General features: G+C 38.2%; 2 pseudogenes; both read left to right on the forward strand.

The window, feature by feature from the left end:
- The first annotated feature begins 37,126 nt into the window (after window positions 1-37,126).
- Window positions 37,127-38,723, forward strand: LOC143543964 (alkane hydroxylase MAH1 pseudogene; annotated as a pseudogene).
- Window positions 38,724-72,032: 33,309 nt separating this feature from the next.
- Window positions 72,033-72,089, forward strand: part of LOC143543965 (alkane hydroxylase MAH1 pseudogene) — a 1,517-nt pseudogene continuing 1,460 nt past the window's right edge.

Genomic DNA, 72,089 nt, shown 5'->3' on the forward strand with positions numbered 1-72,089 from the left:
AGCAGTGTTATCAATTAAAATAGGAGTGAGTAAGAAATTCAGACCATAGTCGCGCAATTGTTGCTGAATCCACAAAACCTGAGAGCAGCAGTTGGATGCTGCCATATATTCAGCTTCGCACGTTGAGATTGCGACTGATGTCTGTTTCTTGCACTGCCATGAAACCAATCTTCCACCGAGAAACTGACATCCTCCTGTTGTCGACTTCCGACTCTGATTGCATCCTCCATAATCAGAATCCGTATAAGCAACCAGTTCCACGTCTCCTCCCTTCGGGTACCACAACCCTAGCTTCGGCTTGCCTTTGAGATACCGCATAATCCTCTTCACACCCTTCATGTGAGATTCCTTTGGGTTTGCCTGAAAACGAGCACAAAGACAAACAGAAAACATTATATCAGGCCTAGAAGCAGTCAAATACATCATAGAACCTATTATAGCCCGATACTGAGTTGGGTCCACATCTGCGTCACCGTCTACTTCAGCTCCCAACTTGTGGTTGACGCAAATTGGAGTGTCAAATGGAGAACAGTCCTCCATCTTGAAGCGCTTGAGGACATCATGAACATATTTTGTTTGATGAATGAACATCCCATCCTTCTTTTGATCAACCTGCAAACCTAAAAAGAACGTTAGTTCACCCATGGCACTCATCTCAAATCTTTTCTTCATGACGGCTTCAAATTCCTGACACATGGAGACTCTTGATGCAGCAAATATGATGTCATCCACGTAGACTTGAACTAGCAGGAAGTCACTTCCATCTCTCTTCACAAACAGTGTGCTGTCAATCAAACCCCTTTCAAAACCATTCTCTAGCAAGTAGTCCGATAACGTTGAATACCAGGCACGAGGTGCCTGATGTAATCCATACAGCGCCTTGCTCAACTTGTATACATGATCAGGAAAGTCTGGGTCAGGAAAACCCGGAGGTTGCTCAACATACACAACCTCATCAACTTTCCCATTGAGGAACGCACTCTTCACGTCCAACTGAAACACTTTCATCTTCTTGAAAGCAGCAAACGCCAAAAACAATCTTATCGCTTCCAACCTGGCTACCGGAGCGAACACCTCATTATAATCTATCCCCTCTTGCTGATTGAAACCTTTAACGACCAGTCTCGCCTTGTTTCTTATAATAATCCCCTTTTCATCTCTCTTACACTTAAACACCCATTTTGTGCCTATCGCATGCACATTCCTTGGTTTTTCAACCAAAGTCCAAACTTCCATCTTCTTAAATTGAGCCAATTCTTCTTGCATGGTCTCGACCCACGAGCTGTCCTTAAGAGCCATTTGATAATTTTTTGGTTCAATCTGGCTAATAAAGCATGAGTACAAACATTCGTTCATTATACCCGTTTCCTTAATGCTTGTATAAACACAGGTGTGCTGATTCAAGCTACTTCTGGTTTGTACACCGGAGGACACATCACCTAGAACATTCTCCAAAGGGTGATTTATGTGAATTCTCGTGGTCGGAACAGCACCGACATGCAAATTATCTTCTAAATTAGTAGAGAGGTCATCAATGGTTGTTTCTGGCTGAGAGTGAAATGGATTGATAAACTCTTCTTCAGGAGAGACAGCAGGGGAATCGATAGAATTTGATGAGGAAGGTTGACTATCATCAAATAGCTGTCTATGTGCCAAATTTTCCTCCTCATCTAGAATCATCTTCGTAGCAACACGTTCTTCTTCTTCTTCTGTACAAAACAAATCAGGTATGTTAAAAGACTTGAAGAGCCTATCATAGTCGAAAATCCCAGGAGGTCCGATGCTCGGTCTTGGCGATCTGTAACTCGTAATGTCGGTGTTACATACCACCTCAACCTTGCCGTTCGTTGTATTAAAGACACGCCTGTTGGGAGTCCCAACTTCATAGCCGACCAAGATTCCTTCAGCGGCTGCTTCACCAAACTTTGAATGTGCCTTTAAAATTGAACACGGGGACCCGAATGCTTCAAGTCCACACAAATTGGGCTTTCTCCCATGCATAAGCTCGTAGCATGTTTTATTAAGTCTTTTTACCGTTAAAACTCTATTCAGTACATAGCAAGCTGTAGAAACAGCTTCAGCCCAGAACACCACCGGAAGCTTCGAATCAGCCAGCATAGTCCTGGCTCCTTCAATTAAAGTTCTATTCTTCCTTTAAGCCACTCCATTCTGTTGCGGAGTATACGGAGCGCTGAATTGGTGTTCAATCCCTCTTGACAGACAGAAGATCTCCATTTCAAAATTTTTAAACTCGGAACCATTGTCACTTCTGATGAACTTCACTCGTTTATCCATAATGTTCTCAACTTTGGTAATCAGATTCTTCACCATTTGAGCCGTTTCGTCCTTTGATTTCAGGAAGTATACCCACGAGTATCGTGAGTAGTCATCAGTGATCACCAAGCAATAAGTTGTACCACCTAGACTTCTTACATTCACAGGACCGAAGAGATCCATGTGAAGCAGCTCTAGTGTACTGGCAATTGAGTTTACTTTCTTGGTGAGATAGGACTTCTTGTGCTGCTTTCCCTTTTTGCATGCAAGACATTTGTCTTCAAAATTGAAACTTTTTAAGGGAACACCCAACACAAGCCCATGTCTGACAATATGGTTCATCTTCCGAAGATGAATGTGCCCCATTCTCCTGTGCCACAGTTCAGATTCCGATTCGCTTGCTTTCGTCAAAAGACACGATTCTTCCGTTGACATTTCAGTTGAACTTAAATCCATCATATACGTATTTCGATCACGTGGAGCCTTCATTACTATCCACTCCTCTGGTATTTGAAAACCAGGCTTCAACACAATCGCATCAGTCTTCGTGAAGTGTACGGTATAATCTTTATCACAAATCTGCGACACACTCAGCAGATTGTGCTTCAGTTCTTCAACAAAGTTCACATTTTCTAACGTCATCTTCCCGTTAGTTACCGTACCCCTTCCAGTTATTTTGCCTCCACTCTCACCGGAAAAACTGACCCTTGCTCCTTGAACAGGTTTTAAATCTTGTAACAAATCCTTGTTACCAGTCATGTGCCGGGAACAGCCGCTGTCCACAACCCAAAGATTCTTGGACGCCCTGTTCAACTGTTCCTGCACAAACAAAAGAGATTATTAAAATTTGGGGACCCAAGACCTCTTGGTCTTGGGTCGATTAACCTTCTTAACAGAACTCACACACCTTGGCTGACCAAAGTTAGCATTAGAAAAATTTCCACGAGTCCTAACAGGATACCTCCTTGGAGACTGATAGTGAGGACAACCAAACCGACGCACATTAAGAGAATCAAAAGAATGATAGCATTTGGTTTGGTTGTTAGTAGTGTAAAAATGAGATGTGTTTCTTTGAAAACCGGTATTATCTCACAAATTTGAATGGTTTTCATTTTTAACATTTAAACGATTACCAAAAACCTTAGTCTCAGTTTTCGAGGGCCTCACCTCTCTGAAACGCTGCTTCAGATGGCAATCAGCAACAAGGTGTCCTGTTTGATTACATCTAAAACAACACCTATATTCAGCTTTCTTTTCAGCAGATGTTTTAGATGTGGAGGCAGTATTACCAACCGTACATCTCACATAAGGTGGGACATATGGGTTGAGTGGAGTACTCCTTTTAGTTGATTTAACTTTTTCTCCACTAGTGGGTAATACTTCCTTCTCTTTTGTCTTACCCGACTCGGATGACTTATCCGAATCAGATGAGACTGGACTTGAAATAGAAATTTTAACTTTTGAGACAGGCGAACATGTTTCGCCTTTACTAACTTCCGGTACTTTACCAGTTTCCTTAGCAGGACCTGTCTGATCAGCTACAAAATTAACAGATTCATGAACACTAGGATTGAAAGTATAATTATGGTTATAAGGTGGTGGAACCTCATGGTAACCAATTCCTCCCCTTTTAGGTGAGGAACCTTGATCACTAACGAGGTGATCAAGAATAGCAGAGGAATTCCGGAATTGCTCCAGTTTCCTATTTAGTTCCACCACTTTTACCTGGTGATCAGCAACCTGTTTTTCTTTCTCAGCGATTAACTTGGTTTTCTCTTCTAAAACCTCGTAGCTTAGATCGATCACATCAATTTTTTCAGCTAATTTTGTTTTTAAACTTTTAACGTCTTTTTCACAAGCTTTAATTTTTATTTTATAATTATTTTCTCTTGTCTTTGTGAAGTGATGATCTTCTTTCAAGGTTTTAAATTCGGCATCCAACTTAACATATTGATCAGTAATTGTAGCAAGCTGTTCAGACAAGTTCTCACATTTAGTACAGATAGGTTTAGTACATACCTCGGAGTTCCGGTCATCAGCCATGAAAGCTTTTTCATTCTCAGCAGCTCTCATACATTCTTCAGCTGCAACCTTCGCCATGTGTGCCTGCTCAAAGTGTTCTCCAGAGAACATGTTTCAGTTGTATTCACCAGCATCAGACATCATGGCATTATTCCCATTGTTATTTCCACTTTGCTGTGTAGTCCTCCCTTGACTACGTTCTACCCGTGCATTAGTGCACTCCTTTGCAATGTGTCCATTTTGTTGACAATTGTAACACCTCACCCTTGACTTATCAAATCCTGGCTTTCCACCTACGAACTTTCTGCCAGTCTTCTTCATGAAACGCTTCACTCTTCTGACTATCATCGCCATCTGCCACTGCAGATCCATCTCCTCCAGATCATCAGGATCGATCTGGTCATAGTCTTCTTCCAAAGCTGCAGGGTCCACAATCTTCCCTTGTATGTAGTTCTCGTAAGAAGCAATAAAAGATGCATAGAGTGCAAACTGCTCTTTAGCAGATTTGACACTCATTGGCATCTTAGTGTAGTTATTGCTTGATGCACTGGGAGAGAAACTACTCTTGGATGCTTGAGGTTTCGAAGCACTTGATCCTCCAGCAACAAAGCAAACATCACCGTTCATGTTTACTGACACATTTCCTTCATGAGAAGAGTTAGAACCTGACTCTCCTTTGGAGTAGTAAGTAGCAGATTCAGACTTCGAACTTGAGCCTGAGTTAACTTTGGCACCATACATACCAGGGTCTTGAACCTGATCAGTTGGTGTCTCTTTACGAACCATATTAAGCTCAAAGGTTCTGAGCTTGTTTACTGCCGTCTCCAAGTCAAAATTAGGAAAGTCTTAGTCTTCCCTCATTAGAACAGTGTACATTTCCCACTTCGGTGGGAGAGCATCGAGAAGCTTCTCAACTATTTCCTCCTCTCTGTAAGCAATAGAATAGTTGTTCAGCTCTGTCATTAAATGATAATATCGGGTGATAATATCATCGAGCGATTCGTTCTTCAAATACTTGAAGACAGAGAACTGAGTCTTTAACAGCTTAATCTTCGAAGCACGAATACCCACGTTCCCTTCGAATCTATTCTCAAGAGCATCCCAAAGCTCTCGTGCAGAAGTGTACTTTTGGAATGTATGGAGAATCTCTTGAGGAAGAGCCATAGTAATTGCAGCATGGGCCTTGCTCTCGGCCTCATACATCTTCTTCTCTTCTTCCTCCATCTTGCTGTACTTCTTTATCACATCCCGACCTTCGTATTCCATTGTCGGTGGAATATATCCATCCTGGATGCACACCCACATCTTTGCATCCTGGTATTTAATATACTGAATGAATCTATCTTTCCACGCTACGAAGTCTGTTCCTTTCATCAACCTTGGGGCCTTAGTAGCCGACCCCGCTTCTACTTCCATTTTGACTAACTCTGAGATGTTAATCGGCGACATCTTCTCGAAAAAACGAAAAACCCGAAAAAATCAAAAATTCTTCCAAACAGTATTATAGGCGAAGTTAAGGATAACTTCGCTTAAGTGTTAACTTCGCTGGAAAAACCTTAAATTCGCGTGACTTGGCGAAGTTGAGAATAACTTCGCTTAAGATAAGCGAACTTAGGAGGTAAGCGAAGTTGAGGATAACTTCGCTTAGGCGAACTTATGAGGTAGGCGAAGTTGTGGATAACTTCGCTCAACCTTATATCTTCGCCGAAACCCTACTTCCAGTGACGGCAACTTCGCCTGAAGAACAACAACTTCGCCCGAAGAACACTGAAAATATTCAGATCTGTTTTCGACGATTTAGCAGTTTCCGGTCGGTGTAACGGCTTGAATATGACTGTATAAGTTGAGTATAACACAATATCAACGAAAACGCGTCCCGCGAATAGGTCAAACGAGACGTTTTCTACACCCGCGTGAAATCCCGAACCACACAATCGAGCCTAATGCTCTGATACCAAATGTAGGTTCCCGGACGGATCTTACACGGGATATCGTTATCTACGCAGGTGCGGAATCCCTGCGTGGGTAGATACGAGTGTAGAATACTAATAACAAACACACGCGATACAAACGAACACGTTATGTAATATAACTTGTAACACGTCTATTACAGACTCTCGACACGTTCACTCGAACTACTGGATTACACGTGAATAAACAAAACACTAACTGACCAACTCACTTCTCGTAAACCCGTAGGTTACTTAAATACACGACAACTTCGCCTCAGGCGAAGTTGTCAGTAACTTCGCTCGTTGAACAAGTTCGCTTAGGCGAACTTGTCAACAACTTCGCTTGTTCAACAAGTTCGCCTAAGCGAACTTGTTGATAACATCGCTTACATACATAAACATAAACTTAAACATAATTACATTACAGACTCGATATACAAACGCTAGACTATGAACTACTGACATTTATGTACCAACAACCGGGAGGCAATTCGACCTTGTATTCAGGTATGTGTATATTTTTTGTTGTAGTTAAACTTTGTGGGTGTAGTTCACTATAAACCCTCACGAGACCATACTTGTCCACCCGGGCTACCGGGGGGTTCAAAGGGCTTGTTGCCTACGCTAAATGCAATTGTGATTCCTACGAAAGTGAGTTAGGTCTTTTACCATTTTTTTACTAGTTTAACAAATTTGGTTATGAATTTATTTAAACTTGATTGGTAATTTAAAATTAATGGGTTTTGCAAACGGTTTAAAAGACCTATATATTTAACATTTGTGAGAAGCATGCTTCTACATGTTTGAGAGTTTGCAGATTGCGTCTTGAGAGTTGAAGAGGTAAGTTCACCGAGAGCATCACCGAGGGCACGGGAGTTATATTTTCTATCAGGTGATTTCGTTTTCATAACCTTCTTTGTTTTATTAGTTTTTGTGTTAAGAGTGTAATTGTATTTGCGTATAATTAGTTACGGCCATCACATTAGGACCGGTTTTTAAAATTTTCTAAGTGAATTTTAACCCCGTCACTATTTTAGTTGTTACATTTTAAGACATTGAGGACAATGTTTGCCTCAAGTGTGGGGATGGGGGATAAATTGAAAAATTTAAAGAGTTTAATGTTCCTTGAATTGAGATTTTTTACATAATAAATGGAAAATGATAGAAAAATCGGAGATTGTTTTTCAAAAATATTATATAATATGAGATAATAAAAACCGGAACATACTTAATTTAGGATGTGTCGGTAGGCTCATCCTTGAGAATGAAAGGATGGTTTGGTTGTAGACTTATTTGAACCTTTAAAATTCTTGATTTTTAGTGGGAAACGCCTTCAGGGTTTTGTTTATTTAGCTAAGCCTATGTAAGGACTAGAATGAAAGATTGGGCCATACTCAAGCCTTTTGTTAGATTTAATCACCAAAAAGAGATTTTAAAATATGAATAATTATTGTACAATGCTTGGATAGGCTTAACGTTAGAGTATGCTAGATGGCTCGTGATATAAACTTAAATAAAAATACTGCTAGTCTAAGTGGTTAACACTTCATAGGCGTATGGTTTTATGGCCTTAAATCTTGTATTGATGGGATGCTCTGGGGTTCGGAGACCATGGGTCTGTATGCGGTTTATCATCTGGGTATTCGTAAATTCTAAGTGGATTTACGTATATTAAAAAAAAGCTTAAAAAGAGCAAACCCGCAGTTTATCTTCCAAATTATAAGTCATTAAACATGATCACTACGTGCTTTAAAAGCACAAATTCACTACTGACTTAATCATACACACTGTTAGTTATATGGGGTCCCATGCTCACGTCTCATTACCATTAAGAAACGGACCACACGGGACACGCCATATGTAAGTATTACAGATGAATTTGTGCTTACTCACCTATGGTGATGGACATTGGGGTATTGCTTGATAACGGGGGTATGCCATGTAGTGGGGGACTATTTGCTAGTTAGTTACTTAATTGGACCTTACTCGTATCTAATGGTCATTCTGGTAGACTTTGATGCTTAAGTTTAGGTTTTGGTTTGATAAAAATATCCATAATTGTCTTAGCTGTTACATATGGGCTTAAAAGTTGTAAAAAAGTGCAAAATTTTGATCGTCTAATTTTAAGGTTTAAGTTAAGTTGGGGTGGTCTGGTTTGGTAAAACCATAATGAAGCATGGTAAGTGTAACACCCGTTAATTTCCGGTTTAAATGAATTAAAGCCTGTAAAGTATGTATAATTCTCGGGGTTCAACCGACCTTTCTCAGAAGCTCTCTCGCCATCCCGGTACGTTATAACATTTATCTTTTCAACCAAAATGTTAATTCTTTATAATTGGAGGGACTAGATGTGAAAAATGTTTATAACATAAACAAACCTAACCCTAACCCCTTTCATAGTCCAATCGGCAGCTCCAACCCCCCCTGCGATTTTCCTTTTTTCGGCCAAGTCGTGAGCGTAAAACATCAATTAAAGGTTAGTCTAACGTCCATGCAAGTCTTTTTCACCATTAAACCCGTTATCGAACACGTTAGGGTTGAGTTTTGATGATAAAAGTTTGCTGACAGATTCGTATACGTTTATTGTAGGGTCAGTAACGCGATGATAATCCATTGTTTTTGATCTATTCTTGATTCCATGATGTTCTACTTTGAGTCTAGTTTCCAGAAATGTATAATATGTAATTTTTGGACGAGATTTGAATGGTTTTTTATGAATTTATAAAATCGGGTGTCAAAGCTGATGCGGAATGACGGACTCTGGTCTGTCTTCCCGACATCATAACTCTTTTTCAACAAGTCCAAATTAGTTGGTTCCACTTCTGGAACTTAATATTTTGAGTTAAGAATCAAACCCAATTGGAATAGTTTAATTTGGTTCGGTAATGAATTTTATAAAAATAAAACCATTTTGTTGCGCACTGAAATAGCTGCACGTATCTTTCTATGTTGGAGGAATTTTTATAATTTTTGTGTCCACTAGAAAAATATAATAAAAATATTTTTATAAACCTAAGACATTTATTAAAGTTTGGTAAAAATTTAATAATTTATTTCAAAGGTTATCCTATGTAATTAAATGCATCTTCGCATGCTAAAATCTGCACGTTTTACTTGTTATTGATTGATAGGTTCGTTTTAGGCTTAACCGGTGGATGTTCAATTGTGTTCTTGTAGAGGCTGTTTGAAGTGAGTTTTTGCACCACAATCCTCCTAGGTATGTCCCGTATATCATACCTAAAAATCATGTTCATTGGTGTTCGTTAGATTGGTCAACTAGTTGTAGCTTGATTGTTAGTGTTCGGTTGACTAGAATTGTAGTTTGTTGCGTTTAACGCGAGGGTGGAAGTGATTAACGACCAATTCAGCTCGGGGGAACTTGGTTTGATGTACGGACTGTTGAAAAATTATTTTTATAAGTTATGGGGCTGAATTGGTTGTCGGTTACTCCAACGGGTCGATACAACGCGCAATTGCGTTTATTGAGTAGTTGGTGCGTCGTAGTTGCGAGTTACCGACCCATTTGACTCGTGTAGCGTCGTGTGGACTTGTTGGCCGTGATTTTATCATAGTGGGTCCACACGGTGCTGAGTTGGATGTTAACGGCCTAAACGACTCTTAAACGCGCGTATTGGTATCACCTAGTGCTTCCGGGGGTAATTTGGGAATTCTTTATTCCCGGGAGTATCTAAGGGTCGTATTGGTGAATGTGAGGCCTCGGGGGCTGTTTTGATTTAGTTTGATGAGGTCGAGGCTTTAGGTGACCCGAACCCCGTTAGAACGTCTCATAGGATAAACGAGTCATCTTGATGTCATTAGTCTTGATTGAATGTAAACCGGCAGGTGTTTGAGTTTTGGGATTACTTAGGGATTCTCTAGCTCGTGGTGAATCCGTGTCTCGTGTCAGGTGAGTTCATGATGCCCCTTTTAACTCCTTTTAAGTTTTCGGCTAGCATGCACACCTAAACGATTTTTCTTGATGAAACATTAAAACTATTTTATATAGGCTTGCTCGTATATGGTAGGCCTTGGGATGTTATAGTATGTATGTATATATATTATTGTATGGCCAATATTTGGCGATGTTGTAGTCGTTGTCGACTACGGATGTTACGTATGCCTACTTTGTGTTTGCATACGTTGATGAGATGTTACGTGTTTGGGTTCTACGTTTGCTCGACCCTGATGTTATTACTTGGATGTTATATATATATGTATATACATATATATTTATATATAGGGATGCACTTATAAAGATGTTTGTATGTATGTATGTATGTATATGTATATACATAAGGATGATTATTTATCAAAGATGATGGCCTAACTGATGTATCCCTTTTATAGTTTAAAACCTTTGGAATGACTATTATGATTATTAATATTGATGTTATTTATTAAAACTTGAACTCACTCAGCTCAAGCTAACTTTGTGTGCATGTTAGTGTGAGTTTCAGGTTAGGAGGTGGATGCATTGCCGCTTGGACGTGCACGAAGCTACCTGGACGGTGGAGAGCATACTTAGTCGGATGTTTCAATAATAATAAACGTTTTCTTTTTAAACATTTATTTAAATACATTTAAATTGGTTTTGAGAACTTATTTTATTACTTATGTTTTCCGCTGAATTATACTCTGAAATGGTTTTCGAAATGAAATGAATTGTTTTGGGTTTAAGAATTTTGTAAGTTTCGTGTATGATCACCAACTGTAGGATTCCTGGGATTCGGGGTCTTACAAGTTGGTATCAGAGCCATGGTTCTAGGGATCCGAGTATCCCCGAATGCTTGTACTCGAACTGTAAGTGAAAAGACTAGTATGCCCACCGCGAGTAGCTGCACGCCAAGAGGTAACTTTAAATTGTTTAGTCATTCCTTTGAATTTTAAAGTTCCAGCATGTGATTAATTGTTTAAGTGTTAGATAGAATGCTAATGTGGTTAGGGGCATGGGGAGCTTAGGACGGGCCGGTGAAGTAAATGACTAATAACACTTGATCAACGTTATTAGCATTTTACCCTTACCTTCCATGTTCTAAATACCACTTGTGTCTGACTATGTTAGGGTTCCGTCTTTGTAGGGATAGGATTTGGCTAACTCTCGAGTCATTAGCGTTAAAGTTCATCTTATTCCCTAAATTCTCCTGTTCGTTTCCCATCCTCTCGAACGCTTTGCGCGTAATTGTTTTAGCTGAGGCGTAGCATGCTGTCACTTTGGGTTCCTTGGTACTTGACCGCTTAAATTCCTCGCTCCTTCAAGAATGTATGTGCAACTGTTTAGCTAAGTAGGAGCGTAATGTTATCCCAGATACCTTTTTACTTGATGGATTACAAGCTTCGGTCTTATTTAATTCGGGTGCCAGTAGAAGTTTTGTGTCTACCGCTTTCTGTTTCTCGTTGAATAAATCACCCGAGCGCGTAGTTGATGTGTTTGAGGTTGAGGTCACCGTAGGATAGTCCGTTTCCATGTCTAGAGCTATTCAGGGTTGTTACATCGAGTTGTCTGGGTATAGATTTCCGATGCGGTTGTACTTGATGCCGCTTGGCGGTTTCGATGTGGTGCTTGGGATGGATTGGCTCGCAAGTGTTGATGCTCAGATCGTTTGTGGTCAGAAACTTGTACGTCTAAGGGCCCCGGATGGGACCCAAATTACGGTCTTCAGTGATCGGAATGGTGAGACGCCACATATCATATCTATGCTTAAGGCGGGAATACTGATGCAGCGGGGGTGCGGGGCGTATCTAGCGTATGCTATAAACGTGAAAACCGCGATGGCTACCGTCGGTGATGTTCCTATTGTTCGGGATTTCCCAGATGTATTTCCAGATGATTTCTCAGATGTGCCGCCGGATCGCGAGGTCGAGTTCCAGATAGACCTTGTACCGGGCGCAAAACCCGTTGCTCGAGCCCCTTACCGTCTAGCACGGAATGAAATGAAAGAACTTATGGCTTAATTGGAAGAATTGCTCGAGAAGGGCTTCATTCGACCGAGCATCTCACCTTGGGGTGCCCCGGTCCTGTTCGTTAGGAAGAAGGATGGTAGTGTGCGGATGTGCATTGACTACCGTGAATTGAATAAACTCACTGTCAAAAATCGGTACCCTCTAACAAGGATCGACAACTTATTTGATCAGCTCCAAGGAGCTAGTTGGTTCTCGAAGATCGACCTTAGGTCCGGGTATCATCAGTTGAAAATTTAGGAGGAAGATATCCCTAAGACTGCCTTCCGCACCCGTTATGGGCATTATGAATTCCTCGTGATGTCTTTCGGTTTGACCAACGCACCGGCTGCGTTCATGGATCTTATGAATTGTGTTCATCAACGACATTCTTGTGTATTCTAAAAGTGAATACGATCACGCCGGTCAACTCACAGAAGTTTTGGAAGCTCTGCAAAAGAACAAGTTGTATGCAAAATTTTCTAAGTGTTTTTTTGGTTATGCGAGGTTCAGTTCTTGGGTCATGTTATTAACCCGAGTGGTATTTTGGTTGACCCTGCAAAGGTGGAATCCGTAAACGAATGGGAATATCCCAAGTCTCCGTCCCAAATTCGTAGCTTTCTGGGCTTGGTGGGGCATTACCACCGCTTCATTCCCGACTTTTCGAAAATTGCTTCGTCATTGACCAAGTTGACCAAGAAGAGTGTTAAGTTTGTTTGGGGGTACCGAGCAGGAGGAGGCTTTTCTCGAATTAAAGAACAGGTTGACGCATGCCCCGATTTTAGCTTTACCCGATGGCACTGATGATCTGTTTTTTTATTCTGATGCCTCTTACCAGGGGCTTGGGTGTGTTCTGATGCAGCGGGGCCGAGTCATGGTTTATGCCTCGCGGCAGTTAAAGCCTCACGAGGCGAATTATTCTACTCACGATTTGGAGCTGGCGGCGGTTGTGTTTGCACTTAAGTTGTGGCGACATTATCTGTACGGTGTCCCTTGTGTTATCTATACAGATCATAAGAGCTTAAAGTATTTCTTTGAACAAAAGGAACTGAATATGCGTCAGCGCCGATGGTTGGAGTTGATTAAGGAGTATGATCTGGAGATTTTGTACTATCCCGGTAAGGCTAACGTGGTAGCCGACGCGTTGAGCCGGAAGGAAAGACCGAAACCTATTTGTGTGAAATCGTATCAGCTTATTCCTAAACCTGATATTTTGAAACAGATAGCCAACGTACAAAATGAAGCTTTACAGGTGGAATGGATTATGTCAGAGCATATTTGGGGTCAAGAAAAATTGTTTAATGACGTCGGTGATGGGGTGAAGTATAAGGATGGGTGTTTGTGGGTACCGAGGTATGGGGGATTCAGAGGTAAAATATTGGATGAGGCACACAATTAGCGCTATCCCATTCATCCGTGCGCAACCAAGATATACCAGGACCTGAAGAAAAATTATTGGTGGCCTGCGATGAAGTGTGAGGTGGCTCAGTATGTGAGTAAGTGTTTGACGTGTCTGCAAGTTAAGGCTGAGCAGCAGAAGCCTTTCGGGAAACTTCAACCCTTGGAAATGCCTGAGTGGAAGTGGGAACATCTTACGATGGATTTTGTGACTAAACTTCCTCGTACTCCTAGGGGTAGTTATGACACCATTTGGGTAATCGTCGATAGACTGACCAAGAGTGCTCATTTCTTGCTGATCTGAGAAACTTTTAATTTCGAGCAGCTGGCCGATGTATTCATTCGTGAGATCATTTCTAGGCACGGGGTGCCGGTATCTATTGTTTCGGATAGGGATACGCGTTTTACCTCCAGACTTTGGAAGAAGTTTCATGAGGAGATGGGTACCAAACTCCTCATCAGTACTGCTTATCGCCCGCAGCCGGATGGTCAATCCGAGAGGACCATTCAGACTCTTGAGGATATGTTGCGGGCTTGTGTTATCGATTTTGGTGGTAGTTAGGATCGTCACTTACCGTTAGTTGAGTTCTCTTATAATAACAGTTATCAAGCCACGATTGGGATGCCACCGTTTGAGATGTTGTATGGTAGGAGGTGTAGGACTCCAGTCTGTTGGGGTTCCATTGGTCAGAAACTGTTGGGTAGTTTGGAGGTGGTTGAGGCTACGAATGAGAAGCTCGATAAGATAAAGGCTTTTATGAAGGCCGCTCAGGATCGCCAAAAGTCCTATGCGGATAAAAGGTGAAGACCTATTGTGTTTGAGGCTGGGGATCGGGTTGTGTTGAAAGTTTCTCCTTGGAAGGGTATTATTCGTTTTCGTAAGAGGGGAAACTTAGTCCGAGGTTTATTGGTCCGTTCCGTATATTGTCCCGTGTTGGTGAGGTAGCGTATAGGTTGGAATTGCCCGAGGAGCTCGCAGGGATTCATCCCACCTTTCACGTGTCCCATTTGAGGAAATGTTTAGAGGATGAGGACGCCCATGTGCATCTTGATGATATTGAGCTTGATAGTAAGCTGAACTATGTTGAGGAACCTATTGCTATACTTGACCGTCAGAAAGGCGTCTGAGAAATAAAGTGGTTAGGAAGGTGAAGGTGCAGTGGAGGCCCGTAGGGGTTCTGCGGCTACTTGGGAGTCCGGAGATGAGATGATGAAACTCTATCCACAGTTGTTCCTGTCGCATCGGGATTCGGGTACGAATCGCATTGCAAGGGGGGTGGACTTGTAACACCCGTTAATTTCCGGTTTAAATGAATTAAAGCATGTAAAGTACGTATAATTCTCGGGGTTTAACCGACCTTTCTCAGAAGCCCTCTCGCCATCCTGGTGCGTTATAACATTTAACTTTTCAACCAAAATGTTAATTCTTTATAATTGGAGGGACTAGATGTGAAAAATGTTTATAACATAAACAAAGCTAACCCTAACCCCTTTCATAGTTCGATCGGCAGCTCCAGCCCCCCCTCCCCCCTGCAATTTTCCTTTTTCCGGCCAAGTCGTGAGCGTAAAACATCAATTAAAGGTTAGTCTAACGTCCATGCAAGTCTTTTTCACCATTAAACCCATTATCGAACACGTTAGGGTTGAGTTTTGATGATAACAGTTTGCTGACAGATTCATATACATTTATTGTAGGGTCAGTAACGCGATGATAATCCATTTTTTTGATCTATTCTTGATTCCATGATGTTCTACTTTGAGTCTAGTTTCCAGAAATGTATAATATGTAATTTTTGGACGAGATTTGAATGGTTTTTTATGAATTTATAAAATCGGGTGTCAAAGCTGATGCGGGATGACGGACTCTGGTCTGTCTTCCCGACATCATAACTCTTTATCAACATATCCAAATTAGTTGGTTCCACTTTTGGAACTTAATATTTTGAGTTAAGAATCAAACCCAATTGGAATCGTTTAATTTGGTTCGGTAATGAATTTTATAAAAATAAAACCATTTTGTTGCGCACTGAAATAGCTGCACGTATCTTTCTGTGTTGGAGGAATTTTTATAATTTTTGTGTCCACTCGAAAAATATAATAAAAATATTTTTATAAACCTAAGACATTTATTAAAGTTTGGTAAAAATTTAATAATTTATTTCAAAGGTTATCCTATATAATTAAATGCATCTTCGCATGCTAAAATCTGCACGTTTTACTTGTTATTGACCGATAGGTTCGTTTTAGGCTTAACCGGTGGATGTTCAATTGTGTTCTTGTAGAGGCTGTTTGAAGCGAGTTTTTGCACCACAATCTTCCTAGGTATGTCCCGTATATCATACCTAAAAATCATGTTCATTGGTGTTCGTTAGATTGGTCAACTAGTTGTAGCTTGATTGTTAGTGTTCGGTTGACTAGAATTGTAGTTTGTTGCGTTTAACGCGAGGGTGGAAGTTATTAATGACCAATTCAGCTTGGGGGAACTTGGTTTGATGTACGGACTGTTGAAAAATCATTTTTATAAGTTATGGGGCTGAATTGGTTGTCGGTTACTCCAACGGGTCGATACAACGCGCAATTGCGTTTATTGAGTAGTTGGTGCGTCGTACTTGCGAGTTACCGACCCATTTGACTCGTGTAGCGTCGTGTGGACTTGTTGGCCGTGATTTTATCATAGTGGGTCCACACGGGGCTGATTTGGATGTTAACGGCCTAAACGACTCTTAAACGCGCGTATTGGTATCACCTAGTGCTTCCGGGGGTAATTTGGGAATTCTTTATTCCCGGGAGTATCTAAGGGTCGTATTGGTGAATGTGAGGCCTCGGGGGCTGTTTTGATTTAGTTTGATGAGGTCGAGGCTTTAGGTGACCCGAACCCCGTTAGAACGTCTCATAGGATAAACGAATCATCTTGATGTCATTAGTCTTGATTGAATGTAAACCGGCAGGTGTTTGAGTTTTGGGATTACTTAGGGATTCTCTAGCTCGTGGTGAATCCGTGTCTCGTGTCAGGTGAGTTCATGATGCCCCTTTTAACTCCTTTTAAGTTTTCGGCTAGCATGCACACCTAAACGATTTTTCTTGATGAAACATTAAAACTATTTTATATAGGCTTGCTCGTATATGGTAGGCCTTGGGATGTTATAGTATGTATGTATATATATTATTGTATGGCCAATATTTGGCGATGTAGTCGTTGTCGACTACGGATGTTACGTATGCCTACTTTGTGTTTGCATACGTTGATGAGATGTTACGTGTTTGGGTTGTACGTTTGCTCGACCCTGATGTTATTACTTGGATGTTATATATATATATATATATATATATGTATATATATATATTTATATATAGGGATGCACTTATAAAGATGTTTGTATGTATGTATGTATGTATATGTATATATACATAAGGATGATTATTTATCAAAGATGATGGCCTAACTGATGTATCCCTTTTATAGTTTAAAACCTTTGGAATGACTATTATGATTATTAATATTGATGTTATTTATTAAAACTTGAACTCACTCAGCTCAAGCTAACTTTGTGTGCATGTTAGTGTGAGTTTCAGGTTAGGAGGTGGATGCATTGCCGCTTGGACGTTCACGAAGCTACTTGGACGGTGGAGAGTATACTTAGTCGGATGTTTCAATAATAATAAACGTTTTCTTTTTAACATTTATTTAAATACATTTAAATTGGTTTTGGAAACTTATTTTATTACTTATGTTTTCCGCTGAATTATACTCTGAAATGGTTTTCGAAATGAAATGAATTGTTTTGGGTTTAAGAATTTTGTAAGTTTCATGTATGATCACCAACTGTAGGACTCCCGGGATTCGGGGTCTTACAGTAAGGCGGCTTCAGGGCTTTGAAGTGTGGGTTCTATTTTACTCATATGAACTAATAAAACTGTCACACCTTATTTTTCCCGGTAATTATTGAGTCATGGATTTAAATGGACAACAATATCGGCAATCGCAGTTTTTATGTTCTTTGTGCTTAATTAAGATACCCTAAAAAACATTTTGTAAACATAATCTCTGATTCTGATTTCATTAAAAAGTCTTTTTCGGAGCAAAAAAGGATAAGTGTGGGGATGCGATGGCTGTGAAAATGTTAGTTATTATTATATATTAATTAGTTAGTTTTAGATAAATAAATGTGTGAACATTGGTACTTCAAGCATTGTTATGTGCTTTCAGGACAATTGGACGTTATGGAGCTTAAACGAGCTAATTCAGAGCCATTCAATGAAGTTTAAGCAAGCCTTGAGAAGATGGAAGTATGGGGAAACATATATTGATGGTTAAGAAGGATTCGGGAAAGGTTTGGATGAGAAACCTGAAGCTGAAGCGAAAACTGAAAAAGACGGGTTACCAGGAAAGTGTATTTTAGTAAAACAGGCATATCTCATTCTAGAAAATAAGTTACGGAATCCATAATATATGAATTTCAGGTTTCTTGACGAGACGAATCTAAATATGAAGTCAGTTTTCTTCGCGTGACGGGAAGAAACGTGAAAAAACTTCGCGCGACGCGAAGTTGCACTTTTCTGAGCCCGACTATTTTGTCGTTAGCGTGACGCGAAGATGAGGCCCATGGCAACTTCGCGCAACGCGAACCGATTTAAAACTGAAAAAATCTAGGTTTTTCACTATGTAAACCCATTAACCTCACCATTCTTCATAACACGACTTCCAAAGGCAGAAGAGGTTCCCAAGGTCGAATTTTATCCATCCCGAAGCTTCCGGTTCCACCATTGATCATATGTTCATCAAGATAAGTGTTTTAATCGATATGTCGATGCTCGGCTAAGTTTCCGTGTTCATTCTAAGCTAGGGTTTGTATACTTTAACTTAGGACCAGATTCAATGTGCTTAAAGATTAAGAGTTTTGTTTAAGTTTATAATTTAATCTTGCTTGTTTATTGCTTGGATTATTTAAACAATTTATGTAATTGATTATTATTTGTTGCATCACTTGTTTGGTTGTGTTCATCAACACTTAGGGTTAAGCTCTTGTGTCATTGAACTAGTAATCATCGGTCATTGCAATTTAATTGGTTTTCATAACATAAATTGGTAATTGGGTAGGCTAAGTTCAATTGTGTCAACAATTCGGTTAGGGTATCGTTTGTCATCACAATCAAACTAATAGGTCTAGCAATTACTGCGCAATCAAGTCAGTTGAATCTGTGATTAAGTTGAGTATTACATTACCCGAACCTTGAGTGAATACTTTTTTAATATTGTTGACAAAATCTTTTTAAGTAATCGTTTAGGTTTAATTAATCTTTTTCAAAAACTTCTTGACATCGTCTGTCCGCCTTAGTTAATTAATTAATTTAGTTAAAATTATAAAATAGTAAATTAGCACTTTCCTTGAGTTCCTGTGGAGACGACCTTACTTACCCGTACTATTATGGGTATTTAAGTTAGTAAAATCAATTGTTTGAGTAGACCGAGACAGCCTACTTCAATGAACATAAACGAACTTTCCACTGACCGGACAACTGGACGTCCGGTTCGCTTACAGCCCTACATAAACTGATTCACATTTATCTTTGCTAGCCATGCGTGTGGGTGAAACTACATTAAAAAATAACTTTATAGAACACAATATAAATAATGAATAATGCATGTATAAAATATAAAAATACAGTGCCGATCGAATTACTGTTGTTGTTGGAAGATGTGGATTGAACAAAACCTTCTTTGACTATGAAGACATTTGTAATATAATATATAATTCGATTATTATTGTTTTGGGTAAAAATTAACAAGAGTAATTTCGTAACCAAATTAGTAAGTGAGGTTTAGGTGCTTGATAGAAATGAACGTAAATGCAATGACACAAGGATTTGTTGCGAGGAAAAAACCCGTTATCCTGAGGATAACAAGAAAAAAACCCGGGAGGTGAAAACTATCACCACCAGTTTATTAATAATCAAAAAGGTTACTAATGTTTGGAGCTTTCTTCTCTAGATCGTGTTTACAGAGTAATGCTATAGCTAGAGTGTAAGTTGTGTGTCCTATATGATCTAAACAGCTCCTATTTATAGTTACAAGAAGGATCACTAGATAATAACTAGCAATAAAGAGCATTAATTGTCCTGATTATGATCTTGGAGCGGTTATGGCTTGCATATCATTGTTATAAACGAGTTTTAACTCCCTCCAACATCTGCAATCTTTAATGCTTTATTAATTGTTGACCGTTTCTTGTCGTTTGGAGGATACTGCATCCTCAAGTTATCCTGAATATACCGCATTTCAGGATACCAAAAATCCCATGTATAACAGTTAGTGGTCTGAATCTTTAGGAGATCATGTGAATTGTATAACCTGGTAAACATCAAAGAAAGGCGGTTGAACTATTAGTATAACGATATATTAAAGATACCTGTTGCTTGGGAGGATACTGTATCCTGAAGTTATCCTGAACATATCCTTTGCTTAGGATACTGAAAATCCGAGCCCTAACAATTGTCCCCAAAATTAACGGCTGTAAAAGGTGGTTTACAGCTGTTGATTTTTTGAATCTCGAATTCTTCACACGATCATTATCCAGGTAAATTTCTTTCTCTCTTTGCTCTTCATCTTCAATCACCATGAGTAAAAAACTCAAGCTTTCCGTCAATAAGTCCAGGCTCAGGAGGCTAAGGTTGCTGGGTTGGAGACTCTGTTTTGGGACGTAACTTCTTGGAAGAAGGTGCTGGCGGAGTTGACTGGAGAGAGCATGGAGGAAGCGGGCCCGAACGGAGCGGAGAAGGTAGCAGAGTAGGCTGCGGAGGTGGCGATCAAGGATGCGGTGAACACGATTGGTGATGAAGCAAAACTGGGAAATGAAGGCGGAAAAGACAAGGTCTGAGCCCAGTTTTTTAAGTATGTTTGTTTGTGGTTTGTAATGGCTTGTTGAACAATTTACTTTTCTGTCTTTTAATAAGGATATGGGTGGAGGGATTTTGAGTTTTCATTACGAAACCCATGTTATCTTGACTTTTTGAACATCTAGTAATGCTTGGGTGGAAGGATCTTCCACTTGTTGAAGATGAAGCCCTTGCATTGTCTTTTTATCCATCTGCACTTAATGTTAGTAACAACATAACCTTTTGGTTTTAACATTGTGTTCTATTTGTTATTTTGAATAACTTGTCTGAGTATGTTTTGGTTAGGATATATCTATGAAATATTAATTATCTTGAGGATAATGTATCCTAGACACATTTCTTGAATTCATCCTACTTCAGAATAAAATACTTTAAAGATTATATCTTTATAAAATATGTTTTGGATCTTTATTACGTATTAAGACAAAACATCTTTAAGGACAATGTATCCTTAAATCTTGTGTAAATGTGAATCGTCACAATTGAACCAAAAGATTTCATTTTGAAAGACAAAAATATGTATAAAGACTAGGTGTAAACTATACCAAAAGATTATGTCTTGAAAGACAAAACATGTAAAAAAGACTAAGTGTAAAGAGTACCTTTGTAGAGAACATTTATAAACTTAATAAGCTTACATATGATGTCCCCAGCTGTTGACCCTTTTCCGTATCATGCCTTTGGATTTTGCTAAGTTAAGCACAACTTAGTGATATTTTTACACTTAGCGATCTGGCCGATCTTCGATCTGTCAAAACAAAGTTAGATAGTTCGGGCGATAAAGCCTTATTACTGGCGATAAAGCCTTTTTACTGGCGACAAGGCCTTTATTTGAGAGACTTGAAAATGTCTAAACCTTAGATAAAACTGGGGAAAGTCCCAAAAATGAGGGCATGAAAATGCCGAGACTTTAGATAACATGAAAATGTTATAAACCTTAGATAACATGAAAATGTTATAAACCGTATGCGTGACATGTCTGCCACTTATCTTAAGGATCCAGTATATAGCCAACAACAAACGGATTATCAGCCGGTCTAGTCCGCCTGTCTCGAACTATATCCGAATCATCGTGCGCTCCAGGCGGCGTTAGAAAGGTGAAAACCTTTAAACCTTAGGAGATATCAGGGATATCATGTTCGTGTTGGAGGTGATTAGCCTCTAGCGGTTGTCAAGATAACCTATCCTTGGGATAACTGCAAAACACCAAACTCTTACTGAGGGGTGGGTGTTAGCTTGGCTAACACCCCTCCGATGCTTAAGTCAGTAAACTTGATTTAGAGAGAATAACAGAAATATGTAAAAATAGATAAGGGAACATACCTTTATCCTGAGGATAAAGAACATACCAGTTAAGGAGACTAACAAAAATATGCCTTAAGGTAGATAGCATTCCAAGCTCTTGGTATTGGATCACCTTCCATAGTGATTAACCTGTAGGCCCCTTTTTCCTGTTTCTGAATCAATCAAGTAAGGACCTTCCCACTTTGGAGCTAGCTGTCCATCTGCTGGGTTAGTGGTATTCTGCAATGCTTTTCTTAATGCCATATCTCCTACTTGGAATCTTTAAATTCTGATATTCTTGTTGTAGGACTTGGCTATTCTTTGTTGGTATGCTGCAATTCTAATTCTGGCGAGATCTCTGAGTTCATCAATGGTATCCAGGTCTTTAGTAAGGCTTTGGTTGTTAGACTCAGTATCTTGGATGCTGGTTCTTGCTGTGGGGATCACCATTTTTGTAAGGATGACAGCTTCGGCCCCAAACACCAAAGAGAAAGGTGTTTGTCCTGTTGCATTTTTTGAAGTGGTCCTATCAGCCCAAAGAACAAATGGTAGTTCTTCAGCCCATTTTCCCTTATTGGATCCCAATTTCTTCTTCAAATTGTTGATGATGATCTTGTTACTAGATTCTGCTTGACCATTAGCTTGAGGATGTACTGGAGTCGAAGTCACCATCTTGACTCCCCAACTTTCACAAAAGCTGGTTGTTCTACTACCGATGAACTATGATCCATTGTCACAAACAATCTCTCGGGATACCAAATCTTGTCAGGATATTACGTTTGATGAATGAGATCACATCCTTTTCTTTAACTTGGACAAATGCCTCTGCTTCGATCCACTTAGAGAAGTAATCTGTCATGGCAAGCATAAAGACTTTTCCACCAGGAGCCTTGGGCAGCTTTCCCACAATATCCATCCCCCATTTCATAAACGGCCACGGAGATATGATATGATATAATGGTTCAGCTGGTTGATGTAAGATGTTGCCGTGTCTTTGACAAGCATCACATTTTTTGGAGAAGTTCATTGCGTCTTTCTTCATTGCTGGCCAGAAGTAACCTGTTCTCAGTATCTTGGATACTAAGGCTCTGCCCCTAGTGTGGTTTCCACAATCACCTTCATGTTTATCCTTGAGAACTTCTTGTGCTTCTTGATATTCCAAGCATCTCAAGTATGGACCAGCAAGTGATTTTCTATACAACACATAATTTAGGATAATATACTGGGTTACCTTCATTCGGAATGCTCTGGGATTTTCTCCTTCTGGGATCATGTTATCCTGAAGATACCGTATTACGGGACTGGTCCAGGATATTGGATTGTCTTCAGGTAACGAAGTCTCCATGACTTCATGGTTCTCCTTTGTTGCTGGAGTCAAGATATGAACGATGGGTATCTTGATATCGTTTGGTATCTTGAGAGCTGATGCTAAATTTGCTAAGACATCTGCTTCAATGTTCTCTTCCCTTGGTACCTGTACTATATCAAATGTTTCGAAACACATAGCTAATTTCTTAACTATTTCTAAATATTTTGCTAAGTTTTCTGCATTCACTGCATAAGAGCCATTAAAATGGTAAGCTAGTAACAAATAATCAACATAAACTTGAAGATACCTGACCTTCATATCCTTAGCTAATTGTAAACCAGCTATTAAGGCTTCATATTCAGCCTCATTATTAGTAGCCTGAAATTCACAGGATATGGATAGAGGTATAATGTCCCCCTGTGGCGATTTTAGTAGTATACCAAGACCTGTCCTCTTATGTTGGAGTGCTGTATGCAAGGTCCAACTTTTCTTGATCTCCAATTGGTGAACTTCTTTTTCCACTTCTTCGAGTATATCCTGGCTAAAATCAGCCACAAAGTCGGCAAGTGCCTGTGATTTGATGGCTGTCCTTGGTTCATACAGTATATCGTATGCACTAAGTTTCACAACCCACTTTGCCATCCTTCCTGACATTTCTGGTTTTCTCAAAACAGCCTTAATAGGATAGTTAGTTTTTACATGGATAACATGAGTTTCAAAATAATGTCTTAATTTAGTAGAAGCCATTATAAGTGCTAAAATTAACTTTTCAAGATAAGAATACCTGGATTCAGCACCTAATAGGATTTTACTTACATAATCTATTGGATGTTGTTAACCTTCATGATCTTTGACCAAGACAGCACTTATTGCACTCCCAGACGGCTAAGTACAAGGATAATGGTTCACCATCAACTGGCTTCATCAGGAGTGGCGCTGAGTATAAGTATTCCTTCAAGGATATCAGAGCTCTTTCTTGCTTCTCTCCCCATTCGAATTTTTGATTCTTCCTCAGGATATCATAGAATTCTTTACACTTCTCTGAATATCTTCAGATGAATGTGTTAAGAGCAGCAATTCTTCCGGTCAATCTTTGGACATCTTTGACGTTCCTTGGTGATTTGATATCTAAGATGGCCTTGATTTGCTCAGGGCTTGCTTCTATTCCTCTTTTGGTGACCATGTACCCAAGGAATTTTCCTGCTTTAACCCCAAAATGACACTTGGCTGGATTCAACTTCATTTTGTATTCATCTAGGATGTCAAATGCTGTTGCCAAGTCTTTGAGATGATCCTCAGCCCTCATTGACTTTACCACCATGTCATCGATGTAGACTTCCATCGTGTCCCCCAGTTGGTCTTTGAACATCATGTTGACCAGCCTTTGGTATGTTGCACTTGTATTTTTTAATCCAAAAGGCATTGCAGTATAACAGTATATACCTGTGGGGGTCATGAAGACTATGTCTTCTTGATCTGAAGGCTCAATTTGAATTTGTTGAAATCCTGAGGATGCATCCATAAAGGTTAGCAGTTCATGACCAGCAGTTGCATCCACCATTGAATCAATGTGTGGGAGTAGAAATGAGTCTTTTGGACAGGCCTTATTCAGGTCTGTGAAGTCTACACACACTCTCCACTTTCCATTTTTCTTCTGGACTACAACTAGATTGGCCAACCATCTAGGATATTGGACCTCTCTTATCATCTTGGTTTTCAGCAGCTTCTGCACTTCTTCTTGTATGATAGCGTTTTTCTCAGGAGCAAACTTCCTTCGCTTTTGATGTACCAGCCTGAAAGATTTATCTATTACCAAGTTTATGAGTAATTACGGACTTAGAGATACCTGTCATATCTTCATGTTTCCAGGCGAAGGTAGAGGCTCTTTTCTTTAAGAAGGATACCAATCCTTTTTCGATATCCTCAGGCATACCTGATCCTAACAATACTTTGATCTCGGTATCCTGAGAATCCAAGGATACTTCCTTCACTTCTTGGTCTCTAGCCTGCAGGACCTTCCCTGGTTGTTTCTATAATTTCTATGCCTGAGTGGGCTTTGTAGTCCACTTCATTGATGATGCATAACATTCTTTTGCGTCTTGCTGATCGCTTTCAATCTTGATAACTTCCCAAGGACTTGGTAGTTTCACGCATTGATGATAGGTTGATGGTACTGCCTTCATGCTGTGGATCCATGGCCTACCTAATATCACATTACAACAAGATAAAGAGTCAATAACACAAAACTTTTGTGGGGAGTTAGTTTCCTCAACATATATTGGAAGTTTAGTTTCTCCCAATGTGTTTTTGGTTTTGCCACTGAATCCCACAAGAACTGAGGACTTTGGGATAATCTTCGTTTCCGGGATATCCATTTTCTTCAATGCATCCATCTGGATAATGTTCACAGAGCTTCCTCCATCAACGAGTATCCTGCGCACAAAACAGTTAGCTATACATAAAGTAATTACCAAACCGTCATGGTTGGGATCAACAAGATCACATCGATCTTCCTCATCGAAGGAGATGATTCTTTGAGTTGTCAACGTGGAAGTATGGAGAGGACTTTCTCCATTGTCCATGTTCGTTTCTTTGGAACGCTTCTTAGCTGTTGAATATGAGGTTCCACAAATGTTCGATCCTCCCGACATAAAGGATACAACCTTGGCTCCGTGTGGTGGAGAAGGTGCCCTTTCAGGTAGCTTGATAGGATCCTGACTTTTGTTCTTGTTTCTTCCAAATAGTTCCTTCAGGTATCCTTCGCAAAAAAGGTATCCTATCTCCTTCTGAAGTGCTATACAATCATCAGTGCGATGGCCAAAGACTTCATGGAATGCACACCATTTAGACTTGTCTTTGCTGGAGCCGGGCTTCTCATTTTTCTTGGGCCATCTGGACTTGTCACCTAAATCCTGCATGGCACATATTACACCACCAATATCAATATTAAAACAATATTCAGAGATTTTAGGATACTCCTCATCGTCTTCGTTTTCATCCACGGCGTTTATCCTGGAGGTATCTTGTTTGGAATAAGGCTTGGGCCTAGAGAACTTCTGTGGAGGGTCTGACTTACTGTTTGTAGACTCAAACTTTGGGATAACCAAACTTCCATGAGCCTTTTTATCATCCTCTAGCCGTATATATCTTAATGCCCTGTTTCTGACTTCATCAAGATTCTTGCATGGAGTCATGACAAGATCGTCATAGAAGGATGAATCCTTTTTTAACCCCATCTTGAGAGCTTCAACAACAGCCGCCATGTCAAAGTTGGGGATATCCAAAGCTTCCCTGCTAAATCTAGTTATGTAATCACTTAGGGATTCATTATTAGGTTGAACAATTCTATATAAGTCACCTGTCATTTTCTTAAAAGATCTACTACAGGAAAATTGATTATTGAATAAGTTAATCAAATGAGCAAAGAAAGTAATAGTATTGGAAGGAATACTTAATAACCATTTGAGGGCCGGCCCCATTAGTGTTGAACCAAATCCCTTACAAAAACAGGCTTCTTTGAATTCAGCGGGAATTGGGTTAACCTCCATCCTCTCTCGGTATTGAGCTACGTGTTCCTCAGGATCCGTAGTGCCATCGTACAGTTTCATGCTGGGTGTCTGGAATTTCCTGTGGATCTCCACGTCGCATATAGGCCAAGTGAACCTGGATAATCTGTGACTACCTACCGGAACTTCAGCTATGGGATGGATTATCCCCGGGATATTGGATATCATGTCCTTCATTTTCTGCAATTCCCTGGCTCTCTCGGGAGATATCCCCTTATCCTGCACAGATCCACGGTTAGTGTATAAATTAGCATTAAGTAAACTATTGCCAAGATCGTGGTTAGGTCCCTGGTATCCTAAGCCTTGACGGCTAGTTCCTCCATTGAGGATATCCTCAGGATAAGGTGACGTCAGCATAGGGATGTCATCTCCAACATGTACTTCATAGGACACCATTGGAGATCCTTATGTGAATATGTCGGCTGGCGTGGTTGAATGAGGCTGCATGTTGATGTAGTCCGGCCTCGTCGGTTTGGGTAACTCCGAGGATACCGGAGGACAGATTCCCCAATATCCTGATTGCTACTGAGACGGGATCCTTGTTGGTTGTGTCCCCAAGGATCCGGAATTCTGAAGGATAGATGATCCTGGAGAATCATAATCAAGAACCCTGGGCATGATTGGAGTATTCTCCTGTCCTGGTTTCTTTTTGATCCCTTCAATAACCTTGAGTTGGTCTCTTCTTGCTGCTCCATGAGAGTTTTGACCTGTGATGTGTTGTAAAACACATTTATTTTCCGTGCCCTTTATCTATGTATTATATTATATTTTATGTGTTTTAACTTGTTTAATATAGGTTTTACATAGTTTTTATTATCTTGTAGGTTTTGGGTGAAACAAAGAAAGAAACCGAGCTTTTCGAGGAGCTTAATGGACTTTTACGCATACGATTTCAAGACCAAGCTCAAAGCCCGGTCCATATGCATCATGGAGGCCCAAGTCTTACATTATATTATATTATAAAAAAATAAAAACCCTGAGTGGCTGGCCAGGTTCCGATCGCAACTCAGCAGCAGGGAAAGAAAGAAAAGCTTACTGCGGCTAGGGTTGGAAGGTTTGGCGGCTAGGGAAGGAAGAAGGACACAAGCACAAGCCTCGAGGATGTTTTTCATCAATCTACATAAGCCGGGAGTAGCCCATATTCACTCCATATCCTTTCTTTTATACATTGTTCATACACTTTGATATTCTTTCTTAATTGTTGAATTGTTTTGCAATTACTTGAGAGATTGAATTGTTTATGATTAGAATTGATTATTGGACAATTTTTAAGATGATTGGTATGAGTTTTATGATGATTTTATTGAGTATTCATGGCTGTCCAAAGATGATTAGAGGCTAAACTTGTTAGTTCTACCTAGGAATGATGATAATTGTTAGTGTTTGATGAGCTTGTTGGATTGTTTGATTGATAGATGTTAATTGTTATTGTAAAGTTTGATTTAGACATGAAATAGGTTGTATTTAAGGGCTGGAAATTTTGGTCATTCATTGCTTAAACCCCTTGTGTCGGTTAATTAGTTTTGTGTTGATTGATCGGTGCATTGTTTGATTCTAGACTTTGTGTTTAGGGTTTGTTTGCGGTAGGTACAACCGTAGGGTTTTGTTGCGTGAATTTGAGGTTAAAGTACAGCGGTTAGTCACCTTCTTAGAGACCGAGAGGTTATAAGAAGTTAGGGTTGTCTCATTGCCTTTGCATGCTAGAATTAGGATTGCGCGAGAGCGAGTTCGTTTCTTGTCAGGTTTAGGTGTTTTGAGCGACTAGTTGATCTATTTTGGTTTAAGTTGAATTGTTCCTCTATCCTTGGTTGTTTAGTATTCATTGCCAATAGGGTCGAGTGTTGGTGAGACCGAGAGGTGAGTCAACATTAGAACACGTTAGCAATTGTTTCCCGGTTTGGTCGTTTTAGTCGATTTTGAGTAGTTTAGCCTTGTTGAGTGAGACCGAGAGGTAATCCAGTGAGCCCGAGTGATCCTTAGTCGTGTCATCTTTAGGGACTGGTGTCTTGAAGTCATTCAATCCATTAGCTTGTTAGGCCTACAGTTTGATTCAGACCTAGGTAGACGTTTTTCTCCATCCAGAGTCAACATAGTTAATTTGTCGTTAAGTTTTCTATTTTAGGTAACTTTTGTCAGTCAGTCTAGTTAGTTTAGTTAAGTTAAAAGAAATCAAAAATCAATTAAATATTATTCTTAGGTAGGTCTTGTCTAGGGTTAGTGATCATTAGCGTTCTGACGTGTCCATGTGTTCGATACTCGGACTTCCTAGGTCTATACTACTTGCGATCGGTACACTTGCCGGTTGTGTGTGGTTTTAGGATTTTCGTTTTAATATTAAAGCTTAGTTGTGAGGGTTATCCGACACACACCAACCTGTTTCATCAAAGAAAAAATGTCATTGTTAGATATAACCGGATCTACCCGTGTAGAGGTTCCTGGGTACGGTGGAAGTTCTCCTCTGGGTTGAGTGTTCTTCTTCGAGACTGGTGGAGGACCAGGGTTAACACTTGAAGCAGCAGTGACCACCGAAGCAAAAATGAGCTGGTTTTTGGTTGAGAAGACATGATGAAAGGATGAAGGTGATGGAGAATGAAATAAACAATTTTGAAAGATTGAAGCACCGATTGTCCCACGGTGGGTGCCAAATTTTTTTGGGTAAAAATTAACAAGAGTAATTTCGTAATCAAATTAGTAAGTGAGGTTTAGGTGCTTGATAGAAATGAACGTAAATGCAATGACACAAGGATTTGTTGCGAGGAAAAAACCCGTTATCCTGAGGATAACAAGAAAAAAATCCCGGGCCAGTTTATTAATAATCGAAAAAGGTTACAAATGTTTGGAGCTTTCTTCTCTAGATCGTGTTTACAGAGTAATGCTATAGCTATAGTGTAAGTTGTGTGTCCTATATGATCTAAACAGCTCCTATTTATAGTTACAAGAAGGATCACTAGATAATAACTAGCAATAAAGAGCATTAATTGTCCTGATTATGATCTTGGAGCGGTTATGGCTTGCATATCATTGTTATAAACGAGTTGTAACTCCCTCTAACGTCTACAATCTTTAATGCTTTATTAATTGTTGACCGTTTCTTGTCGTTTGGAGGATACTGCATCCTCAAGTTATCCTGAATATACCGCATTTCAGGATACCAAAAATCCCATGTATAACAGTTAGTGGTCCGAATCTTTAGGAGATCATATGAAGTTGTATAACCTGGTAAACATCAAAGAAAGGCGGTTGAACTGTTAGTATAACAATATATTAAAGATACCTGTTGCTTGGGAGGATACTGTATCCTGAAGTTATCCTGAACATATCCTTTGCTTAGGATACTGAAAATCCGAGCCCTAACAATTATATTAAATGAGTAACAACATAATTATAGAAAATATCAATGTACGCAACCAGATTTAATAAGAGTAGAAGAAAAACGATGCACCATGGTAATTAAGTTTTGTCACACCCCGCCTTCGGGCCTAGGCGTGTGATTCATAGTTGGTACCACTTTTGTCAATTTATCAAAGTTTGCAGTGGAAAGTGTTAATTTGAAATATTTACTTTTATAATATATGGAATTAAATACCCTTTTTTGTTTCACAAAATTACTTGTTTAAAAACAAATTTTTACATATGCATTATTTCAAAATTAGCTGAGCCACCAGCTGCATTCTATGCCTAGTGATCTTCTATCTCCACTGACATATTCATCACTATACATTACTCCTGGTTACCTGAAAACAGTTTGAAAATACGTCAGCTATATACTGGTGAATACGCTGACTCAATAAAACGGTTTCACAATTCGTCATGACACAACACCAATAGTGTTCAACGAATTAGTGGGTCTCAATCCCATCTCATCGGAACTAAACATACGCACAAACCACATAATCGGACTTCACTCACCCTAGAGACAGTCACTTGCCTCAGGGTTAGTATGTCTGTAGTGTGCCCACTACAATACATATATGTAAGGATCCAGACACATGTGTATTTTAGCCTGAGTATTTAGTACTACCTTGTATCAAAACATTTTAGAGGATTTGAACCAAACCTCATGTAAATATTTTCATAACTCTTTTACATATGAATAACAGTCCATAGTTTAAAGAGTAAATATCTTTCAAAAAGACAGTACATAAACATATTCACGTCATAAAACATTTCATACTATATATAAAAAGGTTGGATGTATTCATCTTTTGTTATATCAATGTATCTCACTGACAAATGCTTGTTATTTATCTCGGACCTATTGTATGAGAATAAACTTTTCATAAATAACCAGATCTATAATCTAACTTTAGACCTTTAGTCTACTTGCATAACCTTTACCTTGATATCCATTTCATTCTTAAAACATATGTTTAATATTTATAGGCTACGTTTCTTCTTCATGAAGAAATGTGTATATCAAGTTTCTTCTTTCATAAGTAATATCTTTATAATATAAAGAACAACATTTCATCAATAATCTTATCTTATGAAAGCTTATATTTCACTTACTTATTTGATCAAAGTATAGATTATATCCCTGACTAGGTCTAAGCCATATAATAATAAAATAATAACTTAAGCAGAACCCCTACCTTATGCGGGTATATTGCCTAAGCTTTATACGAGCATCACTTCTACTTCTTTATCACGTACTATTGAAACTTAAACCGTCGGGACCTTGCTTCTAGCTCGCTTATCACATCTACAAACTGTCAAAACTCCCGTTCTTGCACGAATTACGAGAAATCAGGATCTCGGAACCTCACAACAGTCGGGCACGCCTCCCAAGGTTATGTATGTGAAAGTGAGTGCGAAATTGGGATGAGAATGCTTCAAACCTGTAGCCCCCTTTTATAGGCAAAATTTTGCCCACCGTTGCGTAGGGCGATCCATAGGCCATCGCGTAGTGCGACGCCGCAATAGCTGAGGTCCTGCCATGTGTTGACACGTGGTTGGACACATGGATCTGGTTACTTAACCGGGTCATCGCGTAGCGTGATACTCTCTTCCTTCTGGACCATCGCGTAGCGCGATGCCCCTTTTTCTAAACTTCCTGGGAAACACCATCGCGTAGCGCGTTGGGTCTAGAAAATCAAAATGTTTATTTTCAGCCCCTGGACTTTGTTAACTTGTCACTTCTTGGTCTATCTTCCATAGTTCAAAAATATTAAAGCGGCCCTTATGCGGCTCGCGGCGATGCGAGCGTGCGAAGTGCAAAGTGCGTCATCAAAATGCCATATTACGCCCATCGCCGGAGTCCGAGTCCGTGTCGGGTGCTTCGCACCCTTTGCTAGGACTAGTGAGAGTGGTTAGTCACAGAAGAACATTACCATGGAAAACTCCTTCCTTATAAAGTGTTTTCATTTCTTTCCCATTTTCCATGTGGGATGGAGTTTCCTTACTTATTCTCTTAACATAAAAATGCTTTCTTTTCTTTATCATATTTTTCCGCTTACTTAACTCACAAATATTTTTGATCCTTTAACTTTATAAAATTGTCAAATTTGGATCAAAATTTTGTGGGTGTTACATCCTCCCCACCTTGAAATGAATCTCGTCCTCGAGATTCTCTAAAACAGATGTGGATACTTTTTTCTCATTTCCGATTCTAACTCCCAAGTAAATTCGGGTCCTCGTCGGGAGTTCCACCTTATTTTGACTAACTTTAGCTTTCGTTGTTTAAGTCTCTTAACTTGGAAATCTTCAACTTGTAGAGGTTGTTCTACAAATTTTAGATTTTCGTTGATTTCAACATCCTTTAAAGGCATAGCTAAAGTTTCGTTAGCCAGACACTTGCGTAAATTAGAAATGTGAAATACGTCAAGTATACCTTTCATCTCTTCTGGAAATTGTAAGCGATAAGCTACAGTACCGATTCGTTCTAACACTTCAAATGGTCCCACAAAACATGGACTTAGTTTTCCTTTCTTACTGAATCGTACAACACCTTTCCAAGGTGAAACCTTTAATAAGACTTTATCGCCTACTTGGAATTCTAACGGCTTACGGCGAATATCAGCATAATTCTTTTGTCGATCTTTTGCCGTTTTAAGTCGTTTATGGATTTGTAATATCTTATCCATTGTTTCTTGAACTATCTCTAATCCAAACATTTGGTTATCTCCAGTTTTAGACCAACATACCGGCGTTCTACATTTGCGTCCATACAATGCTTCGAATGGTGCGTCCTGAATACTCGTGTGATAGCTATTATTATACGAGAATTCCATTAAAGGAAGATGATCGTCCCAACTTCCTCCTAGATCAATCACACAAGCTCGGAGCATATCTTCAAGCATTTGAATTGTTCTTTCACTCTGCCCATCAGTTTGAGGATGATAAGCAGTGCTAAGATTAAGTTGAGTTCCTAACGCTTGTTGGAAACTTTTCCAAAAATGAGAAGTAAATCTACTGTCCTGATCAGATATGATAGATAATAGCACACGATGTAATGATACTATGTTGTTCACGTATATTCGTGCCAATCTTTCCATAGAGTAAGATTCATTGATAGGTATGAAATGAGCAGACTTAGTTAACCTATCGATGATGACCCAAATGGCATTATGCTGTCGGGTAGTCTTAGGGAGTTTTGTAATAAAATCCATTGTTATCATCTCCCATTTCCAAATAGATAGTTCAGGTTGTTAAAGCAAACCTGAAGGTTTCTGATGCTCAGCCTTAACTTGCATACATGTTAAACATTTGGCTACATACAGAGCAATATCCTTTTTCATCCTGTTCCACCAGTAGTTAGGTTTAAGATTTTGATACATTTTGTTACTACTGGGATGCATCATATACTTCGATCGATGAGCTTCACTCATAATCCTTTCACGTAATTCTTCAATCTTCGGTACCCAGATCCTATTTCCAAGTCTGAGTATCCCATCATCTCCTTTGACTAAGAGTCAATTGTATCATTACGCTTTTCTTCGGAGATTTGGTTTTCTTCAATTGCTTTCTTTTGAGCTTCCTTGATTTGTGCAATTAAATCTATTTGTAATTCCAGTCTTAAAGCTCTAACCCTTTTCGGTTTTTCATATTCTTTACGACTCAATGCGTCAGCTACTATATTTGCCTTTCCTTCATGATAGATGATTTCACAATCATAGTCGTTTAAGGTTTCCATCCATCTTCTTTGACACATGCTAAGTTCCTTTTGATCAAAGATCTACTTGAATTCCATTTGCCTTAGATTAAAAGGCCCTTATGCGGCTCGCGGTGATGCGAGCGTGCGAAGTGCAAAGTGCGCAATCACAACGCCACATTACGCCCATCGCCCGAGTCCGAGTTCGTGTCCGTGTGCGTGCGCGTCGGGTGCTTCGTACCCTCCGCTAGGACTAGTGAGAGTGGTTAGTCACATAAGAACATTACCATGGAAAACTCTTTCTTTATAAAGTGCTTTAATTTCTTTTTCACTTTCCACGTGGGATGGAGTTTCCTTACTTATTCCATTAACATAAAAATGCTTTCTTTTTTTTATCATATTTTTCCCCCTTACTTAACTCACAAATATTTTTGATCCTGTAACTTTATAAAATTGTCAAATTTGGATCAAAATTTTGTGAGTGTTAGATGTTGATTGAATAAAGGATAATAATCCATATTGCATAGAATGTATCTAATATCTTTTATGAAGAGTATTAACTTTAGTAAGTCTTGTAATTTGTGAGTGTTCAATAAGCATCTTAAATAGATGAACGTACATTACGAATATTTGGTGTTAATGTTCTGTTAGATTATGTCATGTCGTTTTTCTAACATTTGATACCATACTTTTAGGCCTAATTACATTAGGTACTGTTAATTGGCCCATAACTAAGTCGATGTAACCTTTAAAATTGATTAATTGAAACCGTCGTAACGAATATGGTTATTCATTAATCGGCATATCAGTTATGGGTTTGACTCAAAACCGTTCCAACTAACCCGTGCATACCCTATAAGCTATTTTCAAACCAAGGTTGCAACATATATCCAACTGTTCACCATTGCTTTACAAAAAAGTACTTACGTCTAAATATTATACTGAAAAAATCAATTTGCTTGTAACAGAGGATGCATTTGGTCATGATCGATGTCAGATGACTACGAAAAACGAAGCTTTATGTTTTTTTTATATATTAAAAAACGAGTCATCGTGTATTTTCATATTGTGGCATTTCTAAAAAAAAGTAAATATCACTATTCAACATATTTTTTTTAAAGGGTTCTCATGTAATGTGGCGTAGAACACATGCACTGATAATCACATAAGATGCTAATTTTTTTAATACAATAATATAGCAATGTCATACTTAAACTAAAGAGAATAAAATGTTCGTTTTTATGGTGTAATTTATTTTTAAAATACTAACGTATAAAAAAGTTATGACCGTTTAAAAAATCATAAACAGTTGGTTTAAAATAAGGGTCGGAAAATGTAATTATCATATAAATAATCAAAAGTTGAGGAAATTAAGGGGGCAGATGTCTAAATATTGATTAAAAAGACATATTTGCCTTAGATTAAAACACGGGTTTAATTTTAAGATGCCATTCACTTATGTAATATTATTTATTATTATTATTAAATGTTGTGGGCTTCAAAAGGCGGTGGTATGGCTGATATAGAGGGGCTTTACCGTCCTAAACACCATGTAGGGGCTACATGAGTTGTGCGGTATGGAGGTGGGCTTCAAATTTTCAGCGGACAACAAGGGTATCATGTTAGTAAATGGAGGGGCTCAAATCTAAAGGAGTGGAACTCTAAGTAACTTTAAATCACAATGGGGCTTTAAGGTTAAAGCCTCACCTACAGCCTATGTGACAACAACATGATAATTTAATATAGGCTTTAAATTCTCTCCACAATATATAACATTACATGAAACATTTGAGAAATGGTCTTAATGGGCGGAGTACATGAAATTAGTCATGGTCATTGATAATATATAATCAATGACTTATTTTTAAAATGACAAAGTTGTAATTAGTAATAATATAACTTAAATGGTTTTTATTAATAGAAGTGTGGCTTGAGAATGTTTATGTTGCGTAATTCAATGTATGTTTATTTTTATATTATATGCCTTAGATACCTATCGTTAGTGTATACACTTCATAACTTTTCTATATCAAAGTTTGTTCATACTAATATTTTGTTTTTATATTTTTTAAAATTGACGCTACATAACATTATTATGTAGTTACGTATATAATATATTTTCAAACCTATTATTGAAAGAAATACTTTGTTAGTAAAATATTTTATAAAAAGTTATGTATTTTATAAGAGAAATTAAAATAAATAAAAAGTTATGAAACTTAATACTTGAGAGTTAAAATATTATACATTTTCGTCCTTCAACCCAATTAGTATATTAAAGTTATTACGACCTTACGTGAATAAGATCTGTCCTATAGGTGTTGTACGCTTATATTCTTGATTCTTAAAAAGTATATTAAAGTTATTTAAAATTAAGCACAATATACCAGTCATATATGTAATATAACTAGCTAGCAACCCGTCGCGTTGCAGCGACGAACACGAATTCGTTTAGTATAAGTTAGGTTCGTTCCGGTACACACATTAAACCCAAAACACAAATGAGTAAATACCCAAAATAGTAGAGATACTTGTAAAGCATATGATACAAAAAATTAATATATTTAAAACAACATTTATTCGGGCAATAAAATACAGTCGTTGCATTTGTTTAGTATCAACTACGTTTGTTACGTTTTGGAACTAAACTCAAAAATTATTTCGGTCAAGTTAACATATTTAAAGAAAAATACCGGCGTTACGACGACGACTCGATGTGATTTTGATCGATATCAATTAGGTTCATTACGTGTACAAGAACTAAACCTAAAAAATAATTTCGTCAGATTGACATATTGAAAAAAAAAACCAAATAAAACGTACTTAAAATTAAAACTAATAAAAAACCTAATACACAATCAATGAATAAAAGGATGACTTAAAAATAGCTACTGCAATTGGGACTCGAGCTCAAGCAGATTGGGATATTAGGAGTAAAAAAAAAGCTAATAAAAAAACCTAATACAACAATCAACTTGACTTAAAAATAGCTTCATAGAAAGCATTTCTTCAACCATTAAACCTAGTCATCAATTGAACTATGCTTGAAAATAATTACATAAATAGTCAAAATAATAGCCCTAAAAATTTTTATGACATCAAAGCTCTCAATTTTACTAATTTATGATTATTTAACATAAATATGAAACACAGAAAAAAGGCTTAAGACTGTATGAACTTGCAGGGGTTGAGGAATACAAAAAAATCAATAGGTGTGCCAAATTTTAGGTGGGTTCTTTTAGGCATAGTACAATACTACAATATTGGTATGTAGCATGCGGCTAGTCCGCATCTATTAAATGAATGTGCAAGCCAATGTTGTAGGAAATATTTGGCTAACTTAAAGGATGGAATATGAGAATTTCAAAATCTTATCCATTGTAAACATAAACTCATACCCATGGGTTTTTTGGCGTACTTTGCCATTATCTTTTTATTTGTCATTCCTGTTTTGATTTCAATGATAATTCATTCACGTAAAAAACAGAGAACTGTTATCCCCACAAATTGGCCAATTCTTGGTATGATACCAGGACTTCTTGTAAACGTTCACCGAATCAATGATTACGTCACAGAAATTCTGATAGAAAATCGTGGTACGTTCATGTGGAAAGGCCCTTGGTTCGGCAACATGGACTTATTACTTACCACAGATCCTTTAGACATCCATCACATTCTTGGCAAACACTTCAACAATTATCCCAGAGGTGACAAATTCAAAAAAATCTTTGATATCCTAGGAGATGGAATCATCAATTCTGATGGTAAAATATGGGAGATCAACCGCAACGTTACTTTTTCCATATTTAAGCATGCAGAATTTCAAAGTATGATGGAGAAAATTATCTGGGACAAAGTAGAAAATGGGCTTCTACCGTTACTTCAATCTATTTGTGAACGTGACACTGAGATGGATTTGCAGGATATATTTCAAAGGTTTGCATTTGACAATGTATGCAAACTACTACTTGATGACGACCCCAAGAGCTTATCTCTTGATTTTCCATATAATATGTGTTTGAAAGCCTTCACAGATGCTGAAGAAGCTCTTTTGCTTAGACATGTAACGCCTCCATGGCTTTGGAAATTGCAACAAGCTCTTCGAGTGGGGAAAGAGAAGAAGTTGAGCGATGCTTGGAGAAATCTTGATAAATTCATGTACAACTACTTGGCTAAAAAACAAAAAGAGTGCAATAATATGAAACATGATGCAGAAAAGTTTGTATTTTTTACAAGGATCACGAGTCATCTTAAATATCAGACTGGCACATCTATGGATCCTAAAAAATTTCTAAGGGATGCCTTTCTGAATCTGATGTCTGCCGGAAAAGATAGCATTGCCGGCGCTCTATCTTGGTTCTTTTATCTTATTGCAAGAAATCCAATCGTCCAAGATAAGATTTATGAAGAGATTCATACACATTTGGAGGTTAATGCATGTAAAATATGGAACATGCAAGAGTTAGATAAAATGGTTTATCTGCATGGAGCTTTATGTGAATCCTTACGGTTATATCCTTCGATCCCCTTAAACAACAGATCTCCGTTACAACCAGAAATCCTTCCTAGTGGAAACAAAGTTGATCAAAACATGAACATTATTCTTTGTTTCTATTCTATGGGAAGGATGAAATCAATATGGGGGGAGGATTGCATGGACTTTAAGCCTGAAAGGTGGATTTCTAACAATGGAGGAATCAAACATGAGCCATCATACAAGTTCTCGGCATTTAATTCTGGACCAAGAGCTTGTTTAGGTAAGAATATGGCATTGTGTGAACTGAAGATAGTGGCAACCAAGATAATTTACCATTACCACACTCAACTGGTGGATGGTCATCATGTGCTTCCGGCAAATTCTATGGTACTTTTGATGAAGCATGGTCTCAAGGTCCGATTAAATAAAAGAAGTGTATGAACTACATTAAGTTAAATATCTACTTATAATAGTGTTCTTGCGTACTATTTGCTTTTGAAACGTAATATTTAATAAATTCAATGTATACTAGGGTTTGAATAATTTTATCGCGTACTACTGGCAGTTGTGAACACTATATTTATAGCAGCATTGTACCCTAGGTTTTAAAGTGGGGTAAATAAGGTGCTGTTGTAATTGCTAAAGAATATGATAACATCTATTTGTGGATACTAAATTTGGAAGTAACAGATGGTAAAGTTCTAAAACATTGATTATATGTATGAAGTTTAACTGATAACCAGATGTTAAGATGTTACATGGGTGAGAGCGGGGAGAGTAAGAGTGGATGAAGGATGGGAAAGAGTTCAACGGCGTAATGGAGGGATAGTTCACACTTCACACACAATCAATATTCCGGAAACTACGTTTTTTTTTGTTACCAACCTCTCAGAAACCTGCTCAACAAAGAAACTTTGGAATGCTTACACAGTTGAGCAAGAATAGCATCATGCTATGATTAATTGGCGCCAATTAATGCATCTGATGTAGTTATACCCATAGTGAGAGAATTGAGAATTAAAAACTTATGCAAGATTATTACGATGTATGATAATACTTTTGGCTAGGGGCCATTTTATCTCCTAAGTGATCCTAACAAGTATCCCGACAGCTAGAATTCCGAATAAGCTTCGGTATACTAAACTAACCGATTATTTGTTTTATTTATGCTTTGCTTGCAGGCTATTCAAGTATATAACACGACTAGTATGACCAATTCTCTTCTGAATATCGGAGGACAAGTCAAAACACACGTGGGAAGGAAGAATGAGTCATCTAACAGTCACATGAGCTAGGGATTCCGGATTAATCGGATAGTTAGTTATTTTTCATTTCTATAAGAAGGGGCTTGACGAACGACGTAGGACACATTCAAAACACTCACAATACTTACCATTGTACTCTAGTCATCATTTACATCAAGTTCTCGAGCTGTAATCCATTTTCTACCATTAATAAATATGAGGTAGGGGATAATTTTTCTATCCCAATGTTTTTTTCTCGAGGATCCTCACTCGTATCTAAGGTTTTTCCTCACTACATTGTGTGTCAACCATTTACTTTACCGTATTTATTAACACACCACCTCACTTATCTAATTTGTTCACGAAATCGCTTCTGTAAGTTTTGACCAAAACAGTTTGACGCCCACCGCGGGGCAAGTAGTGTTTTTCATCTTCAAATGCATGCTTAAACTTGTTTTAAACTGTTAACTTGCAAAAGTTTACTAAAAATGGCATCTTAGTCCTAGCTTACATGTTGCTCCATGCCATCCACAACTTCCAGAGTTTCTCAACCACTTCCTTCTCCACGTGATGCTCAGAGAAAGACAACCAATGCTGGCATGAACATCTCATGATCCACAAGTGGCATGCCCGCTCCAACAATAAGGCCTTCCACTGGCGTGCCGGCTCAAGGATGAGGACCTTCAAACGCGAGACCTGTCCTCATGTCTAACAATGAAATACTTGATGTTTAATTCATATGAAGGAGTGCATAGAACAACAAAATATGAGAACTCCAAGATATTCGGTGCAAGGGAAGAAACCGACGGAAGATTCTTTCACTCCATTTAAGCCAAGAGCCTTAAATTTCGAGGCGTCAGGATCCCTAGAAAATTGTCAGAATGATTTCCTACCCATGCAACATGCAACACGAAAAAGTGATCCCGTTTAAGCTACAAGGATCTCTTCCACTAGGGATTTCGGTGTTGTCCTGGGATCCTTAGCCAGGAATCCCGATGCTGGTAACTTTACTAATAATATTATGCCTCTAACTTGTTAGGGCTCAGATTTTAGGTATCCTCAGCAAGCAATATGTTCAGGATAAATTCAAGACGTGGTATCCTCCAGGACAACAGGTATCCTAAATATATTGTATAACTTAACAAATTGTCTGTCGTGTTCCTTGTTTACCAGGTCAAAGGACTTATCAAGATTGCCTGAAGATTCGGACTTGCTGTTATTAGAACGTGGCCGGAAAAGAAAACGTGCTTAATTGAGGGAATTAACGGCTAATTGGATCCGGTCTCTTATTTCCTAAATTATAGGCAATATTGTTATTCTTTTCTTATTAGAAATAGAGCAATAACTCGGATCATAACACACACTCTAGACATATGAGACTTACGAGTACTCGCATTCTCTGTAATCACGATCCATTTTGAGCTCCACACTTGTAATCACTTTTTATTAATAAACCGGTGGTGATAGTTTTCACCGCCCGAGGTTTTTTTCTTGTTATCCTCAGGATAACAGGTTTTTTTCTTGCAACAAATCTCTTTGTTCAAGCCATTTTTACAAGCACCTAGTCCCATTTTACTAATTTGGTTGTAAAATCACGTTTGTTAATTTTTGACCAAAACAATTTGGCGCCCACCGTGGGGCTATCGGTGCTTTAATCCATCAAAACCGTTTATCCCATTCTCAACCATTTTCATTCCCTTCATTATGGCCTCACAACCAAAAACCAGTTCAGTCATTGCTTCGGTGGTCACCGCTGCTTCAAATGTCAACCCAGGACCTCCACCAGTGCCGAAGAAGAACATTCAGCCAAGAGGAGAACTTCCACCATACGCGGGATCCTCTACACGGGTAGACCCGGTTATTTCTAACAATGACATTTTTGCTTTGATGAAACAGGTCAAAACACACATGGAGCAGCAAGAAAAGACCAACTCAAGGCTATTTAAGGAGATTGAAGGGATCAAAAGGAAGCCAGGGCAGGAGGCTACTCCAATCATGCTCAGGGTTCTTGATTTTGGTTCTCCAGCATCATCTATCCTTCAGAATCCCGGATCCTTGGGGACACAACCAACAAGGACTCTGTCTCAGCAGCAGTCAGGATACTAGGGAACTTACCCTCGGGTATTCTCGGAGTTACCCAGACCAACGAGGCAAGACTCCATCAACATGCGGCTTCGTTCAACCATGCCAGCTGGTATATTCTCATCAGGATCTCCCATGGCGTCCTCTGAAGTGCATGTCGGGGACGATATCCCTATGCAGACGTCTCCTTATCCTGAGGATACCCTCTATGGAAATGTCATTCATCAAGGCTCAGGATACCAGAGGCCTAATCACGATCTCGGTAACAATTCATTTAATACAAATTTATACACTAATCGTGGATCTATGAAGGATAAGGGAATATCCCCCGAGATAGCCAGGGAATTGTAAAAAATAAAGGATATGATTTCTATAATACGTCCCATAGCTGAAGTACCCGCAGGTAGCCACAGGTTATCCAGGTTCACTTGGCCTATTTGTGACATAGAAATCCCCAAGAAGTTCCAAACTCCCAGCATGAAGCTATACGACGGCACTACGGATCCTGAGGACCACGTAGCTCAGTATAGAGAAAGGATGGAAATCAATCCCATCCCCATTGACATCAAAGAGGCTTGCCTATGCAATGGATTCGGTTCAACATTGACGGGACCGGCTCTCAAATGGTTATTAAGTATTCCTTCCAACAGTATTACTTCATTTTCCTCATTTGATTAACTTGTTCAATAATCAATTTTCTTGTAGTAGATCTTTTGAGAAAATGACAGGTGATTTATATAGAATTGTTCAGTATAACAATCAATCCTTAAGGGATTACATAACCAGATTTAGCAGGGAAGCTTTGAAAATCCCCAACCTTGACATGGCAGCTGCTGTCGAGGCCTTCAAGATGGGACTAAGGAAGGATTCTCCTTTCTATGACGACCTTGTCATGACTCCATACAGGAATCTTGATGAAGTCAGAAACATGGCACTAAGATATATTCGACTAGAGGATGACAAGAAGGCTCACGGAAGCTTAGTTATCCCGAATTATGAGTCTACCAACAGAAAATCCGACTCTCCGCAAAAGTTCTCTAGGCCCAAGCCTTATTCCAAGCCGGATAATCCCAGGATAAATGTTGTGGAAGAAGACGAAGATGACGAAGAGTATCCTAAAATATCCGAATATTGTTTTAACATTGATATTGTTGGTGTGATATGTGCCATGCAGAATTTAGGTGAAAAGGCTAGATGGCCCAAGAAAAACGAAAAACCCAGATCCAGCAAGGACAAGTCTAAATGGTGTGCATTCCATGAAGACTTTGGCCATCGCACTGAAGATTGCATAGCACTTCGGAAGGAAATAGGATACCTCCTCAGCAAAGGATACCTGAAGGAACTGTTTGGAAGAAACAAGAACAAGAATCAGGATTCTGTCAAAATACCTGAAATGGCACCTTATCCACCACCCTGAGCTAAGGTTGTATCCTTTATCTCGGGAGGATCTGACATCTGCGGAACCTCGTATTCAACATCTAAGAAGCGTTCCAAAGAAAAAATATGGACAACGGAGAAAGACCTCTCCGTACTTCCACTCTGACAACTCAAAGAATCATATCCTTCGATAAGGAGGATCGATGTGATCTTGTGGATCCCAACCATGATGGTTTGGTAATCACTTTATGTGCGTAGGATACTCGTCGATGGAGGAAGCTCAGTGAACATTATCCAAATGAATGCCTTGAAGAAGATGGATATCCCGGAAACAGAGATTATCCCGAAATTTTCAGTCCTCGTAGGGTTCAGTGGCAAGACTAAGAATACTTGGGGAGAAATCAAACTTCCAATATATATTGATATATGCCCTGGATCCATAGCATGATGGCAGTACCCTCAACAAGATGCCAAGGAATGTTACGCTTCATCAATGAAGTGGACTACAAAGCCTACTCAAGCATAGAAATTACAGAAACAACCAGGGAAGGTCCTGCAAGCAAGAGGGCAGGATGTAAAGGAAGTATCTTTGGATCCTCAGGATACCGAGATCAAAGTATTATTAGGATCAAGTATTCCTGAGGATATTAAGATGGAGTTGATATCCTTCCTAAAGAAAAGAGCTTCTACCTTCGCCTGGAAACATGAAAATATGACAGGTATCTCTAAGTCCGTAATTACTTATAAACTTGGTAATAGATAAATCTTTCAGGCCGGTACATCAAAAGCGAAGGAAGTTTGCTCCTGAGAGAAACGCTATCATACAAGAAGAAGTGCAGAAGCTGCTGAAAACCAAGATGATAAGAGAGGTCCAATATCCTAGATGGTTGGCCAATCTAGTTGTAGTCCAGAAGAAAAATGGAAAGTGGAGAGTGTGTGCGGATTTCACATACCTGAATAAGGCCTGTGCAAAAGACCCATTTCCACTCCCACACATTGACTCAATGGTGGATGCAACTGCTGGCCATGAACTGCTAACCTTCATGGATGCATCCTCAGGATTTCAACAAATTCAAATGGAGCATTTAGATCAAGAAGACACATCCTTCATGACTCCCACAGGTATATACTGTTATACTGCAATGCCTTTTGGACTAAAAAATGCAGGTGCAACATACCAGAGGCTAGTTAACGTGATGTTCAAAGACCAACTTGGGGACACGATGGAAGTCTACATAGATGACATGGTGGTAAAGTCACGGAAGGCTGAGGATCATCTCAAAGACTTGGCAACAACATTTGATATCCTGGATGAATATAACATGAAGTTGAATCCAGCCAAGTGTCATTTTGGGGTCAAAGCAGGAAAGTTCCTTGGATACATGGTCACCAAGAGAGGGATAGAAGCAAGTCCTGAGCAAATCAGGCTATCCTGGATATCAAGTCACCAAGAAACATCAAAGATGTCCAAAGGTTGACAGGAAGAATAGCAGCTCTCAACAGATTTATCACTAAATCTTCAGAGAAGTGTAAAGACTTCTATGATATCCTGAGGAAGAATCAAAAATTCGAATGGGTAGAGAAGCAAGAAAAGGCTTTGGTATCCATGAAGGAATACTTATCCTCAGCACCACTCCTGATGAAGCCGGCTGATGATGAACCATTATCCTTGTACTTAGCCGTTTTTGGAAATGCAATAAGTGCTGCCTTAGTCAAGGATCATGAGGGTCAACAGCATCCGATATATTATGTAAATAAAAGTCTACTATATGCTGAGTCCAGGTATTCTTATCATGAAAAATTAATTTTAGCACTTATAATGGCTTTTACTAAATTAAGACATTACTTTGAAACTCATGCTATTCATATAAAAACTAACTATCCTATTATGGCTGTTTTGAGAAAACCAGAAATGTCAGGTAGGATGGCAAAGTGGGCTGTCAAACTTAGTGCATATAATATTTTGTATGAACCAAGGACAGCAATCAAGTCTCAGGCACTTGCCGACTTTGTGGCTGATTTTAGCCAGGATATACTTAAGAAAGTAGAGAAAGAAGTTCAACAATTGGAGGTTAAAGAGAATTGGACCATGCATAACGATGGTGCCTCCAACATAAGAGGAACAGGTCTAGGTATCCTGGTAAAATCACCACAGTGGGACATTATACCTCTATCTATATCTTGTGAATTTCAGGCTATTAATAATGAGGCTGAATATGAAGCTTTAATAGCTGGTTTACAATTAGCTAAGGATATGAAGGTCAGGTATCTTCAAGTTTATGTGGATTCATTATTATTAGCTAACCATTTTAATGGCTTTTATGCAGTGAATGCAGAAAACTTAGCGAAATATTTAGAAATAGTTAAGGAATTAGCTATTTGTTTCGAAAAATTTGATATAGTACAGGTATCAAGAGAAGAAAACACTGAAGCAGATGCCTTGGCAAATTTATCATCAGCTCTCAAGATACCAGATGACATCAAGATACCCATCACACATATCTTGACTCCAGCAACAAATGAGAACCACGAATTTATGAAAATTTCAAAAAATGAGGATGATCCAATATCCTGGACCCATCCTATAATACGGTATCTTCAGTATAACAAGATCCCAGAAGGAGAAAATCCAAGAGCTTTCCGAATGAAGGTAACCCAGTATATTATCCTAAATGATGTTTTGTATAGAAAATCACTTGCAGGTCCATACTTGAGATGCTTGGAATATCAAGAAGCACAAGAAGTTCTCAAGGATATACATGAAGGTGATTGTGGAAACCACACTAGGGGCAGAGCCTTAGTATCCAAGATACTAAGGACAGGTTACTTTTGGCCAACAACGAAGAAGGACGCAAGGAACTTCTCCAGAAAATGTGATGCTTGTCAAAGACACAACAACATCTTGCATCAACCAGCTGAACCATTATATCCTATCATATCCCCGTGGCCATTCATGAAATAGGGAATGGATATTGTGGGAAAGCTGCCCAAGGCTCCTGGTGGAAAGGTCTTTATGCTGGCAATGACAGATTACTTCTCCAAGTTGATCGAAGCAGAGGAATTTGTCCAAGTTAAAGAAAATGATGTGATCTCATTCATCAAACGCAATATCCTGACAAGATTTGGTATCCCGGCAGAGATTGTTTGTGACAATGGATCACAGTTCATCGGTAGTAGAATAACCAACTTTTGTGAAAGTTGGGGAATCAAGATGGTGACTTCAAATCCAGTACATCCTCAAGCCAATGGTCAAGTAGAGTCAAGTAACAAGATCATCATCAACAATTTGAAGAAGAAATTGGGATCCTAGAAGGGAAAATGGGCTGAAGAACTACCATTTGTTCTTTGGGCTGATAGAACCACCTTAAAAAATGTAACGGGATAAAAACCTTTCTCTTTGGTGTTTGGAGCCGAAGCTGTTATCCCTACAGAGATGGTGATCCCCACAGCAAGAACCGGAATCCAAGATACTGAGTCCAACAACCAAAGCCTTACTGAAGACTTGTATACCCTTGATGAACTCAGAGATCTCGTCAGGATCAGAATGGCAGCATACCAACAAAGAATAGCCAAGTCCTACAACAAGAATATCAGAATTCGAAGATTCCAAGTATGAGATATGGTGTTAAGAAAGGCATTTCAGAATACCACTAACCCAGCAGATGGAAAGCTAGCTCCAAAGTGGGAAGTTCCTTACTTGATTGATTCAGAAGTAGGAAAAGGGGCCTACATGTTAATGACTATGGAAGGTGTTCCTATACCAAGAGCTTGGATTGCTATCCAGCTTAAGCCATATTTTTGTTAGTATCCTTAACTGGGATGTTCGTATCCTCAGGATAAAGGTATGTTCTCTCATCTATTCTTACAATTTTAAACTTTACTATCTCTAAATCAAGTTTACTAACTTAAGAATCGGAGGGGTGTTAGCCAGGCTAACACCCATCCCTCATCTAGAGTTTAGTGTTTTGCAGTTATCCTAAGGATACATTATCTTAACAACAGTTAGAGGCTGATCACCTCCCACACGAACGAGATATCCTTGATATCTTCTAAGGTTTAAAGGTCCTCACCTTTCTAACGAACGCCTGGAGTGCACGAATATGATATCCTTGATATCTTCTAAGGTCTAAAGGTCTTCACCTTTCTATGGCCGCCTGGAGCACACGATGATTCGGATATAGTTTGAGGCAGGCGGACCAGACCAGCTGATAATCCGTTTGTTTCTATACACCGAATGCTTAAGATAAGTGGCAGACGTGCCACACATATGGTTTATAACATTTTCATATTATCTAAGGTTTATAAAATTTTCATGTTATCTAAAGATTCAGCATTTTCATGTCCATACGTTTGGGAATTTCCCCAGTTTTATCTAAGGTTTAGAAATCTTCATATCTCTCAAGCAAAGGCCTTGTCGCCAGTAAAAAGGCTTTATCGCCAGTAAAAAAGGCTTTATCGCCAGTAAATGGGCTTTATCGCTAGGATTATCTAACTTTGTTTTGACAGATCGAAGATCGGCTAGGTTGCAAAGTATAGAGATATTATTTAGTTATTTTTAACTTAGCAAAATTGCAGAAGCATGATACTTAAAAAGATCAACAGTTGGGGACATCATATGTAAGCTAACTAGATTTATAAATGATCTCCACAAATGTACTCTTTGCACTTAGTTTTATCACACAATTTATATTTCAAAGTATGATCTTTTGGCTTGTTTGTGATAACTCTCACAAGGCATAAGGATATATTATCCTTAAGATATTTTACTTCAACTCCTAATAAGTCTTTTGATTATATTTTCTAAAAATATATAATCTTTAAAAGATTTTACACTCAGGATACATGATCCTCAAGATGTTTTATTGAAAGTCTTAAAGATATATGATCCTTAAATTGTTCGAGAAGCATATTTTCAAGATACATTATCCTCGAAATAACTTATTTCAGAAAATTGAAGACATATAATATTCCACTTAAAACTTATTCAGATAAGTTATGTAAAAGTAACATACATATTGAACACAATGCTTAAAGCCAAAAGATTATGTTATTAGTAATCATAAGTGCAGGAAATTAAAAGGCAAAACCTGGGTTTCATCTTGAAAAGCCAAGATCCCTCCACCCGAATATTGCCAGATGTTCAAAAGTCAAGATAACATGGGCTTCGTCTTGGAAAGTCAAGATCCCTCCACCCATGTATCCTAATATCCTAAGCATAATATTGTTTAAAGAAAGAAAAGTAAATTATTCAGCAGACCACTACAACCCAACATCACAAACCACAAACACATAAAAAATTGGGCTCAAGCCTTTTCTTTACCGCTATCATCGCCCAATTGCACCTCGTCACCAACCGCTTTCACCGCATCCTTGATCGCCACCTCCACAGCCTCCTCCGCAGCCTTCTCCGCTCCACTCGGACCAGCATCCTCCACATTGTCACCATTAAGCTAAGCCAAAACTATTTCCCAAGCAGCCACATCCCAAAAAGGAGTCTCCATTCCCGCATCTTTTGCCTCCTTAGACATCCTGAGCCGGGACTGGAAAATGGAGACAGCAGCTGACTTCTTCACCCCCTCAGTAAATTCTTGGATCTACATCAAACGATCCGCCTCTCAGCGGACGAGCTCCTTCTTAGCTAGCAAAAGTTCCTTCTTCAAATCCTCGATCCCCTTTGTCTTCTTGTCAAGAAGGCTGGTTTTGGCATTTGCGATCTTCAACATCTCGGCTATGCGGTGTTGGCATCAAGAAGTTCATAATGCAGATCGTTGAAGAAAGAGGATAGCTGTTCTAGTCCCCTATCCAAAATAAACTTTCCTCAGCATATGTTATCTTCAAAATACGTATATACCATCGGAAAGCATACCTTGTTAAACTCTAGGTTGCAAGTCGGAGAAGAATTAGAAACCTCTTGAGTCTTCCTCTTCTTAGAACCCTTGGCATGACTGCCTTCAGGTTTCGGCTGGGGAACAGGAGCGATTTCCTTTTTCTTGGTGCTGCGAGTAGAGACCATGCTGTCAATGTCGTCAAGGATGAAAACTGAAGCAGATTTTCCTATAAAAATACAGGTTAGTATCTCTAATCCTTGAAATATTTATACTAACATTTCTATGTTCCTTACCATACATAACGGAACCTGCTGATGGCGAGGGTTTTGGAGACCTGACTGAAGATAAAACGTCCTTTCTTCCTCGTCAATGAGAAAGAAAGAGGTAAGCTTGTTTTCAGTATCTTTGGTAGGAGGAGCAATATGGATAACTTCAAAGCTACAAAAGACAAAAAAAAACATATCAGTTACGAAGATTATCGGGATACATCTTCAAGATAGTGTATCCTACTTTTGGCAACCCAAAGATATGGAAGATTCTCAGGATGAGGGAGAGTATCTCTCCTGACAAAGAAGAACTGTCTCTTCCACTGATCGTTATTTTGGATGTTTTTTGAAACAAGTGGGGTACGGCCGGATCTAGTTTTGAGAAGGTATCTTGAGGAACCATGGCTGTGAAGGTCATACACAGAAGCAAGTTCAGAAAGGGTAAAGTCAAGGGCATGGTCGGCGATTAATCTTTCCAAAACAAACAGAGTCCTCCAAACCATGGGCATGGTTTGGGCAAAACTGAGACCAGTTCTGATAAAGAACTCGGTGGTAAAAGCAAGAAATGGGGAAGTAAAGCCGATTTTAAACGGCAAAAACTGAAAGCAGATCCAGGTTTTTGAAAAAAGATCAGAAAGAGGGTTGCATCAAATGCTCTAAAAATAGTTCCTGAAGGAAAACAACCCCGAGATTGAAGATTCGCAATATCGGTGTTACGAAAAGTGCATATCTCATTCGCAGGACTTGCAAGGAGATTCTGAGACACAAAATCCTCAATTCCAAAAGGGCAAGGTTTCGGACTCATGATTTCGTGAAGATAAAGAAGAGAAAGAAAGAAAAAGTTACCTGGATAAAGGGAAAGATGGATAGAAATGTTATTTATCCGGGTAGTTATATGGGCAATCTAGGGTTTAGCGAATTACTAGGATGCGTGACACGTGTAGCGAGATCTTCCAAGCATATAGAATTCAAAATTCAAAAATTTACAGTTGTTTTCCTCTAATAACGGCCGTAAATTTTGGGGACAATTGTTAGGGCTCGATTTTCGGTATCCTCAGTAAGCATATGTTAAGGATAGCTTCAAGACGTGGTATCTTCCGGGGAAACAGGTATCCTAAATATATTGTATAACTTAACAAATTGTCTGTCTTGTTTCCTTGTTTACCAGGTCAAAGGACTTATCAAGATTGCCTGAAGATTCGGACTTGCTGTTATTAGACCGTGGCCGGAAAGGAAAACGTGCTTAATTGAGGGAATTAACGGCTAATTGGATCCGGTCTCCTATTCCTAAATTGTATGCAATATTGTTATTCTTTTCTTATTATAAATAGAGTAATAACTCGGATCATAACACACACTCTAGACACACGAGACTTACGAGTACTCGCATTCTCTGTAATCACGATCCATTTTGAGCTCCACACTTGTAATCACTTTTTATTAATAAACCGGTGTTGATAGTTTTCACCGCCCGGGTTTTTTTCTTGTTATCCTCGGGATAACAGGTTTTTTCCTCGCAATAAATCTCTATGTTCAAGCCATTTTTACAAGCACCTAGTCCCATTTTACTAATTTGGTTGTAAAATCACGTTTGATAAACATGACTAATATTGAAACTTAGCAAGATACCGGGTATTAGTCCAATGGTGCAGAAAGAATTGCAAAAACTCAACGAGTTGATCTCTATCGTTCCTGTGATAGTCCGGTCGATACTAGAAGTTGCTCCTAGAAGTCACCGGATCTCGAGATTTACACTCCCATATGTGATGTAAAGATCCCGAAATGATTCTAGACTCCCAGCATGAAGTTGTATAATGGAACTACGGATCCCGAGGAGCATGTCACCCAATATCGTGAGAAGATGGAGATCAATCCTATACCTCTGGATCTCAAAGAATCTTGCTTGTGTAAAGAATTTGGTTCAACCTTAACCTGAGCCACCTTAAATGGCTCCTTATCTTTTTCACATTTGGTTAATTTGTTCAATAATCAGTTTTCTTGCAGCAGAAGCTTTGAAAGGTTGGCCAAGTGGTTTGTACAAGGTTACCCAAAACAATGATGATCTCTCAGGGATTACGTTTGCAAGTTTAGCAGAGAAGATCTAGAGATCTCTAACCTTGATGTGGCAACAACAATGCAAGACTTCAAGATGGGACTCAAGAATGATAGCTCTTTCTATGAGGATCTTGTTATGAATTCTTGCAAGAATCTGGACGAAGAAAGGAATATGGCCTTGAGGTTCATTAGGAAGGAAGAAGATAAGATGATTCAACAAATGATGGAAAATTCCAGCAATTACAACTATCCAAACAGGAAGTCAGAATCCCCATTGTCTAAACCACATAGATCCAAACATATTCTAGGAATAACAAACAATAGGATCAATATGGTGGATGGCAATGAGGATGATGAACATTGTCCTAAACTAAATGATTATTGTTTTTCAGTTGACATCTCTAGACTAATGTGTGCCATGTAGGATCTTTGAGAGAATTCAAGATGACCTTGCAGGAATGAGAAAGCAATATGGTGGATGACAATGAAAATTATCCTAAACTAAATGTTTATTGTTTTTCATTTGATATCTCTGGACTAATGTGTGCAATGCTGGAGATTGGAAAGAAAGCAAGATGACCTCGCATGAATGAGAAAAAAGCTTCTTGGAAAGAAAAATCTAAACGGTGTGCCATTCAATAGGATTTTGGCCACACAACTGAAGACTGTGTTGCTCTAAGATGAGAGATCAGCATTTGCTCAACAAGAGTCGCTTAAAGGAATGCAAATGTGGCCAAATCAGAAAGCTAGAGGGATAAACAAGAGCAATTACCATGCCCAAAGAAACATAAGTCTCATTTAATGATGTGGACCGGGATAATGTTCAGGATCCTCATCACGACGGTTTTGTTATCACGCTTTACTTTGCTAATTGTTTTGTACCCGAGTCATTGAAGTAGATGAATATACCCGAGTCAGAGATTGCAATGAAATCCTCAGTCTTAGTTGGATTCAGCGGTGAAGCGAAGAACACTGTTGGAGAAATCAAGCTACCTGTCTATCTTGATGGAGTAAACTAAATCCAAAAGTTTTGTGTTATTTATGCTCTAACCTCTTTTAATATGATCTTAGACAGGCCTGGGATACATGATATGAAGGTAGTGTCTTCAACATATCACCAATGTGTCAAGATGACGACACCTTGGGGGAATTGTCAATATTAAAAGCGATCAACAAGAGGCGAAAGACTGCTATGCTTCGTCAATAAAAGAATAACAAAGTCAACTCAGGCATAGAAATCACAGAAGAAAGCACATGATATCTTGGAAGCAACTTTGCAAGATGAGAAAGAAGTACAACTAGACGATCAGGATCCCGACATCAAAGTGCTTACAGGGACTGGGATTCCAAAAGATATTGAAGATCAGTTGATCAACTTCATTAGAAGCAGAACTTCCACCTTTGCCTGGAAACATGAAGACATGACAGGTATCGCTAAAAATATTATTACTCACAAGCTTGGTTTTGATAAAAATTTTAGGCCTATCCAGCAAAGAAAGGAAGTTGAAAGACTATTGAAGGCAAGAATGATCAGGGAAGTAAAGTTCCCAAGATGGCTAGCTAATGTGGTGGTGGTATAAAAGAAGAATGGTAAGTGGAGAGTCTGTGTTAACTACACTGACCTCAACAACGCTTGTCCTAAGGATCATTTTCCTCTGCCACACATAGATTCAATGGTGGATGCAAATTCTAGGCATGAGATGTTGACATTCATGGATGCTTCTTCAGGATTCCAAAAAATTCAAATGGAACCATCGGATCAAGAAGATACTGCATTTATGACCCCGACATGTATATATTGTTATACTGCTATGTCCTTTAGTTTTAAAATGCATGTGCAACATATCATTGGTTGATCAACAAGATTTTTAAAGAGAAACTGGGGGTTACCATGGAAGTCTACATCGATGATATGGTGGTAAAGTCAAAGAAAACTAGGGATCATCTCCGTGATCTTCAAAAAGCCTTCAATATGCTAGACAGATACAACATGAAGCTAAACCCATCCAAATGTCATTTTGGAGTGGGAGCAAGGAAGTTATTGGGATATATAGTCACCAAAAGAGGAATAGAAGAAAGTCCAGAGAAAGTCAAAGCCATCATAAACTTAAAGGCACTAGTCAATGTTGTTATGGGTCAAAATCTCGATTAAGGATCATGAGTCTCAGTATCTTGTCAACAAGGATCCCAAATAGGTTCGGTATCCTGAAACTGTTATTTTGTTCACTACCGGCTATATTTTTGCAGGCAGTCGTTGGTGACTTAATTGACATTAGAAGTTCATTAAACGCTTGGGTCAAACGTTTGGAATAAGTAATGTAACCACCATGAGTAATGATTGCATTTAAGACACATTAAATGGCCAGAATCCTCATTGTCGGTTACGATTATGATGCATATCTCAGCTGAAATAACTTATTACCGACTTCCAACGGCTAGTAGCTCATTATTTGATCAAAAGAGCGTGGAAGCAATGTCCATCGGCTTTTTCATAGGCGTAATTAATAGCTTTTATTGTCAAGATAATTATTTAACTATATAATGAGGCTATGAGAAACAAAATAGGACACTTACAACGACTCACACTACACTAACACTCTTACGTACTCTAGAATTTTTCATCAATAGTTCTCGACTTGTAACACATTTTACTTATTAATAAATTTGAGATAGGAGGATAGTTTTCCCCTCCTGAGGTTTTTTCCCGTAGATCCTACTAAGGATGAAGGGTTTTTCCTCGCCAAATTACTGAGTCATTTACTGCTTTACACATACACTTGAAATAGAGAAGAACACGCTGTCTCACTTAAAAAGTTTGATCGCTAAATTGCTTTGGTAATTTTTGACCAAAGCAGTTTGGCGCCCGACAAGTGGTGTTTTTCATTCAAAAAGTTCATCTACAAACACAATCCGTTCAAATTGAATCTAGAAATGCCTTCTAACTCAAAGTATATCCCGTCTCCGATGCCTTCCTTAATCTAAGAAGTTTCGAACCCTTTTCCTCCTCCACCTGCTGCTTAGAAGAAAGCGACCATAGCTAGGATAGCCCTATCCGGATCTAAATGATTTACTTCTGCTCAAGGATCACAAAGACCAGGATCCTCCACTGAAAGACCTGTCCTTAGTTGGTTTTAGTGGGGAAGCCAAAAGTAACATGGGAGAAATCAAACCCCCTATCTACGTTGAGGGAGTAAATTCTATCCAAAGGGTTTGTGCTATGAATATTATTTCAGGTAGACCATGGATACATGATTTGAAAGCAGTTCCTTCAACATACCACCAATGTGTAAAAATTCCACCACCTCAGGGGGGGAGGGGGTGTCACACCCCAACCTAAGGCGGAAATTTCGGGGTGTGAGATGATTGTTCACAGCTCGAAGATACTATCATAAATAAAAATGTGACAATATCTATTAAATTAATTATTTCATATAAAGTGCACAAACATTCATAACACAAACAAATTATACAAAACAAATAAATTAATCCAAACATGATTGAATTAAAAATAGTCTTCGTTAATTCCCTTAGGTATTTTCTAGATGTCCTTTACGTCAAACTTCAAATGAACTGTTAACCTGCATATGCGTAGAAAATACAATAGAGTTTCTCAACACTAGGTTGAGTGAGATTATCACCAGTTTTGCATTATAATATAAATAAATAAGCAAAACGAAATAAATGTAGTAATAAACAATCAAACCATAAACAAATAGTGTGCCATTTAACCAAGCTCACGAACACGGACTATGGCTACACTGAATGACTGTGATTGTCGGTTTACCATCGCCATGCGAACGAGCTTTGGTTATTACGATGGCGTATGATCATACTGACTTGATAGACTTCTGATGGACCTCTCTGAAAAATGATTGAACATAAACACATAAGCACATAAACAAGTAGCAACTAACATTTGATCGAAATGCACACATTCGTTTTCTAGTTTTGTGTAGATATGTAGTATGAAATTATGAGCTATATATTATTACTAGTATGCATATGTCCCCAAAATATATGAAAATCAATAAAATAAAGGGGAATGGTAAAACTCACCTTATGCGTAAGCGAGTAAACAAGAATATGAATAAACGATTAAATAATAAACAAGTCATCCTCTAATGCGTCGAACAAAGTGAGTCAAATAAACCTAAAGCTTTGAGATAAAATAATATGAGAAAAACCGAACTCGTTTCCGCCGGAATCATTCCAAACGGACGTCTAGAACTTCAGTTATGTTAAATTAAACGTTTAAGCGAACTGGTACTGACCAGAATCCGAACAGCGTTTCGGAAGTCGGTTTTTGGTTAGTAGTCTTCAAATCTTGTTACGAAAATAAAAGTCTTCTGGACCGGAAGTAGGTTCCGACTAGAAGCATGAGAAAACGAGTAGTCAAAGTTATTGACTATTTTACCCTTAAATGGGTTTGACTCAAATTGACCAGTCAATACCCCGCGATCTCAAAAATTGATTATGGGTTATTGACAATTGAATATTATAGAACAATTGATCAGTTAACAACTTACCCGGATAACGCTTGAGTTAACGAGAAATCAAGGTCAAAGGTTAAACAATCGTCAAAGTCAAACTACAGCTTTCAATCTTCACATAAACGAGCAAAAACAAGAGAGAAAACGTCAGGAATGGGATAGTGACGGCTGGGAATGCTTGATTTCCAGTAAACTTTAGGGTTTGGAGTTATGATATGTTTATATAGGTGTTATATCAACTTGTTGGACAAGAAACACGCCGGTTTTGGTAAACGAATCATGTATTAATGATAAAATCGGGTCATATAATCATCGATATATTGATCAAATTATTGAATATGAACCTAGACACTATTCCATACTAAATATAAAAACTTGTTGCTCAATTTTCGTGATTTAGGGTTGATTAGGGAAAGATTTAGCATTAAACGAAGACAAAAACGATTTTTGGCTAGTCTAATGAAACTTCGTGTCACGCGAAGCCTAGAGACTCCTTCTTTCGAGCCGCCAGAAGGGAGGGTTTCCACCAGCTTTCCATTTTTGGCAGTTTTAGTCACTGAAGTTCCAAAAATGCATTTTTAAGCAATTTAAACAATTTTAAGAGATTTTAAGGGCTATTTGACACAAATGAAAGTTAAGGAATTATAAACTAAGATAAAAAAAAGTTAATTTACTAATAATTGAATGATTTCATTAATGAGAAAGATCCGAATAAGTTCCTGAATCGGGTTAAACGTAAAAGAATATGAATATGAAAAATCCGAGATGTTACAGTCTCCCTAAGTTAGGGAATTTCGTCCTGAAATTAACGAAAACTAAAACATAATCATGTTTAAAATATAAATAAACTTTTAGAAAAACATTTTTAAATTAAATTTACAATTTATCATAACATAGAACTTCTAATAGCCGAAGCAACGCTCCAAATGAAAATTCGATAAGGGCACTTATATATAGGATGTACCAATGGCGTATCCACCTTATCCTTATCATTTTGTCATTCGTATCGTTACTCAAACTACTTTCGGTTCTAGACTTTGACTCACAATTGTACGCATTATGATTTCCATGCGAGGACTTGTAGAATTATATTTCGGACCATAATTACTTCTATCGTCGGATGGTCCGTATAATCCGTCCCATCGTGTGGGTTACAAAACAAAATTTTGAAAAGATCAAAAATAAATTTAGATACAAAATCAGAAAAACCATAAATGTACAAAACATTTCTAAAAAACCGAACGTTTGAGTTGATTAATAAAACAATGATTAGGGTAATTGTAACAAGCACGGGTAGTAGGGGGTCTAGGAGCAGGCAGTGCAGACCGTTGTGAGACGGCTTGCGCTCCAGGCGGTGTATGACAAACGCTAGCAAGGTGGCCGTAACGATTGAATTGGGTGCAACGTCGGCACGGGGATTGGGTCGGATGATAGTTACAAGTGGAGCATAACGGGTAAGGTCCGGTATAATGTTTCTTGTTTGGAATAGTTTGGTTTGGTTGAGGTTGTAGGTTGGCTTGGTTAACTTCATAGTTTTGGTGATTGGACTTATGTTTGTGGTGAGATTGTGTGAAGTGGGTTTGGGTTCGGCCTTAGCATCGGTTGAGGATTCTGTTTTGGAGTTTTCAAAGGTAGGTTTAGAGTCCTTGAGAGGGAGGGTTCCGTATCTAACATGGTCATCGGAAAGTGAGGCAACAAGAGCAATAGCTTCCTCATGGAGAGAGGGCCTCGACTAACCATGGCATCACGAAAAATTATTGGCAATCCACGAATACTTTCGAATACCACGAGACAAAGGTGTTATGAGGTGGGGTACTAGCAGTCTAAGTTCCTTGAAACAGTTGGAATAAGTGGAGTTGTCTCCACCAATTTGCTTGAGTTCCCATAACTCAGTCTCCATTCGTTGTAGTTCATGTTCAAGGCAAAACACCTTCTTCATAGCATCCTTGAGTTTCTCCGAAGGCATAGTCGTAGAAACCTCAACACCTTGGAGAGCCTTAAAAGTATTCCACCATGTGAGAGCTCGTTCCTCAAAGACGCTCGATGAAAACTTAGTTCGTTTGTCGTCTGGAAATTCACAGTGGATGAAAATGTTCTCCATTCTCTTGAACCCACGGAGGAGTTTAGTGGCATTTTCCTCGCCAAGATACGGGGGGTGGTTTAGCACTCGTAAAGTTCTTATAGGGAAAGTTACTCGGGGCAGCTGAAGTAGCGGATCCATTGGAGTTTATGCTTCGAAGCTGGATCACAATCTCGGGCATAATAGCAGCAAACTCTCTAGTGATTCTAGCAGCCAAACGGTGATCATGAGCAGCCGATGGATGATTGTGATTACGATGATGAAGTAGAGAAAACATTCTACGAGGACCAAAAATGAAATTTTTATAAGACGATGGTTAAGTTGTGTGAATGAGTTGATGTGAGAAAATGAGGAAACGCAACAAATTTGTGCTAGTGACTTGTCATGACTTGGGGATGAGTCGCGATGTAAAATAATGTGAATGATTTTGAGGTGTTTAAATAAATAAACAAAGCCTGTAAAAATTCAAAAGTAAAATGTTATTGGGTTAAGCTTTCCATGGACCTTCCATGGTAGCTTGAGAACCCAATTTAAATAACGAACCATATCCAATGAGTTAGCCTCCGATGAGCTTCCCATGGCAATTTGAATGGCCCAACTAAATAACATAATATAAACTTTGTGAATTGGGCCTCCCGTGAGCGTTCCATGGCATTTTAATGGCCCAATTGAAATAACGAGTAACAAACAATTGAGTTGGTCGGCCCATGAGCATTACATGGCATTTTAACTGACCCAACTAATTAACGAATGATCAAATCATGGAGTTGGTCGGCCCATGAGCGTTACATGGCATTTTAACTGACCCAACTAAATATCGAATTATCGAATCCAAATATGAGTAGTTGGAGTATCTCGTGAACCATCACGGGTGATACCTCCAACCAAATATCGAATCAAAACGGGTTGAGAAATGGATAGTTGGAGTGTCCATAGGTTTACATGGATTTTTCACCCAACTAAGCATTTTAAAATAAATAATAATAAAACATAATATTGGAAGTTCTCCCGAATTTAGCCACGAACCACCGTGAATTCGGTTTTATAAAAGGAATGTTACCGTTTAACTGGACACTTTTACCGCTTAAAGTTACGGTTGTATGACATTTGTTCTGTTTTGGCCTAAAGGTTCAAGTACTGTGGTCAGGTTATCCTCCAGGTAAGGAATAGCGTCTTACCTTTAGTTCTTGGAACCGTTTTCCCAAGAACCGACTCATAGTTCTCTCACCCCCTACGGTTACTACCGAACATGTCATACTCCCATGATTTAAGGTGAGGGAGTAAAAACAAAACTCGGGAGTTCTTAAGGAATTTCCCAAAATGAAAAGACAATATACTAAATAGAAAATATTTTGAAGGTGAGGTATAACCTCGGAATTTGTATGTGTGTGCGTAATAAATAAAATAAAATAAAATAATTAACCTAAATAAGCTGTAAACAATTTAATAAGCACATAAGGCAGTCAGATAAACATGTATGGGGTCCTAAGCATATGTCTAAGACAATTTCTAACGACCTATCTTAAAACCTTCGGCTCTAATACCAATCTGTCACACCCCAACCTAAGGCGGAAATGCTGGGGCGTGAGATGATTGTTCACAGCTCGAAGATACTATCATAAATAAAAATGTGATAATATCTATTAAATTAAGTATTTCATATAAAGTGCACAAACATTCATAACACAAACAAATAATACAAAACAAATAAATTATTCCAAACATGACTGAATTAAAAATAGTCTTCGTTAATTCCCTAAGGTCTTTTCTAGATGTCCTTCACGTCAAACTTCAAATCAACTGTTAACCTGCATACGCGTAGAAAATACAATAGAGTTTGTCAACACTAGGTTAAGTGAGATTATCACCAGTTTTGCATGATAATATAAATAAATAAATAAGCAAAACGAAATAAATGCTGTAATAAACAGTCAAACTATAAACAAATAGTGTGCCATTTAACCAAGCTCACGAACACGGACTATGGCTACAATGACTGACTGTGATTGTCGGTTTACCATCGCTATGCGAATGGGCTTTGGTTATTACGACGGCGTATGATCATACTGACTTGATAGACTTCTGATGGACCTCTCCGAAAAATAATTGATATAAACACATAAACACATAAACAAGTAACAACTAACATTTGATCGAAATACATACAATTATTCGTTTACTAGTTTTGTGTAGATATGTAGTATTAAATTATGAGCTAGATATTATTACTAGTACGCATATGTCCCCAAAACGTTTGAAAATCAATAAAATAAAGGGGAATGATAAAACTCACCTTGTGCGTAAACGGGTAACCAAGAATATGAATAAACGATTAAATAATAAACAAGTCATCCTCTAACGCATCTAAAAAAGTGAGTTAAATAAACCTAAAACTTTGATATAACAAAATATGAGTAAAACGGAACTCGTTTCCGCCGGAATCATTCCAAACGGACGTCTAGAACTCCGGTTATGTTAAATTAAACGTTTAAGCGAGCTGGTACTGACCAGAATCCAAACAGCATGTCGGAAGTCGGTTTTTGGTTAGTAGTCTTCAACTCTCGTTACAAAAATAAAAGTCTTCTGGACCGGAAGTTGGTTCTGACCAGAAGCATGAGGAAACGAGTAGTCAAAGTTATTGACTGTTTTGCCCTTAAACGGGTTTGACTCAAATTGACCCGTCAATACCCCGCGATCTCAGAAATTGATTATGGGTTATTGACAAGTGTGTATTATAGAACAATTATCAGTTAACAACTTACCCGGATAATGCTTGAGTTAAGGTGAAATCGAGGTCAAAGGTTAAACAAACGTCAAAGTCAAACTACAGCTTCCAATCCTCACATAAACGAGCAAAAACAAGAGAGAAAACATCATGAATGGGAAAGTGACGGCTGGGAATGCTTGAGTTCCAATAAACTTTAGGGTTTGGAGTTATGATATGTTTATATAGGTGTTATATCAACTTGTTGGACAAGAAACATGTCGGTTTTGGTAAACGAATCATGTATTAATGATGAAATCGGGTCATATAATCATTGATATATTGATCAAATTACTGAATATGAACGTAGACGCTATTTCATACTAAATACAATAGCTTGGTGCTCAATTTTCATGATTTAGGGTTGATTAAGGAAAGATTTAGCATTAAACGAAGATCAAAAACGATTTTTGGCTGGTCTAACGGGCCTTTGGGTTGCGCGAAGCCTAGGGACTCCTTCCTTTGCACAGCGCGAAGGGAGGTTCCGAAAGGAGGGTTTCCACCAGCTTTCCATTTTTGGCAGCTTTAGTCCCTGAAGTTCCAAAAATGGATTTTTAAGCCATTTTAAGCGATTTTAAGAGATTTTAAGGGCTATTTGACACAAATGAAAGTTAAGGAATTATAAACTAAGATAAACAAAAATTTAATTTACTAAAAATTGCATGATTTCATTAATGAGAAAGATCCGAATAAGTTCCTGAATCAGGTTAAACGTAAACGAATACGAATATGAAAAATCCGAGATGTTACAGGGGGGGTTTGTCAAGACTCAAAGAGATCAACAAGAGGCGAAGGATTGCTATGCTTCATCAATGAAGCTGATGACAAAATCAACACAAGCATAGCAATTATAGAAAAGAGCATAAGATGTATGGAATCAAAAGAACATGATGTAAAATAAGTACAACTGGACTTCTTGGATCCTGACATCAAAGTGCTCATAGGAACTGGTATCCCCAAAGATACTATACTGAAAGTCGACTAATTAACTTTCTCAAGAGCAGGATATCCACCTTTTCCTGGAAACATGAAGACCTGACAAGTATATCAAAATATATTATTAATCATAAACTTAGTATAGAAAAAAATTTCAGGCCAATCCAACATAAGAGAAGGAATTTGCATCGGAAAAAAACATCATCATCATCCAAGAAGAAGTTGAAAGACTATTGAAGACTGGGATACTCAGAGAAGTGAAATTTCTAAGATGGTTAGCCAATGTGGTGGTGGTTCAGAAAAAGAATGGGAGATGGAGAGTTTGTGTTGATTACATAGATCTCAAAAAAGCATGCCTTAAAGATCCATTTCAATTACAACATATAGATTCGATGGTGGATGCAACTGCAGGACACGAGATGCTGACGTTCATGGATGTCTCCTCAGAATTCTAACAAATTCAAATGAAACCATCAGATCAAGAGGATACTACACCCCACAGGTATATATTGTTATATTGCTATGCCCTATGGTTTGAAAAATGCAGGTGCAACCTATCAGAAGTTAGTCAACATGATGCTCAAAGAGAAACTGGGGGACACAATGGAAGTTTAAATAGACGATATGGTGGTAAAATCAAGAAAAGATGGGGATCACCTTCAGCATCTTCAGGAAGCCTTTGATATCTTGGACAAGTAAAACATGAAGCTGAACCCTTCAAAGTGTTAGTTTGGAGTTGGAGCAGGAAAAGTTTTGAGATATACTATCACAAAAGAGGAATAGAAGCAAGTTCAAAACAAATTAAAGCCATCATAAATCTAAAAGCCCCAACAAATGTTAAAGAAGTCCAAAGATTAACATGCATGATTGAAGCTCCAAATAGATTCATCTCAAGATCCTCATAAAGATGTAAAGAATTCTATGATATCCTTAAAAAGAATAAAAAATTCGAATGGGGACAAACACATGACAAGGCATTAGAAGACTTGAAGAAATACCTCTTATCAGCACCACTCATGAAACCCAAATATGGTGAGCCATTATTCTTATACCCAACAGTATCCCAAAGTACAGTAAGTGATGTATTAGTTAAGGATCATGAAGGCGAGCGGCATCCTGTCTATTATGTAAGTAAAAGTTTGCTTAATTTTGAAACCAGGTATTCTTATTTAGAAAAATTGATTTAAGCTTTAATAATGGATTCTACCAAGTTAAGGCACTATTTTGAAACTCTCACGATTCATGTTAATACCTATTATTCTATAAAAAATGTTTTGAGAAAACCCAAAATGTCGGGTAGAATGGCTAAATGGTCTGTAAAGTTGAGTGCTTATGATCTTGTGTATGAGCCCAGAACAACAATTAAATCCCAGGCTCTAGTAGACTTTGTGGCTGATTTAAGTAGTAATATCCAACTAGAAATTGACCTCGAGGTGCAAAAACTAGAGGAGGATAAGGATAAATGGATATTATTTACTAACGGTTCTTCAAAATGTCAAGGGAAAAGGTCTGGGAATCATCATGAAATCATCGCAGGGGATATGATCCCCCAGAAAATCAGTTGTGATTTCCAAGCTACCAACAATGAAGCTAAGTATGAAGCTTTAATTGCGGGTCTTCAATTATTTAAGGACATGAGAATTAGAATTATTCATGTATTTGTCGATTCTTTGTTATTAGCTAATCACTTTAATGACTCATATGCAGTCAAAAGTGAAAGACTAACCCAATATATCCAGATAGTAAAAAATCTGGCAGAAACATTCGAATATCTTGCCATTGAAGAGGTAATCAGAGAAGAAAATGCTGAGGAAGATGCCTTAGCAAATTTTGAATCGGCTTTTAGGATCCCAACGGATTTGCAAATTTTGATCATACATATTCTGAATCCGGCCATAGATATGCTTGAACAAAATGGAAACAAGGTGGTAAGCATAGAAAGTAATGAATATCAGGATCCTGAAGCTAACCAGGGGTCCTGGACATTCTCCATCAGGAAATTTTACAACACAACGAGATACCTAAAGATGAAAATCCCAAGGCTTTTCGTATGAAGGTATATCGGTTTATTATTTTACATAATGTTCTTTACAGGAAATCTATTGTAGGTCCATACCTGAGATGCTTGGAGGATCCTGAAGCCCAAGATGTACTGAAGGATATCCACGAAGGTGATTATGTGACTCACACTAGGGCATATCGTTTTCTATAAGATCCTAGAACTGGTTACTATCGTCCAAATATGAGGAAGGATGCAATACTTACGCACAAAAGTGTGATGCCTGTCAAAGACACAACAAGATCCTACATCAACCACTAGAGCCCATGCATATAGTTATCTCTCATTGGCCTTTCATGAAATGGGGAATGGACATCATGAGAAAACTACCAAAGGCTCCAGGAGGAAAGGTATTTATGTTATCAATGACATACTATTTTTCCAAATTGATTGAAGCGGAAGCATTCGTTCAAGTAATAAAAAAAGAAGTAATATCCTTCATCAAGTATAATATCCTGACTAGATTCGGGATCCAACAGAGATAGTATGTGACAATGGTTCTCAATTCATGGGCAACAGGATTACTGACTTTTGTACCACTTAGGGAATAAAAATGATAACTTCAACAACAGCACACTCTCAAGATTTTCCACTGATTTCCCTATGGAGATGACCTTATTTACTCATACTAGTTGTAGGTATTTAAGCTTTCTAAATACTTGTTTTTTATTAGAGCACGACATCTACATCATATCACATTTATGGTTGGACTGTTAGACCGTTATCAATCTCATTATGGCCTAGATCATTGTAAGACAACAAATAAAGTATTGCGATATCTATAAAGAACAAAAGAAACTTGATATACAAACAACTGATAATTTGAAAGTAATTGACTATTTTGATTCTTACTTTGTTGAACTCAAATATGATAAATAAATCAAATTAGGGGTACCTCTTTATGATGATTGGCGGACCAATGTCATGGAGGAGTCATAAGAAACAATTAAGAATCTCCATAATGATGGCTGAATATGTTACAGTGTATAATGCAACGTGCAAGGAAATGTTGTTTGAAAATCTTATAAGTGGGCTTAAAATTGCTAGCTCCGTATCACTAAAATTGAAGATTTACTTTAATAAGTCAGTTGCCATTAGTTTCTCGAGCAGTAAAAGTTTGAGTGGCGCTGCATTATGATTTGATGTAGCGCTGCATTATGATTTGATGCAAAGTATTTGTTCGTAGTCGTACGTGAACGAGAAGAGGAAAATAACCTTTGTATCGAATACATTAACACTATAAATATGCTATCAGGATCCGATAGCTTAAGGTCTCCTGCCCATAAAATTCCGAGAACTTATAACACGATTGTGTATAAATAAAGACATTGTATAATAGCGTATGGTGTGCATGAATTAATATGATTTCCTTGAATGCCCACTTTGTCTATAATAACGATTATGTGCACATTATGATATATAGACAAAACTTTTGCAAATTAAATAATTACCTTAAATGGTTTATTCAAGTTATTCTGTTCTAAGTTTTAAATGTTTTATGTTGAGACTTTAGTATGACTGTTGGGGATCTCGAGTTGACTGTAACTCGAACGATTGTAACTATCTACTACAGTTTTAATGTAAAACTTGATGAGTTTTTAACTTAGCTACAAATTTAACAAATTACTCTTTATAAATGGTTTAGCAAAGTGGGAGAATGTTGGAAAAGCCCATATAATGTGGCCTCATTACCATTTAAATAATTATGATTAGTTAAATAACCTTACTGGACCCATAGGATATATGGGCTATTTGATAGTCGTACTTATATATATATATATATATAACCTAACTGGACCCATAGGATATATGGGCTATTTGATAGACGTACTTATATATATATATATATATATATATATATATATATATATATAGTATGATTAGTTAAATAACCTAACTGGACCCATAGGATATATGGGCTATTTGATAGACGTACTTATATATATATATATATATATATATATATATATATATATATATAGGGGAAGTATAGAATAAAACCCACTTGAGTTGTGAAAATCCGTGAAAACCCTATGTAACATCGTTTTTTTTACACACGTAATATATATTGTAACATTTAATACAAAACATCGAAAACTAAAAAAATTTGTTTTGCTATTTTTAAATTTTTTTACTAATTTTTATATATGTTTTCAGGTGAAAGAAAAAGTTATATTTATATTTACATTTTTTATTTACTTTAATTGTGGATCACAAGATTTAAACTTTAATTAAAAACATGTAGGTAAGAATGAATTTCTAGAGTTCTACAACTCAAGTGAGTTTTTATTTTAACATTACCATATATATATATATATATATATATATATATATATATATATATATATATATATATATATATATATATATATAGGGGAAGGTTAACGTACAATAATCGCTTAACGTATATTACATACGCGACATACCTTCAGCTAAAACGTTCAAGCCAAAATTCTCAAACTTTAAACTTTCAGCTAAAACGTTTAAACCTTTAAACGTTCAAGCCAAAATCTAAAACGTTTAGGCAAAAAAAACTTTATACGTTCAAGCCAAATCTTAAACGGTCAGGCAAAAACTTTATACGTTCAAGCCAAACTAAACGTTCAATGTCAAAACCCATCATTCAGAACTCAAAATTGATCGATTGAAGCTTCAAATTGATGATTAATTGAATCGATTTCAAAGATTAACTGATTAATGGGCTTCAATTTCAATTTCAATTCAACTAAACAAACCAGTGACGAGTTTTGCATTTTTCCGAAGAATTCGTTGTCGACGGCGATGATGGTGACGAAGAGTGTTGATGGCGTCGACGAGCAGTGGAGATGGAGATGTATTGAGCGGAGATCGTTCTTCCGGTAACGGCTCACACATAGGAGATCGTTGGGCAACGGAGGTGATTTAGGGTTTCTTAAAATCAAGGGTAAAGGAAGTTGCGCCCCTATTGTACAATAAGGGATTGATGTATTGGATCCTTTATATTTATATATATATATATGGGAGGGTTATAGTAAAAAGAAGTAGTTTCCTAGGAAGATTAAGAATAAATCATAGCCATTGGATTATGTTAATCAATAGTTGAGATTTATAATTACCAAAAGTCCACATAGTTTCCTAGAATTATTCTAGATTTTAATGTCAAATACCAAAAATCTATTGGTTCTTACCATTCCTAGGAAACTCTTTATTCTTATTTGAACCCTTTTCTATATATATATATATATATATATATATATATTTATTTATTTATTTGGGTTTCCCCTAGATGTCATATAACAATTACAGAAAATTAAAAAAACGCACACACCAATAACTTTCTTTCCAAGATCTCAATCAATCAGCGACACCATAACGGAACCGAATCAGGATTCATCATGGCATCATCATCCTTATCATGGCATCATCATCCTTATCTAATTTCTTATTTATGATTGAATCAATATATTAAGGTTTATGTTTTACCCATGTCTCAAGAGTATAATCAACACTGAGAACGCTCCACACATACGTTTCGGTGTGTCCGGCTACGTTTAAAATGACTTAAAATTTAAACTAGTGGGATGTATAATATTTCATTGATACTCAGTATTTAAGTGATAAAAAAAGGCAATGAAATTCAACCTATATAAACATGAAAGATTAAACAAAAAAATATTATAGCTACAAACCTAGCCTACCAAGTTGTACGTACGAACCAAATTAATTAAGGTGATGAATTATGAATAAACTATAGGCCTGCCAAAAATTAGGTGATTCTTTCACCTACCGTGAATGCGTCTACGAGACTACGACTACGTACGTAGCGTGGTGGCTATATATCTATCATCTATGCATTAAATGAATGTACAAGCCATTACCGATTGAAATAGATAGATACAATAAAAGTAATATTACGATTGCATGAGTTAATAAAACTGAATTTGAATTAGTGGTAGTGGATATTTACATTATAAATTTGTTACACACATTATTGGAATTTCGAAACCTTTTATCAAGGGCCCCGAGACAACTGTTCATGAGTCCTTCGTGTTGGATGTCTCCCTCCTTGATCGTGTACTTAAGGCACCTATCGTTACCGTCAAGAGTATCCCTCATAGTTGTCGGATGGCCTTTTCGCAAGCTTTGAAAACAACACTCTATAAAGTGGTTGCTCAACCAGATTCTGTTGATGCGTGGGTTAGGTTGTTACTTCTTCCTCGTTGCACTTTACAGGTGTTCAGACCCAAAAATAGGCACGAAAGCAGGTCCGGGAATAGGAAAGCCATGCAACATCATTCAATAATGAGTTCTTTAGCCACATGGGGGAAAGTTGACGGTATTACCATGTTAATTAAAAATCTGTTAAATGGTTCTGGTTTGAGGTCCTTAGGCCAAGGTGACATGGATATTCAAAAGGAGGGGGATCTTGTCAACAATAACGTTAAACAGTGTCTTCAAAAAGTTGCGGATGGTCACTTTACTGCTGCAGTAAAGGTGTTATGCTCATCTGGTGTTGCACCTTACAATTCTGATACCACAAAGGCTCTAGAAGCTAAACACCCGTACAAGAAGCCGCCGGCTATGCCGAACATGACTTATTCCGAGCCTCCTCTTGTGGCAGAGGTTGATAGTGTCCTTGGTTGCATTAAATCGCTTCCCAAAGGAACTTCGTGTGGGAGGGACGGTTTGAGAGCGCAACATATTTTGGATGCTCTTTGTGGAGAAGGGTCGGCTATTGCCACTGACCTCATATGTTCTATCACTGCAATGGTTAATTTATGGTTAGGAGGGAGATGTCCGTCTACTTTGGCAGAGTTTGTCGTGTCTGCTCCTCTTACACCGCTTTTAAAACCCGACAACGGGATTCGACCTATTGCAGTGGGTACTACATGGAGGCGTTTGGTTTCTAAGGTGGCTATGAAAGGGGTTGGCAAAGAAATGACCAAATACCTTAATGATTTCCAGTTTGGGGTTGGTGTGTCGGGTAGTGCGGAGGCCATATTACATAGCGCCAACAGGGTATTGAGTGAGTACCACACTGATGGGTCTCTTGCAATGCTTACAGTTGATTTTTCTAATGCATTTAATATGGTGGATAGATTAGCTTTACTTCATGAGGTAAGGATCAGATGCCCTTCTATTTCCTTGTGGGTGGAATTTTTATATGGGCAGCCATCAAGACTATATCTTGGGGATGATAATATTTGGTCCACCACAGGGGTTCAACAAGGAGACCCATTGGGACCACTCCTTTTTTCCTTGGTTTTACACCCCCTTGTGCATCAGATTCGAGACAATTGCAAGCTTCTTCTTCATGTCTGGTATCTTGATGATGGGACAGTCATTAGAGATTCAATGGATGTGGTTAAAGTGCTGGATATCATTAAGGTGACGGGTCCAACTTTGGGTCTTGAACTGAATATTAAGAAAACTGAGCTATTTTGGCCTTCTTGTGATGGTACGAAGTCTCGTGACGGTTTATTCCCTGCTGACATCGGGAGACCATTATTAGGGGTGAAGCTTCTTGGGGGAGCTGTTAGTAAAGACACCGGGTTTATTAAGGGTTTGGCAAAGAAGAGAGCTACTAATGTTGTTGATTTGATGCGTCTTCTCCCAAAACTTGGTGACCCGCAGAGTGAGTTACTTTTGTTTCGATCATGTATGGGTATTGCTAAACTTTTCTTCGGTTTGAGAACATGCCAACCTATACACATGATGGAGGCAGCGGTGTTTTTTGACAAGGGATTGCGTGAGGCTATCGAGGACATTGTAGTTTGTGGAAGTCCTTTCTTTGGAGACCTCCAATGGCGACTTGCTTCCTTACCCATTAAGAATGGGGGTTGGGGTTGTATTCGCCAGTAGAGGCTTCCTCTTATGCGTTTGTGGCCTCGAGAGCCCAATCGTGGGTGCTTCAGGATCACATTTTGCGAGACAGTGGTATATGTGGGATGGATTCTGATTATTCTTGTGCTCTGGCTTGTCTTCGTGATATGATTCCAAGCTTCGATTTTAGCAGTTTCTCTAACAAAGAGACCGCCCCCTCTAAAGCCCAGCATGCATTGACGAGCACTCTTTTTAGTAAAATTGTTCACGACATGGAGTCACACTTTAACATGACAAGCAGACAAAAAGCCATTTTTGAGTGTCTACAAGCACCACATGCTCAAGATTTTCTTCTTGCTATCCCTATAGATGGGTTAGGCCAGCATATGTCTCCAGTGGAGTATCGTAGTATCCTTAAGTATCGCCTTATGATTCCTCTATTTCCGGTTGATGAGATATGTCCTGTTTGTCGCAAAGCGTGTTTAGACTCATATGGGAGCACGCGGTGCACTGTAAAGAGCTCCCGAGGTTCAAGTACCGACACGATCTGGTTAGGGATGTGCTCTTTGATATATTCAGGCGAGCTGGAATTTCTGTTAAGAAAGAAGCACCTGTGAATTTCCTGACTGACCCGTCGGAGGGAAGATCATCTCTTCGACCGGCTGACATTTTGGTGTTTGGATGGATAGGAGGGAAACACGTGTGTGTGGATTTAACAGGGGTTTCTCCTTTGGTGGACTTAGGGAGTAGTGGTTTCGCGGTCGGTCAAGCCGCATTAAAAGCTGCTTCAGGTAAGATGGCAAAACATGAAAAGGCGTGTCTTGACAACCAACATGTATTTATTCTTTTTGCTTTTAACACTTTTGGTTTCCTCGCACCTGAAGCTGTGGAGCTACTTACCCGTGTTCAGCGGGTCATGCATAGTAATGTTATGACTTCAAGATCAGCAAATATAGTTTTTAAAAGATTGGGTTTTGCGATTCAAAAGGGGGGTAGCGGCACAGCTTGTTGCCCGCTTGCCTTTTGTTTCGATGTAATCCAATAAACAATTAATATGGCAATTATGCTTAAGAATGAGTATAAAAAATGGTTGACAATTTAAAAAAAAATTGTTTAAATATTCAGTCGCTATTAATATTCGTGTTAGAGAAAAATTGATATTTGGCAGCCAACACGATCATGCTACCGATAAGGTACAGAGTGCCATGTGGATTGGATTGGATTGGATTGTTAAATTTTAATTGAGACGAATGTGTGTGGTGAGATCAAATCAAACAACAAACAAAGATAGAAATTGTACGTGTATTGATAATTGGATTATTACTGTGTGATTGAATGATTTATACATCATACATACACGTTTAAAGTTCATTCCCAATCTTACACAAGATGAGCTCCCTTTGTGTGCGCACATTCACTACAAAACACACATTAAACTCAAGAATAGAATGGAGTAAGTATGCTTTGTGAGTCTTAGAAGAACTGATCACCGCATGCAGACTTGTTGATGGCTATCGTGTTAGTGAATTTTGAAAAGACTAATTACAACACATAGTCTGGATATGAAATATCCATTGTGCATGAAATTACTTCCGGTTATATATGTATATATGTTTGTGTACACACACAAATGACTTTAAATCTTTAATTAAATGAGCTTGTTTCTTTTGAACTAGTCTTGGATGAGTTGGAATACTCGAACCATGAAGCAGTTCCATGGTGCATGATCTCTACAGGTGATATTGTTAGTTATGGAAAGTAAAGTGAGTCTGAATGAGAGGTTGGAGGAACATGGAACAGATTTAGAGCTAAGGTTTAAGGATAAGCGTTCTAATGTTTAAATATTTAGGATCGAGTGCACATCAAAACCCCAGTGGTATAAGACCAACTTAAGATGATACACTCATGAAATGTAATTGAATGTACAATTGTATTGAGGTTATGTATTGAAAGACTTATATTTAAAAGTACGCGTTTAAATTGTTCTTTGATAAAGTGTTAGTGTGGCTTATAACCACTACTTGTGAATAGTCAGTCATTAATATAAAATGTAGTATAAAGTCCTTGCATCAAATTATATGGACTTAGGTGTATTATGAGCCAAGATTGAAATACGAACAGAAGTTGTGAAGTGATATTGTAAGTTAAGTAATATAACTCACTAGTGTAAACTAGTTAAGAATCAATATGTTAATAAGGACGAAAATGAAGTTTAAATCACAAGGTTGAAATATTGTTTTTTTTTTGTTTACCTTAATATACCTTAATATGTAGATTAACAAGTTGTTGATGACCCACGATAGGTTGAAAATCAAAGTGATAAAAGTCATAAATGCAATTAAAATCAACCCAACATAAATATGAAACCAAAAAAAAAAGAAAGAAAGAAAGAAAAAACTTAAAATCCCCACCCTAACCGTTGTGTAAATATAAAGGGCTTAAAAGAATTCTTGGAAAATCAATAGGTATATTGCATGTGGTTGGTCCCAACAACTAAATTAATTAATGTAGCGAATTGGTTCAGCAGTAGCCTGTGCCCTTTTTTAATGGAGGTTGTGGTTTGGAATGTCACTTGGAGCAATTTGTTTTAGGTTCAGCCAAACAGTTTTTCTAGTTGTGAATTTTCTCCTGGATGAGTGGGCCAGCTCATCACATTCTTTTCTTTAAACAACATGGTGATTTATATTCTAAGGTGATTTCGCATATCAGGGCCTTTAATACTAAAAAAGAGTCAGTGTAATCCCAATTACACTTGTAGGGTGGCTGCAGCAAAATTTGTGGCTTACTTAAAGGGCATAATAAGAACACATCACAATTCTATCCATTCCAAAAATAAACTCACACCCATGGCTTTACTTGTATACTTTGTCATTTTCTTTTTACTTTTCATTCTTGTTTCAATT

The sequence above is a fragment of the Bidens hawaiensis genome, unplaced genomic scaffold (assembly GCF_021521415.1).
Source record: "Bidens hawaiensis isolate Kalapana, Puna unplaced genomic scaffold, B.hawaiensis_p1.1 tig00013397_1, whole genome shotgun sequence".
Lineage (NCBI taxonomy): Eukaryota > Viridiplantae > Streptophyta > Magnoliopsida > Asterales > Asteraceae > Bidens > Bidens hawaiensis.